General features: G+C 36.5%; 2 protein-coding genes across 3 annotated transcripts in view; one reads left to right on the top strand and one right to left on the bottom strand.

The window, feature by feature from the left end:
* The first annotated feature begins 27,754 nt into the window (after nt 1-27,754).
* On the top strand, nt 27,755-43,668 carry LDLRAD4 (low density lipoprotein receptor class A domain containing 4). 2 transcript variants are annotated; one of them, XM_015818928.1, is made up of 4 exons: nt 27,755-27,863; nt 32,048-32,202; nt 40,077-40,130; nt 40,602-43,668. In XM_015818928.1, the coding sequence occupies exons 2-4, from the start codon at nt 32,098-32,100 to the stop codon at nt 41,142-41,144; spliced, it is 702 nt and encodes a 233-aa protein (XP_015674414.1). In that variant the 5' UTR covers nt 27,755-27,863; nt 32,048-32,097; the 3' UTR covers nt 41,145-43,668. The 2 variants fall into 2 exon arrangements, with proteins under 2 accessions (XP_015674414.1, XP_015674415.1); XM_015818929.1 differs by lacking the exon at nt 27,755-27,863 and adding an exon at nt 27,870-27,948.
* A 25,244-nt stretch (nt 43,669-68,912) lies between these two features.
* The window catches only part of FAM210A (family with sequence similarity 210 member A), an 18,109-nt gene continuing 14,932 nt past the window's right edge, over nt 68,913-72,089 (bottom strand). The window contains exon 5 of the mRNA XM_015818927.1: nt 68,913-69,678. Within this exon, the coding sequence (XP_015674413.1) occupies nt 69,379-69,678 (300 nt within the window). The 3' untranslated portion in view covers nt 68,913-69,378. The remainder of the gene's footprint in view (nt 69,679-72,089) is intronic.

Genomic DNA, 72,089 nt, shown 5'->3' with positions numbered 1-72,089 from the left:
AAAGGCCTGGAGACTAAAACATATGAAGAATGGCTGCAGGACTTGGTTTTGGCTAGTCTAAAGAAAAGAAGAAATAGGGGTGAAATGATAGCAGTATTCCAGTATCTGAGGGGCTGCCACAAAGAAGAGGGGGTCAAATTATTCTCCAAAACACCAGAGGGCAGGACAAGAAACAATGATTGGAAACTGACCAAAGCGAGAAGCAACCTGGAATTAAGGAGAAACTTCCTAACAGTGAGGACAATTAACCAGTAGAACAGCTTGCCTCCAGAAATCATGGACGCTCCATCACTGGAGATTTTTAAGAAGAGACTGGACAGTCACTTGTCAGAAATGGTATAGGTTCTCCTGCTTGAGCAGGGGGCTGGACTAGAAGACCTCCAAGGTCCCTTCCAACACTATTCTATTCTAGTAAGATAATATTGTATTCAGCCATGTTTTAAAGTTAAGTTTGTAAAGTTGTGTTACACCTAAGATTGGTATAGTTTGTTAGAGCATTTAGTTTGGTTGTTTTGTTGTTAGCAGAAAATTCTTGTATGCTAGGAGACATTTGTGTTGTAAGTTAGGTTGGTATCAAAAATGTTACATCCCTGTGTTGGAAGTGGCAATATTTAACTGGGTACAGCAAAAAAATCTAGTTTGTCATAGGAAAGAGCTTTTTCTAAAATAAAACAAAAGATCCTGCAAGTTGGGCTTTGGCAAATTGCAAATACAAAAGATGTAAAGTTTGCATGGAATAACAACATCAGAGAGGGTGGAGGCGTACACCCCATTTTAGTCTGGATTATGAAATATTTCAGATTATCTGAGGATCAGAAAACAGGACAATTCTATTGGTGTGAAACTTTTTCTTTCTCCAAATGCAGAAACAAACTAGAATTTGTTGACTATTTATTAAAGGAAGATGGAATGAAGTGGACGAGGAGGTCAATGGCAACTGTACTCCTGAAAGGAGAATGTATTTTTTTGTGAGTGGAATACATCAGCTGCAATGATCTCAGTCCCAGACAGTTCATCCCATGTGATGCCCTTTCTGAGAGAGGTTATTGTAAGCAGCTGAAGCTTAAACAGTCATAAATTCTAGGAGGCATCAGTCATTCGGCTTGTGCCAGCCTGAGAGCAGGAACTCTTCTCATTCCTGGCCTTATCCAGGTGGTGCAGTGCAAAGACAGATTGCTCATTTGCTATCACAACAGCCTGTTGCTACAATTTTCTTGGTCCAGGGAAATAATTCCTTGCTTGTATTAGCTTGGTCATAAAGTTGGCACAGGGGCCTGAGGGTGGGGTGCTCTAATTTGCTTTGGGTTTGGCACACAGCTGGGCAACAAGCAGCCATGCCTGATATAGATCTCATAACACAGGTTGCCCTAACAACACTAAGACCTACCATTTCTATCTCATTAATAGAACCAAGTGGACTTGCAGCTTCTCTTCCTCTTTTTTTTTATCCTTCTCTTCTCTCCTCACCCCAATCACATTAAACTAACTTCCAAGTATCAAAGTCTCTCAAGAAAAAAAAAAGCCACATCCTCTTGCACTGTTCCCATTCCTAAAAGGGAGAAAAAAAAATCAGCTCATAAGAAAAAACCCTAAAGAGTTCTTATTAAACACCTGCACTTGCCAAAACTGCACATTTCATGGTTCTCTAGGGAGGAGTGAAAAACAGTAACAGAGCCTTTCAATGTTTTCCATTTCAATTCCTCTCCCTGGCAAGAATCCTTTTGTGTATTGGGATCTTGAAAGTTGAATGCTTTTCCACCGGGTATCATTTTGTTTTAGTTGGAAACATTGAAAATGTACGTATTAGAGAGGTCAGCAAATGGAATGTTATTACGTATTTGCCTTTGAAATTCCAGCATGGAAATGTCAGCAGTTCAGTTTTCTTTGAAATCTAAAATTTGCTGTAAATATGGAACATAGTTCCTGCATCATATACATTTTCTCATGTAACGATTTGCAAAGTTTGGAAGGGTTTGGGGTTTTTTTTGGTTTTTTTTTTTTTTTTAGAAAACTACAGCTTCTGGTTAGTATGTTCTTAATTGACTACCAATTGGGTCTTTATTTGATTTCTTTACAATAGATTTTATTTTTATATCTGCATGGTTTAATTCTGTGAGAAACTCAACAGCATGTAAAAAAAAATAACTGCAAAACAAAAATATTTTGAGTAAAGTTATATTAATGCTAGAAAATGGTTACAGAACAGAATAGAATGCATAATGGTGTACATTGTGATGGATAAGAATACATTTGAAAAAAAATGTTTTAGAACACAATTGCTATGATTTGGGCTGTACCCTATGTTGAAAAATGAATTAATATTTAATGATATTGCCGCAAGCTTATAAATAAATTAGCAACACTTAATAACATCTGATATTAGTAAATTAATAATCCATATCATAAAGCCTATAATAGTAAATTATACTACAATACATCAGTGCTTAGTTTATCTTGACCTTGCCACTGTTTGAGAAAACATTCTCCAGAGTGTGGCAGACTTTTGAGTTTGTCATCTATTTTATACTGCATTCTGAATATATTTTTCCCTCTCTGAAACTTTTATATTTTGTTTCAAATATTCAGCAGAACTTCAGCAGTTGTACGGGACTCTAGGTATTTTACCTACTATAGTAAAAACAAAAGCCATAGTTACAATTTTGTTTTTTTATGTGCAAAACCCCATCAGTTTATGATGTAGTTAGCTGTCTCATGCTGTGAATGCTTAGTCATCTGGAATAATTAATATATGATTAATATTTTCTTTGCTATTGGTTACATTGCATATTAAATATCAACTTGTCAGATGAGTAATATGGTTCCATTTCTTTTTCCATCTGGTTATTTCCTTTTTTGCGCTGATTACCAGTAAATTGAGATTCTTGTTATTGCTGCTTTACACTTACTCATTTAATAACACTGACTCTGTACTGACTGTTTGCTTTCATATTAATTTTAAAGAGCCACCAATTTTCCAGTCACACAGAAGTTGATATATGTGCAAAGTACAATTCTTGACTGAGTTCACATTTCAAAGGTATTTGAAAAGGTGAGGAGCTTCGTTCTTGGCTTTCTGCTATCTTATGTACGGAAAATACCCAACCAAAAAAAAAACACAGGGCACTTGGCAGATAATTTATCTTTGTGTATGTATTTAATCATTAATTATTCAGTACCACTTATGGGCTACCCATCTCTCTGTGACTCTAAATGGCTTACAATTTAAAGTAATAAATATTACTATTTATCTTTAGTAACCTAAAATGGAATCGCAGTCATTTGAAAATAGACTTCCTGTTTCAGAGATGGATTTGTTTTACTCTTTACTCTTCAGATTAATAGCCTACTTTGTTTTTTAAGGTTACCAATGTAAAACATATATAATACGCCATATATTGAAAGAAGTAATATAATCCCCACTCTGCCAGTCTCTTTGGCTGATTTGATTCAATACTGTAGTTAACTTGCAGCATTTTGTTAGCTGCGCCATATACAAAATATAATGATTGCTCCCTCCTCCTCCTCCATGTTGACTCCTACCTGGTCTAGTCCCTGAAGTTTTTTTGTGAGATTTTTTTTGGGAAGTAGCTTGCCATTGCTTACTTCCAAGGGCTGAGAAAAAGTGACAGGCCCAAGGTCATCAACTGGCTTTGTTTCTGTGGTGGGACTAGGACTCACAGTTTCTCCTGATGTATTAACCACTATATCAAACTGACTTTCTACCTGAATCTAAATGGCAGATTTTTGATGTGTTGATTCAACATTCTGTGCTACTGAAGAACATTATGAGCACCAATTTCATGCAGTGAGAGTACAGGGTTTGCAAACAGAAGATTACACAGACTGAAAAAAGCCCTCTGAGTTTTTTTTTTCTCCTTGCTCATACTGCATCCATATACATGAATTCACACATGAGACACTATGGAAAATACAGTAGAAAGTGTCTATATGAGTCATATATTTCCATCCAGATTCCATCAACAATTAGAGCACAAATAGTGCAGGTACAACTTTTTTATATTTATATGGATTCTGTACTCCCATCCTATTGAGCATCATGTTTGTGTGAATTAGGATAAATGTGGTTTATAAATCATGGTGTGTGGCGTAGTATTTGTGGCAAGACTTCAAATGGATTCCTTATTTCCAGCAGTGTTTAAAATTGGGAGTTCTAAATGGTTTTGCATAGCCCTAATATATTAGAGCTTTTTTTTCCAGCATTAGTCTATACTGAAACAAGTGTTTCAGAAGCAATGCTGACAAATTACCAAACAAGATTATCATTAATACAACCATTTTCTGTCTTCTTCTGAGGAAAAATATGGATTTGTGCAGAAAACATGACAAAACCCAGCCAATAACTTCTTTCTCTCTCTTTCTTTGATATAATAGTATCATACTAATAATAATCTTTAGGTAGAATATATAAGCCACAAAATACCTCTCACCTTGTATAAAGTACAATGCAAAGTGTGTTTTCATTTTAGCGATATTTCAGATAAATCTTTTTTTTGTATCTCTAATAAATACTAAGTTAAGTGTCATAAATCAAAGTGTTGGTTTTTCTTTTTTGTCTGATTTACCTGTAAAATGTTTAGTACATTATGTATTCAGTGAAAGCTTATCTTGAAGACAAATGAGAGTATTTCTTTTCTTTTATCTAAACAGAATCTAAACAATTCCTAATCATGGTGGATTCATTCTCTGCTTCCTGAGATACCTGCTCTTTTGACTTGTATAATTTATATTGCAGACCTGAACTTAGTTCCTTTACTCCAGTTGTGTCCAAGGATGGTTTCCAAAGAACTTTTGGATGATCCTTGCTGCCAGGATTATGACTATATTCCAGTACTTTAGATAAGATATGCTCCACTATACGTTACTGTTCCCTGTTTAAACCTGTATACTATCCTCTAGTACTAAATTATTGCATTTTGGCATCTAGCAGAAACAGCTGTACAGGCCAGAATAAGAGCTGGTGTGTTGACTATGGGGTCACAGGAAAAATGTTTATAACCATAAAAATGAAATGAAATGAAAAGACACTTGTAGAAGAAAAATAAAATCTGAATTCTTACAGTGCAGTTCTTTCATTTGCAGTTCCTTATGTGTGTTAAATCTGAAATGGGAAGCTGGTGTGTGTAGGTAGACCAGTCAACTAATTTGTTCATTAATGCAAAAAAGAAAAGTAGCCTGGAGAACTATAAGTCTGGTTGATTTCACAGCCAAAGAAGGATTGTTGGGGTGGAGAGGGAGGATGAGAAAACTTCAGACCTAGATAGGGGGAGATGGCCTCACATAGTCTGGGACCAGTGGATAGGTCACGACAGCTCATGGCAGGACAAGGAGATGGTATGGAAATGACCATAGAAGCATGTGTTAAGGAGTTTCAGACCTCCTTTTTCTCCATTTAGTTGAGGTAGATCGTGAATTAATAAAAATAAAAGCTAGGTAGGTAGGTCGGTAGGTAGACAGACAGACAGACAGACAGACAGACAGACAGACAGACAGACAGACAGATAGATAGATAGATAGATAAATAGATAGATGAAATTTGATGCAATGTTCTCAATGGGCCACAAGATGGTGTTGGTGTTGGTCTATTATAATGAAAGACCTAAGGTATGATCTCTACTTCCAAATTAGATTTCAGCTCACTCACAAGAAGCTACAGTAATAAACCAAAACAAATATTCCTTGCAACAGCCAGATATTATATAGAATGTCCTTCTTATGCAGAGATCAGGAGACAATAAGCAGCTCTCACTAATAAAAATCAAAGTTCAATGTGCTGGCTAAACTTGATTACCTCTTTTTTCCTAGTAGAATTCTCACCAAGCAATAGTCTTCTGCTTCTTGTCTCTGGAACTTCCCTGGCTTCTTAGGATAATTCCCACCATTTATCAGAGCTATCGGGGAGATAAAATAATTGTTTTTCTAGCTTAAGCACAGAAACTTGTTTCTGTTTTCCTGCATTTCTGCTTTTGGTTTTTAAAAGTACATTTGGCTGTGACAGAGGCATCATACTCTTCTGTACGACAAAGGACATTTTTCTCTGTTGAATATTGATTGAAACTAAGATGCTTTCTGACTGCTGGAAGTCTGGCTGTCAGTGAATGTAAGGTGTGAGCTTATAATCTGCATATGCACTACAGTAACTTTTTTTTAGTAGGACAATTTCTGCAAATACCTGGGTGTTCATATCATTTTCATTAAAGCACCTACCATCATGTAGCAGAAGACAGAGTGTATATGTGTGTGTGTATATATATATTGTCTTTAATCACATTAAAAATACGAATCCTGGGTGTATGCATGTTAGAAAAACAAAGAAAGAATCGAACACCAGGATGAAAATACAAACAAGACTGTTTAATGTAAAAATCACTTAGCTTTCGTCGGCCAAACTGCCGACGTCATCACAGTGAAAGTAGAAGATCTGGGAGTTTACTTATATAGCCAGCTGCTTCTGTGCCCTGCTCCTTGAGCGAGTCACCGGTCTACTTGCTTCAATTGGCCGTAGTGCTCTTAGTTGTCCCGGACCTGTCAGCATATTAGCGGGTTCAAAAGCTGTTCCCCCACTCGCAGTCGCTCCCCTGGTGCGCGTACAGATGCCCAGAGGCTGGTTATCTGGTCGCTTTCGCTCTTTGCCCCCCTCCCCCCTCTCTTCTAGCCAAGCCTGAGCGTCCGTCTCAGAATTAAATTCAGGACGCGCTGCAGATTCATTGTCCTCCCTGGGGGTCGCGATTATTTCACCTACAGCCACGCCATTCCGATCTTGCAAAGAGCGGGCTGGTTGCATTTGTTGTGAGTCATTGCACTGTCCCTCCCACCCCCTAAGTGTCTGATAAGCAGGTAAGAGGTCTATATGATGATTGATCGAATTCTCGTCAGGTAGCCAGGCCTCCTTGAGCAATCGGCCACCCTTGGTGACATCTCGGGATATCTCCTCAGTGTTGGCAAGATCAAACACATGGCCATGACTGGCCATATGAGCCCATACCTGTGAGCGCTGCTCTTGCCTTCTGATCGCCAACTCATGCTCGTGGATCCTGGTCTTGAGCCTTTTGGTTGTTTCCCCAATGTAATTGCATGGGCAATTCTTGCACTTGATTCTGTATATGACAGAAGATCTTTCATTGTTGGGGAGCGGTTCTTTAGGGTGCATGATCATAGCACGCAGGGTCTGATCTGGTCTATGGGCAACGTTTACGTTAAAGGGAGCTAGCAGCCATGCCGTTGCCTCGCACACACCATTGATATACGGAAGGGTCGTTCGTGTGGTCAATGTTGTTGTTGTGTTGTCATGTGGGCTGCCACGAGGTTCATATAGCCTGCTATACCACCTAACAAACTCAACAGGATAGCCGTTACGCCTACAGATATGGTACAGGCGGTTCCTCTCCTCAACTTTGGCTCTAGCTGTATTGCAGTGCGAGCTGACATGCTTGAACAATGTCCTGACGCAACTGATCTTGTGCGCCACGGGATGGTTACTCCTGTAATGTAATGTTCTTTCGGTGTGGGTCGGCTTACGGTAAATGATCGTGTGCAGGGTGCAATTGGATTGACGGCTGACCAGTACATCTAAAAAAGCAAGAGTGCCTTGGGTCTCCTTTTGCACCGTGAAATGGATGTCAGGATACACTGAATTCAGCTCATCCATGAAACTAGCACTATCCTGTTTTTTTAATGACTACAAACGTGTCATCCACGTATCGAGCCCAGAACTTGGGGCGGTACTTGGACATCACCACAGCCTCCAACTGTTGCAGGACTGCTTCCGCAATGACACCTGAAATGGGAGACCCCATCGGTGTCCCTTTAATTTGCTCATATATAATGCCCTGGAAGGTAAAATACGTTTTGAGGAACGAGGTTACAAGTTGTACAAGATCTTCAGTATGGAGAGAGTCCTGGTATTGTCCTTGCTCCTCTTGTAGGTGGCTCCTTATCACAGTGACCGCCAGATCTTGTGGGATAGAGATGAAGAGTGAGGTAACATCAATGGTATCATAATGATAATGGTATCATATGATACTGAAGACACAAACTCCCCACTAGAAATATGGTTTATAATGAATGATATGTAATTAATTATCATTTATTTAAAAAAAACAATTATTAACAAGATTGGTAGATAGTTGTATTACTTATGAGAGAGACCCAGGAAAAAAGAATTAGTTGATAATATATTGTGTCTAAAAGGGACAACTCATATTCCACCAATAAGCCTAGCTAAAGTTGCTTATGAAACAGATTGAAAAGTCATATGCAGAGACAGAAAAAAAGCAAAAATAACTTTATGTCCTTGGGAGCAATTGTGGGATCAGTGGTTTTCATGGGACCATAGCACATTATCCATTTACATTCCAGAATAGTGGACCTAGTCTAAAAAAATCTATTACATCCCATCTTTAATTATACAATTGAGGCACTGTACATAAGACTTCCTAATGTTTGTCAATTGACTGTGAGAAGTAAAATATCACACCAGAATGACATGGTAGGTATGTCATCTAAGAAATATGAGATGGGGTTATGGAATATTTCAGTCATCTTTTGACTCAGCTGCCTTACTTATAAGCCTAAATAATACTGTTAATTGCTGTATTGGCAAAGTTGTACAGCTTATGTTAGCCATATGCTATTATTTTTACTTAGCTGCAGTCTTTGTTGCGTTTTATTTAAATAATATACTCCTTTCTATAATCCTCATGTGCTATCAGATCTTCTTGTCTTCTCAAGTTGATTTTAAAGTCATATAAATAGTTTAAATTGATTTCTGAATTAGAAAGATTATTTTTGTGCTGATCTTTAGCCTCTTTCTCTTCATATCTGCTGTTTCCACCTGTGCTTCATTTTAATGAGATTAGAGCAATTAACGTATTACGGTGTTTAGGGCATTAACTTCTAATGGGTCAGTTTAGTCTGTCTGAGTTGCTCACCTCCCATAAAGGTTAGAGGGTTTGAAAATGCCTTGTCTTGCACAAGTGAAGTCTAGACATATCTGAGTAAGCTTTAATGTTTCAGGGTTTGCCTGAGATTTGTCTATCAGTAGGAGAGTAATGATGAAGAAACATGATTGTAGAGGTGATCTGCGCTTGTAACTAAACGTGAGACTGAAAAATATTTGGGTGCTTAAATTATGATACAAAAATATTATGATATATTTCAAAGGAGTTATTTTTTAATGTGTTTGGGGGGATTCATACATCTCTTTAAGGGAATTGTTAGAGGAATGACCTATTCTGAATGGTCGATTAAATCCCCCAAAATATAAAGTTTCAGAGAGCAGGCTCTAACATGACTTTGAGACACAGTTCATATGAGTAGTCCTTGACTTACAACCATTAATTTAGTGACTGAAGTTACAATGGCACTGAAAAAAAATGACCATTTTTCACACTTATGACTGTTGTGGCATCCCCATGGCCATGTGATCAAAATTCAGGTGCTTGGCAACTGATTCATATTTATGACAGTTGCAGTGTCCTGGGGTCATGTGATCATCTTTTACAAACTTTTGACAAGCAAAGTCAATGGAAAAGCCAGATTCACTTAACAACTGTGTTACTATCTTAACAACTGCAGTGATTTACTTAACAACTGTGGCAAGAAAGGTCGTAAAATGAGCAAAACTCACTTAACAATTGTCTCACTTAACAACAGACCTTTTCTTTACAATTGCGGTCATAATCTTTTACCTCATTTTCCTGTAAGTGGTACTTGAAGGGCTGTCATAAGGAACAGTTGTGAATTTATTCTCCATATTGCATATTCTCCATATTGCAGGGCAAAATAAGAATCAAAGAGAGAAGCTTTTCAGAGAGAGATCCAAATTCAAAATAAGGAGGAAGTTCTTCACTGTGAAAACGATTAAGCAGTGGAATGGCCTGCCATTGATTCACTAAGTCGGTTCAAAATAGAGATTCAGCCCTCTAGACTTTACTAAGTAAGTGTATATAGTGACCCACCTCAGATACATTATTCTGGATGGCATACAAAGTTAAAATCACAAAATACAACAAATACTTAAAAATGTGATAACAAAAGCCATTAAACTATTAAAAGTATAAAAACATAATTTGCATGAGAGTTTAATCAGTTTATCTAACATCCACATTAAGATTCCATACCCATGTTACTAGGCCCTCAGGCCAGATTGCAAGGCCCTGTTTTCAAGCCTTCCAGAAGGCCAATAAAGTAGGGTCAATCTGTTCTCAGAAGGAATGATTTTCAAAGGGCAGATGCCCTGGTGGAGAAGCTCTCCTCCTGTCTCCCGTTTGATGACAGCCTTTTATGAACAGGACCTGCAATATGACCTTCCTGCTTGACCTAATGGGATGTAGATGTATTTCCTCAACTTGCCCCATGTAATGTAGGGCTTTATAGGTCATTACCAGCAACATTTGGCATGACTTCAATTTAAAATGTATGCAGATTTTTAAAAACCTGTTCTCCAATTCACAATTTTGAGTAAGAATTCTCTATTTGGAACTGAACTCCTGAATCATAAAACTTCTAAGGAATTAACCTTCTAGGATTCATTTAGTTTTATCTGAAAAATATACAAATGGCAGTTAATGTTTCCTTCATGACGTTGCTTAACTTGGAGTGTGCTTTCTTTTTTGTTAACGGTTTGTCACTGGGGTTATAATACTTCACCTTGTGTTCAAAGACACTGCAAACATTTTAATTAGTTATATTTAAATAATCTTTTGTTTAAATGATTAACTGAACTATTTTTAATGAATACACATTCTAGGACTTTATTAGTCATATCCGGTGAATATTACCCATGCAAACACAATTAAATATTTCTGCAAGGAAGGTGAGCCAACCAATTAACTGTTGGGTCATAATCTTCTACTAATTAGTAAGTCAGACAAATGAAATGAAGGGAAAAAAGGTAACATGTTGTAATACTTGCCCTCCTTTTCCCAATGGTAAAAATTTCCATAGGTGTGTCTCTTACCCCATTTGGTTTCTGTTTGGAAGGTCACAATATGAATTTATGTACAACTAAGAAGGCTAACTAATGTTTCCAACTAGGCTTAATCAATACAAGACCCACCAAATCCATATCTCCTACCCCTGTACTCTTGGTTTACAGTTAAATTAAAATCAGTCTCTCTCTCTCTCTCTCTCTCTCTCTCTCTCTCTCTCTCTGTGTAATTTTATTGAAGATTTTTACATAGATAAAAGAAAATATATAAAGAAAGCTAGAAAGAAGAAAAAAGATGAGTGCAAACAGCAATACAGACAGGGAAAAAAGGAAAAAGATGATTAAAGAAGTGACATCTGATCTTCTTTGCAGCAGCCAAAAATAAAATATTTCTTCATCCTCCCTTTTTAAAATTATGTTAGAGATTCCTTCTATCCCATAGTCAGCTCTTTCTTCAATCAGCAAATCCAGAAATCACCATTTACTTTTTTACACTTTCTGCAAAAAGTCCATGAAAATTTCTAATCTTTTATAATTATTGTTTTATTCCAGACCAGACAAGTCATTTGCCATTTCTGCTCATTCTGCCATGTTTACAGTCCATTAGTCCGTTGTCTGTATTTCAGTAGTTCTCCATTGTTGTGCATCTTGCTGCAGTTACCTATCTTCTATCTTTTCTAACTGATTATGTCCTGTAGAAATAGTCTGATTTTATTTTAATATAATTTAAATTTGTTTGTATCATATGTATTTGATTCCTTTTGGGTTTTTTGTTTTGTTTTTTTGTTTTTCTCAAGTTCCTAGTGTATGGTAAAATGTCCATGTTTCCCACATTTTCATGTGATATACTTGTATGTATCTTAGTTTCTCTTGTGTCATATACAGTACATCATTTTATAATTTTTTAAAATTATAACACAATGTGAATTGTGTTATACCCTTTTATGCACAGTCCTTCCCACTGATCCATCTATAAGTTGTAACTAACGTTCTTAGTCCATTTTATCATGCAAACTTTAATTTGTTCTTCTATTTTAAATCTCAACAAAAGGTTATACAGTCAGTTTGGAAACGTTTTGCAGTCTCATATTTTCATTTGTACATAGTTCCATTTCAAATTCCATCTATTGTTCAATTCCAGTTTCTTTTTAAAACTTATATTAAATCTTTCTCTTCATTGTGCATAAGGAAGCCATTAAAAACTATATCCTTTTGCAGTCAATTATTCCCTTGACTTCATTTTAAGTTCTCCACATTCTGTACTAACAGATCTTGAAACATTGCCATAGAACTAGTCTCTTGTCTTCTTCTTGAAACAGTGGATAAGTAAATCTCTTAGTACTTTTCTTAATTTTGCATATCTTGTATTCTGTACATTTGTCCATGTTTGCATCCATACCTTCATCCTATTCCAAAAACTTTGTTAGAGATTGAGCAATTCTGTCTCTCTGATATTTTCACCAGATTCCTCTGGAACTGTTCTCAGTCTTAAATAAAATTCTTTCTCTTTTAATTCCAGTAGTATACACTATCTAATTTCTTTTTTTACATCTTTTGATTTATTATTTCTGTCTTATTTTCCAAAGTTGCATTTTTTTTCTTGGATTTGTTTAACCTCTCCAGTCATCTGTATTACAGATTCTTCAATCCATCCTCCCTTTCTGTGTAGCCAAATCTCTTTTAACAGAGTTAGGTTCTGGAAAAATGTACAAATTAGAAAACAAAATATAGACTATTATGGTGCAAATGCTGTGGTACATAAATACTATTACCTTTTCTACTATTAATATTTAGGTGTCTTCCCCACCAATCAAAAATTTATAAGATCCTTGATATTTAAGCTGTTATTGAATTAGGTTATTGATTCTATCTCTTTTATTTTGGAAAAATAGCATAAGCATAACTCAGTCATTTAGATGTCAGATCTGGGCTTTTGATTGCATTCATATCATTTCCTGAAGTTTCCTATATTTTGCTAATTCTTGGGCTCTTTCACTGTTTTCTCCTGAAATGCACATTGATTCTAAATTGTGAAATTGCATTCTTTGGGTGAAACAGTTTGCAAGCTGAAAGCTATCACAGATACAAGTTTATATGGATATCGTATAGATTAGAGGAGAAAGGTTTGCAGGTACAACAGAATTCATAACATTCTGGGGAGATGGTTTTTTTATTATGTTTTTGTTTACATTATTTTTTATGACCCACAAAGTTGCAACCTGAATACATGTCCAAACATTATCAGTATTACTCATTGTTTTTCAACCTAATTATATTTGCAAAGACTTGCAATAGACACAAGTGGGCCAGTACAACTGATTCAGTGGCTTTGTTAAAGTTTGCCTATAGAAAACAAAGCAACTATGTAAGCCAGGCTTTTATTTTTTTTAGCTGAAATATATTTAACTGCTTGGGATAGGGTTCGTTATATTTTTTTACTGCTTTGATTCACTTGTTTTCCATTGATAGGCAATTAAAAATGTAAAAGAGCAAAAAATTTATTTTGCTCTTTTTCATTTATGAGTAGTACCTATGATCAGGTGGAGAATGCATGCAAAGCCCAAGTAAAAACTTTTACATATTTATCTTCTGGTTTACTGTATAACTATTTGCTCTGATCTCTAGAAAGTTTTCTTCCCTATGAGTAATTGAACATTTTCCTTAGGAATGAACAAAATGCCTGCTGTGAACTTCTGTCCCAAGCATTTTGAGCTTTTATGCAGAGTTTGACAGCATTCAAGATTTTCTGCCCATATGGGTTATTAGGTGCTGCTTATCCTTTAGTTCTACTGCCTGGTGAAATATTAGATAATGGAGTAAGAGCTTATCAGAACGTATGTCTGAACTGACAAATATGGCAGCCTTTCAGCAAAAAGGCTAATGCACACAAGGTCCCCTTTCTGGCTTAGAATAAGAATGAGCTCCATGCACATCTTGTCCCATTGACAATGGTCAAATGCATACAGTGTGATTTCCATACTATCCAGACAGCCTCAGCACCTAATATGTACCTGTCTAGCCAGCTTTCCTGGAACAGAGAGCTGGAGTTCGTTATTAAGACTAATTTCCAATACATTGCAAACACATCTTTTACTGACATGCTTTATCCTACAGCATACAATGTAAGCTGCATAAATTTGTTTACCTTTGGTGACAAATAACTGCCACCCACCTTTGTTTTGTATTTTAAATAAGACAGCCTTCTAAAATACTTTTAGGATTAAATTTTAATTGCTTCAGACAGAAGAAAAAGGAATGCTGACTGGGAAGGTTTATAAGTTACTGACTGAACTCTACATTTTTTCCTTTTTCCCCCTCATTTCTTTTGCTGCCCATTACAATTAGAGGAGCTTAATTTTGATAGTAGGCAACATTTAGCTCAGCACAACTTGCATTGTTATTGATTGGGTGTTTTTTTTTTTAAATGAGCAGATCAGAATGGATGGCTAAATTCACCAACTATGGGATGAAACAGTTGATAAAGAGGGAATCTTATTAAAAAAAATATTTGGAGAACCATATAGGTTAAGAACTTGATTACAGTATATTAATCTGATGAAATTATCTGAAATCTTAATAGTTTATGATGCTTGATTATGAATTGCCAAGTGCCCCCTGAAGTATTAGGTTATAATTTCCTTATCCAATGGAAATGTCATTTTTAATTTAGGCATACCATATCTAGATAGCAATCTCTCCATTTACTAAATGGGAGCAAAATGATAGGCTTTTGGGTATAGTAATTGTCTGGAGTTTTGCGGCCCAAATATGGCATATCTTACGTAAACTATCACAAAACACATGGCTTTAGGATATCAAATGAATTGTCTCTGGTGGGATATGAATTTCTTTACCACATCATTTATATAAGGAATACATATTTATAATGTTATGAAGGAGAATTTTCCTGTTTAATAGGGATATTGTGTTGTTTGTTGCAGTTTTTCTCTTTAGCAGGGCAATACTTTAAAGCTATCTGTTTAGAACAAATCTTCAGTTTGTCTTGGATACACAAAATATAGTGCAAATGGCATATTTCCAGGCAGAAAAGCATACATAATGTTTATCATTGGCTTAATACTAGTATTGTACTAACAGAAGTTATTGGGACCCATTTCTGTTTTTGAAATAAAATAATGGTCTGTTAAATATAGTAGTAAAATAGTGTAGTTGTGCCACAACAATTAAGAAACTGCTAACAATAAGGTTGACATTAACCATGTTAATACCTGAAAACTTTGCTCCTCATCAAATCCAAACAATTCATTCAATTCCTCTCAAACCAGATGCAGATTTAGGTGGATAGAAGCATTATCATTTCCGAGTTTGGGGAAGCTATATCAGTTTTAAGACAGGTTAATTTTTACTAGGAAACTTACTGAGGTGACAGTAATTAAACTTTCTCTTTTTCATGTCATTAAATTGTTTAAACCATTCAAGCTAAGTTTTCTTTTTCCAATGTATTAGGGAAAGGTTGAGGTGGGAGCCAGAGAAGGCAGATATCTAAAACACAGACTATTTCTCAGCTGCAAGGCCACACCGAGGATTTGCTAAGGAAAAGCAGATGATAGGAACAAATTTAAAGTGTGGCAGGCATAAGAGTCTTTTGCCTCACTTCACTTTGGCAGTGGGGATCAGCTATTTTGTATGACTTCATTCATCTCTGCAGTAAAGATTGTACTGTAGGTATAGTGCTATAGCTCGGGGGTGGGCAACTATGGTGACTTTATGACCTGTGGACTTCGACTCCCAGAATTCCTGAGATAGACATGCTGGCTCAGAAATTCTGGGAATTGAAGTCCACAGGTCGTAAAGTTGCCATAGTTTGTCATTTACTGCTGAATTGAGTAGAGAAGCCTTGACAATTAGCATTTAAAATTCCTATTTTTATATAAATAATATGTAGTTGAATATCACACTGTCTGTTTGATTGCAATTAAAAGAATAGGAATCATCCCCACAATAAAAATGTTCAAGAAAATAATTTACTATATTGCACATGTTTCATTGAGAGTGATTTAGAATGGGCATTGTTTTATTTTTCTCATCATGCCATGTTTTATAGTCCTATAGGAAAAACTTCTACAAGTAATGTCTGCTTCCCAAGACAAATACCTTCAGGTTAATTTGCTGGCAGAAAATTTAGGCATACTATGCTTGAAGGTACAGTCAGAAGACCTATGCGAAAAATTGATTTAATCTCTTTGTAGGCAATAAATGCTGGGATAGATCTTTTAATGTGTCAACCCTATACCATTTTGGACAAATGGCTGTCCAGTCTCTTCTTAAAAACTTCCAGTGTTGGAGCATTCATTGCTTCTGGAGGCAGGCTGTTCCACTGGTTAATTGTTCTAACTGTCAGGAAGTTTCTCCTTAGTTCTAGGTTGCTTCTCTCCTTGATTAGTTTCCATCCGTTGCTTCTTGTCCTGCCTTCAGGCGCTTTGGAAAGTAGCTTGACTCCCTTTTCTTTGTGGCAGCCTCTGAGATATTGGAACACTGCTATCATGTCCCCCCTCGTCCTTCTCTTCGTTAAACTAGACATACCCAATTCCAGCAACCATTCCTTATATGTTTTAGCCTCCAGTCCCCTAATCATCTTTGTTGTTCTTCTCTGTACTCTTTCTAGAGTCTCAACATCTTTTTTACATGGTGGTGACCAAAACTGGATGGAATATTCCAAGTGTGGCCTTACCAAGGCATTGTAAAGTGGTATTAATACTTCACGTGATCTTGATTCTATCCCTCTGTTAATGCAGCCCAGCACTGTGTTGGCTTTTTTGGCAGCTGCAGCACACTGCTGGCTCATATTTAAGTGATTGTCCACTAGGACTCCAAGATTCCTCTCACAGTTATTACTATTAAGCAAAGTACTCCCTATACTATACATTTGGTTTTTCTTGCCTAAATGTAGAACCTTACTTTTTTCAGCATTGAATTTCATTTTGAACGACAATGAATGATAATGTGTAGGAGTGAGTGTCCATAGATGGATGTGTGGGGGTATTTGTGTGATGGGTTTGTGGAAAAAGGAATTGGAATCAGAAGGGCATATTTGTCATTGGCTCAGTGAAAAGAGAATAAAGCTCCGTGAGTGAAGTTCTTCTCACAATGTTCTGACTGGTGAAAAAAATGGCCAGTTATGTTTATGCTATTCAGCCTTTTGGAGTAGATTTCCTGGGAGCAAGTGGATTGAAGGGTAGAATTGGTGAATTCTGCCAACAGAAGTGCTTTGCTAGATGAGAAGCCTTCCGTGGTTTGAAAAGTCATTCCATTCACAGAAGGCCCCCTTTGGATCTAAGCGATGATTCATACATTTGGGGCAAGAAGGCTAACAGTAGACAAATGTTGTCATGTACATGCCCTTTCTTTTCTAAGGAAGCTCTCCATTATCTTCCAAAACAAAAGAGAGAGCAAATCTCATAATCTTTAAGAAAAAGGAATGAATCCCATAGTTGGAAAACACCAGATGCTGTAGAAGTAATGAAAACAAGAAGGTCTGGTTCTTGATCAGAGACCATATGGACTTCATATAAGAAACAGATACATAGATATCAATATTGTAAAAAACTCACAAGGAACTTCATCTTCCCTCCCTCCCCTTTTTCAGAGTCTACAATATAATCAGGATATTCTAGAAATGTTTGCTGTTTTCTGCTAAACTTGATAACCTACTGGTAAATTTCATCTTTTTAGCAAAAGTGGACAAAGGATCGGATCTGTGGGGGTCTAGTGTTCCATAGACAGTTTTTGTTAAAGAGGAATAGAGTGCTATTGTTGAATGTAGGGGGGGTTACACTGTGCTATGTTTGGCCTATGCCAACTGCTGAAGTTAAGAACTTAAAACTTTTTTTCTTGAAGATTTATTAAACCTGGCACAAAATCCTTCTTCTTACTAAGGATTAGGAGCTCGCCAGGTTTAAATTCTTTTAACTTTAGTCATGTGATTAGAATAGATTGTTCTAAACAGGAGATGGAATTTTTATTCTCCCAGTAAGTGAAACCAGTGGAAAATGTTTCTCATAAAGTCTTCAGAAATATTTTTTACATAGAAGCCAGATTCAGGAAAGTATACTCTGAAATGTTATGAGTGTCAAGAATAGGTTATTAATGAGGTCTGATTCTGACCTTATCAAGTTGTTATTTCAGAAGGCTGTTGGACTAATATTGCTCATTGAGTAGGCCCCAAAAGATCCAGAGCAACATTAGAAGAAGAATTTGTCATATCATAGTTCCAGCTATCCAGTTTTAATAAACATATGCTTTCAATTCCCATCATATTTGGTGGAGGTTCAAAGAGGATTATATTCTTGCTTTTGAAACACAGAATGGCAGTGGTGTTGTAGCTGTTCTGGGGCCTCCTCTTCTTTAAAAACACAGATGTAGCTTGCCATCAACTGTAAGTGGCAACAAGATCTGGCCATTAATAGGTTATTTCTTTACCTTGGCTATTTACAACCTCCACAGTTCATCTTCTCCCTGCAGGCTTTCTGAAATGCAGACTGTTAACAGGGCATAGCCTTGCTTCAATCCTCTTTACACATAGTGCTTGACTTACAACCATTCATCTAGCAACCATTTAAAGTTACAATGGCACTGAAAAAAAAGTGACTTATGACCAGGTCTCACACTAATGACTCTTACAGCAGCCCCATGGTCACATGATTACAATCTGCAATCTTCCCAGCCAGCTTCTGATAAGTTAGTTGGATTCACTTAACAATCTTGTGATTCACTTAACAACCATGGCAGAAAAGGTCATAAAATCAGACGTGACTCACTTGACAACCATCTTGTTGAACAACAGAAATTCTGGTCCCAGTTGTGATCGTAAGTTGAGGATTTATTTGTATTACAAGATCCAGTTTATGCTTATTTTTATGTCTAGCTTTTCACTCACTGCAGTTTTTTTTTCTTCCTTGGGCAACTTATTTGTTTCTATCCTATGCTCAAGGCCATTTAATTTTATACTGTTTATATATATTCCAGTAATTAGGTTATTTCTATTTCATCCATCAAAAAATAATTCAGTTTTTCCCAGTCTGTACATAAAGATGTAGAGAATTAGCAAAGCTGTCTGATGTCAGTGGAATTTGAGAAAATATATTCTGCTAAATGAATAGCATATTTATCGCTTCTCATGCCCACATTTTCACTGAGATTTCAAGACTGCATATATGAAAATATTTCATAATATTTCATAACAACAACCCTATGAAGTAGGTTGGGATGAGGGACAGTGTAAGTAACACAAAGTTACCCTCCATGAAAATTTGGGCATCCCTGATTCAAGTCTAAAACCAAGTTTAAAATCAATGCAGTACTGGGCTGTATAAAGTAAATAATGACTGTAAATAAATAAACTTTATTTCAATTACTCTAAGCTGGGAAGACTGTTTAATATTTGAGTAATATTTATGCATGCCATATTTAATTAATTACATTCATAATTTTTAATACTTTGAAGCTTGTGTTAACAGCAGTGGAACTGGCAGAAAAATGTTTGTCTCTCTCAGCCAGACACACTATGAAACCCAAAGCAAGATTATGAAGTATTGCACAGACAGACATATGGCATTCTTGCTTCTCCTTTGTGGTTGGAATCAACACTCAGGGGTGGCTCAGAGCTGTCTGCAATAACTGTGCATACTTTCTGCATCTGAGTGAGTCAGGAAGCGTCTGTTGTTGTGTGGTTTTAGCTGGCTCACAATACCATGAAATGTCTAGTTTCTAACTGTGGCAAAGTTCAGCAGAGTTTTAAAAACAGCAGGTGTTTTCCACTTTCCTATCAAGACAAGGTAGCTTCAGTAGAAGGTGGTTCGAAATGAGTGAGTCAGTTTGGTTTTTAAAAAAACAGTAATAAAAACCCTAAAAGCCCCTTTAACCCTGCCTTTAGAAGCAATGTTGACATAGTTAATATACTGAGTCTAGACAGAAGGATCCTTCTAAAATACTTGTTTGTTGCAATAAGTGGACTTGGCAAATCGCTGTTATCCAAGCAACTTCTGATCTAATAAATGTCACTGGTAGGAAAACTGATAGCACTGCATTACTATCTAGCGCAGAGATTTTTTGTTTTTAAATATTCAATTACTTAGATATAAAAGACACATGTGCAGCTAAGACCTGTTTTGGTCTTTTCTGAATTCTGTTTAAGGTTAAATTAGGGGATTTTTTTTAACAAATAATGATGGGACAGAGAACATTAAAATTAATCATTTTATCATGAGCAATGATAGGTGTTACCATCAAGTGACTACTGTTTGAGGAAAAATACAGAATCTGATATTCCAATCTTACAGTGTCATTATGATATTACTATTTAGAACAAGTCATCTTAGAAGCACATACTATCTATAGTTCCTTCGTACTCTACATTCTGTTTCTCTTTCATCATCTCTGCCAGATGACTTGCTAACAATTCAGTTTAGGCAAGTGAATATTTTACCTCTTATGAGCTACAGCACTAACCCCAAAGGGACTAATTTTAGAAGACAAGTGAGTACTCCTTTTGTAAATAAAATGCTGTTAATGGTTTGTTTAGTGACATATATTTCAACAACATGGCTTTTAGTTTTTTTGAATAAAATACTTGCATTGCAGAGATGCTGGAATGATGGCACCCCTGCTAATTCTGTCTTTGTTATTCACTTTTAGCTGTGATATTTCTATGGAAAGATAATAAATGAGGTGCTGTCTCAGATTTTTAATGCAGATCTCTAATACATCTTTTTTGTTACTGCTTGAATGAAAAGAAAAGAATGAGGATGGAGTCTTCTTTTGGTCATTAATGGAAGTAAATCCTAAACACTGTCACTTCTTAAATAGGAACAGAGGATTCGTGCTTGATATTCAGTCATGATCAACTGTGCTGTACATCAAATAAAGAACAAAAATGCTTGCATAAAATACATTGCCAACATCTTGAAATGCTTCTTTACTAAGTCTAGTTTTTATTTAAATGGTAAAGTCTGTGTGCTGAATACGCAAATAAACATTGCTGATGGATTTGTATGAATTAATATTTTTCTGTAAATTAAACGACAACACAGTGAAAACTGTGTCAGATTGAATGATGTTATTAGAGTCCTTAAAAGTTGCTGCACAGACAATCACACGATCTATATACAGATATCACCAGGAAAATTCTGAAAGATAGAAGCATCATTTTGATAAGTCTCAGCAGCCCTTGAGAATTCCAATAAAGTTTTGCAGAACTAATTACAACCACAGTGTTTTATAAAGATTGTCACCCTGGAAAAGTATGAGTTATAATTCTCCTTTAAGCATAAAACCTGAATGGGTGACTTTGGCGAGTCACTTTCTCTAACCTCCAAGGGCTGCTGTTTTGGAAGAAAACAGAGGCAGAACCATTATTGTACAAAATGAAGGTGGGTTACAAATCTTATTTTCATCTGTGTGACACATATAGTTTGTGGGTTGGCATTTCCCCCCCTTCTTGTTCTTTGCATTATGGAATAGTTCAGAGTATCCTCTCACTTATATTTTAGCGTGCTATAGTTCAGACATAGGCTTAATACTACAGAAGAACTGGCTAGAGATCAAAGAGCTATTATAAGGCACACCTGGCTGTTCAGTTCCTCTGTCTTAAGGCATGCTGCTCCACAAGTTGACACACATCCATACTCCAGATGAACCCACATCACAGAAATATAAAAAGGAGTGCTATGTACTAAAGGCACCTGCTCAATTAACAGTTTTATTTCCAGTCTTTTTTGTTGACTGGCTTGGCATGTGTGGTTTTTCCTATTACTTCATAAGGAAGTCTGGCATAGCCAAAGATATTAGCTCATCTCACCAAGTAGCCATAATGCAAAGAAATGTGATTCCTGTAAAAGGAGGAAATCATTTGGGCCATTCTGATTAAGGATTATAAAGAAATCAAATGGATGACTCAATTAGTAATTGAACTGAATGAAAGTAACTCTAAATTAACGTTTAACATTACAGTTGCCTACACAGAATTTTGATTCTTGCCCAATCTGGCATTTAGGGATTGTCTCACATGAAAAAACCTGAATCAATTATCACAAGCCAGGCTACACATTCCCTTTTTTCTCTACATTATGCTGTATTAATCTGCAATGAGAAATGCCTTAGTCATATTTTAATCTGTTTATTACATTTCTGTCGCACCCTTCCTCTGAGGAAATCAAAAACATATGGAGAGGTGATCCCTAGTATGAGAAACAATTACTGTACAAATCAACATGTCTCAGGCCTTAGGTCCTATGTTAAGGGCACTAAAATAAATGCAAAAGGCATTTATTTAAAATAAAAAAGTATAAATGTATTATTTTGTATTCCAGAAATGGAGTATGAAACTATAACAAACTTTAAAACATAATACATTNTTTACTATTATATATACCCATGGAATTGTCTACATCCCATTACATCAGTCCTTCCTATCCAATCAGGCAGGGAAGTCATGTTGCAGACCCCTTCAGCTAAAGGATTCTGACTGGAAGGTTAGCACCCTCTCCCTACTTTTTAAATCAGCTTTCCCTCTGATTGTTAATTCATCCTTGCCTTTTAAATTTTATATACTGTTTTTATGGTTTGATATTTTATCTGCCCAGAATCCCTCTGCCAGGGAGATAAGCAGTTTTAAAAATTGATCAATAAATCAAATAAATCAAATACAAGTTTTGTTTAAAGAAATAAGGTGATATTCTACACTTCTACAGGAAACATTTACAAAACACGATTCCCTAAAGATGCCAACTTTAATCTTATTTGCCATCTAATCTTGATGGGAAAAGTCTACTTGTTTGGTGGGTGAAATATGTGCCTCTCACAAAATATTCTAGATAAATCTTGTTTATCAGAAACTTTACTTTCTTTGAATTATACAGTATACCGCTTCCTTGACTTGTATTGCTTACATAAATCTAAACTGGGTTTCAGTTGTTTTAACTATAATGCCTCAAGGATACTTTGGAATCTTGTTTTTGTATTTATTTATGCTCTTTTCTCATTTGTGAGGGGAGGAAAAGAAATCAAAAGGAAGAAAAAAAGGATTTATTTATTTTCTGTTAGAATGAAATCCTGATTTTTGTCATAAATTGAAGATTAAAAAGTTAATACTTCCTCAAATCAACTTTGAAAAAGTAGATCAGCTTGACTCTAATGATTGCATCCATGCAGTTTTTCTTGGTTGTATTATGGAAATGCTGTTTGCCATTATCTTCTTCTGCTACCTTGTTTTAACTTTCCATCCATCCAGTAACCCTAGAATTTCCTATCCAATTATTAACCAATCCTTCTGAAATCAACCAAGTCCACTAAGTGCTATCCCTATGGAAGGCATCATAGGTAAAAGACAGATTGCTAAATTAATCACAAAAAGCAAAAAAGCACTTTGATCCATGATATTAGGTTAATCGTAAACATTTACCTCCTCATTTCAATTCTTGTGAATTAAGCTTCAGGGTCCATTTTATATTTTAAAAATAGGCCTCTCTCATTCCTCCTTTAGCTTGTTCTGCAGTATAGAATTTAAGATCTGATATTTTTTTCTAAGAAATACCCCTCTAATGTTTGACATTGTGTAATTCTTCTTCTGTTCTTTCACTGATACTGTGTTTTCTTCATGAAAAATGTAGGTATGTATATGCAGTGATGTAGCATCTAAGGCCACACATTTGTCATTGACTTTTTTCTGTTAAATTGATATTTTTTAAATTAATGAGGGTATAAAGAAATGTTTTTTAAAATAATCCACATATTGAGATTATAGCTTCAAAATTGATTTTTTCCCATTATGAAGTATGTAGGTGGCCCTTTGTTATCTTGGGGAGCACACAGAACACTGACAAATGAACATTAGATTTATAGAGCAAGGCTTTTCCACAAAAAAATATATTCTGTGTTGCAGCCTTGTTTCAAAAGCACTGAAATCTCTTATTTTTTTATTTGGAGAGTTGGGTGTTTTGGCATGTTATCTAGGGAGATAGTTGTGTGGCAATTATCTAATAGATGTGTGATCACTTTTCCTCATCTACTAAAAATGTTTTAGTTAGAAAGGAGAATTCAAGTTAGGAAAATAATGCTTTGTAACAAGTATTTTTTAAATACAGTATATACTGTTTCTTCAGTACAGATAGTCCTCAACTTACAACCACAATTGAGCCCAAAATTTCTGTTGAGACATTCGTTAAGTAAGTTTTGCCTCATTTTACAACCTTGCCACAGTTGTTAAGTGAATCACTGCAGTTGTTAACTTAGTAACATGGTTGTTAATTGAATTTGGCTTCCCCATTGACTTTGCTTGTCAGGAGGTCGCAAAGGTTAATCACATGACACTGCATCCATCATAAATATGAACCGGTTGCCAAGCTTCTGAATTTTGATCATATCACCATTTCAGTGTCATTATAACTTTGAACAGTCACTAAACAAACTATTGTAAGTAGAGGACTGTACAATAGTACAAAATATTCATGTTGGGGAGTCAAGACTTCTCTTAACAAACAGTGAATAGAAAATGTATAACTGTGTTGTAGCTTCAGGCCCATGACACGAATCTAAAATATTCTCAGTATGTTTTCACAATTCTAATAGCATATTTAGATGTAGGCTGTTTGTATTTCTTTATTTTAGACGAATGTTTTATGTAAACATTTAATATGTACTGCCTTTGAGATTACACACTAACACTTCTCAGGTGGATTGCTTCTCCATCTGTCTTTGACTGTTTGTGTCCACTCTCTTGGTTTTGTTGTTCCAAGGACATAGGCTGCCATATATAATCTTCCAAGGAAATCAGGCTGACAAAATGTGTTGTACAGATTTTCTTTTTTCTGAGTAATTCCAATCCACATATATATCATCATGATTGTAAAGTTTGAAAATAGATAAGGTGTGTATGCTTACTATTCTCATTTGCACAGTTAGAATTTCAGTACAAATTTACAAATTACATTTTACTAAAACTTGATCTTCCGTGTCCATGTGGATACATCTCAGTCTTAATCTTAAAATACTGTAGCTTTTGAAAGGGTGGAGTTCATTCTTTCTGCAAAGCATAATGGTCTCAGCCAGATGAAGTATTTCATGGAAGTATATAGCCTGTGGGTGGATCCATGTGGATGGTGTGGATCAAGTACAGCTGTGTTTATCTATGAAATGAGATTTTAAGTCAAGCCTTGGAAAGATTTTTTTTAAAAAAATATGTTAGTTTTCAAAGTAGGTATTAATAATATCATTTTAAAGAGGCTTTAATGCTGAATTAATATAGATGTCTAAACACTTGACTTTCATTTTAAATCCTCCCTCCAAACTTATTTCTTCTGGCTTCTGTTTCTAATCTTCAAGCTGGTGCCATCTGTTTACTTGCTCACACCTAATCACATTAAAACTAAAATATTATTTGAAATGATAAAAAGAGGAACAGTCACATTTCTTTTTGTTACTTTTTAAAATGTTCCCTCAACTTTAATGTGTTTGCAAGACACAGGACCCCTCGAGACATTCCTTGGCACCTGCCTAGGCCTCTTACTACAGCCCATTAAAAATTATAAATTTTGAAAAGTAAAAAATATTCTTATAACCTCATCTGTCTTCCATTTCCCCTGGCCATGAGAAAGAAGAGAAAAGACAAGACACTGGTAGAATGAGTTCTATTTCCCTACAACTGCCAAAACTTTTTCTCATGTGATATCTACAGAATTTAAAGACCAGTTGATGAAAATTAATGCCCAGAATGATCAAGTGGAAAGTAGGAGAAATGTGTATATTAGTGTTTCTCAACCTTGGCAATTGTACGATGTGTGGACTTCAACTCCCAGAATTCTCCAGCTAGCGTTGCTAGCTGGAGAATTTTGGGAGTTGAAGTCCACACATCGTAAAATTGCCAAGGTTGAGAAACACTGGATAGTAGATAGGTGTGTGTGTGTGTGTGTGTGTGACAGACAGACAGACTAGGAGAAAGTTGTTCTTTCAGGGCTCACCTTGGCTCAGATGCATGGATGAGTACGGGACATGAGCCAGTGTGACTGGATTCACACATCACACGATCTTCATATCCTGGATTTCCTTCTTGCCATGGGGTAATTCCTTGGTAGTTCCTGATGACACCACTTATAGTATTTTCCAGAGAGCACCTCATCTGACATCTTCCTTCTAACCCTAAATGTTAGCTCTTTTGAGGAAAGCCCAATCAGGAAAGAGACAGTGCAAGGATTATAGGAATTCTACCCTAACAGAACCTTGAAAGCCTGCCCATTTCCCTGGGCCCTCTCTTCCAACCAGTAGCATCAAGGCAGGGATTATGTCGAGTCCCTTTCTTGTGCCTTTTCCATTTCTATCTCATTTCACTTTATGTTTCCATACTTGATCCTGCATTGCTTTTTCAAGATTGTATTCTCTTTCCTCTAGCGCAGGGGTCTTCAAACTTGGCCTTTTATGACTTGTGGACTTCAACTCCCAGAATTCCTCAGCCAGCATGTCTGGCTGAGGAATTCTGGGAGTTGAAGTCCACAAGTCATAAAAAGGCCAAGTTTGAAGACCCCTTCTCTAGCAGCTAGCTTATAGGGGTTTGGCCCCATATAATGTATGCCAGTTTTCTGATAGTTAAAAGGTAATATAATGAAGAAAAAAATGAAATGATTTCAATAAGGCTACTTCCTGTTTGAATACTTGAAAAGTCTATGATTTGAAGATTCTTTCTATTCAACTCTCTCCCCCTCTCCCCAACTTTATAGAGCTCAATCTCACAAGGCTAAATAAACAAACAATGATATTTTTTTTTTTAAAAAAAGATGAATGTGGTGCTGTGGTAGTCTGTTACAAATCTCTCAGACCCCCCTGTGGGATAATTTTTCCACTTTTCCTCTCTTGTAAAAGAAAGGATGTTGTTTTAATTCCACCTGTGCTTATTCAAAACTATTCTCGTAGACATTGTAGGAGAAAACCTGTTAGTCTATGGTGCCAAACCCAATACTACTCTTTCCCAAAGTCTGAAAAAGAGGAGTATTATAGAGCTATGCTGCTTCTTTTCCTTAAGAACTTGGCACAAATGGTGCTAGATTATACTAAGTAAAATGACAGCTGGGTGTCTTGATTAGGTCTTTTGAATCCAAACCATTTCTTTATCTGCTGTTAAACGGAGTTCAAATTAGACTGTTCACAGAGATCCACTTTTAATGGCTTAGGTTATAATTACATACGAGTCCAAGATTCAGAGAGGACTATATATAATTACATACAGACAGGGCTTTGTTCAAAACGGAGTTCTGTCACCTTTTTGGGATGGAACCTTGTAGGGTAGGCAAGGCGGGTTGTGTGACATGGGTGAGTTCCGGCACCTTTTTTTTTTTTATTACAAAAAAAAGCACCGCATACAGAAGTCGTGACTATTTGTTCCAAATTGGAGAGCGGAATAGGTAGGTCGCAGAGTCGTACGTTTTATTTCCAGCTCGAGTGGGGAAACACACCTGGCCAGGAAACTGAAAAAGGCTCATCCAATGAAACACTGACAGTGACTTGTCAATGAACCCAATTCCGCCGAAACGCGCTTACGTCTATCACCCCTCTCTCCTCTTTTTTTTTTTTTGAAAAGCCGGAAAGGCAACCGATTGCCTCAAAGCTTGGCAGCCAGCCAAACTATCCCTTTTAAACTCCCTAAGCCTAAGCGCTTCGTGCAGAAATCGGCGGGCGACGGGACGGGAGGCTACGGCGATCTTTGCACCAGCAACGCGGGGCAGCTGTTGGAAGCAACCGGCTTCAGCCGCGCGCCGCCCAGCCGCCGGCGGTGGACACGTGCGAGCGTTTCCCAATTAGCCAGAGAGCGGGGAGGGAGCCCCGCCAAGGCTCTTCCTAGAGCGGCTCCTGCGATCCCCGCGCCCGGGGCTCGGGAGTGACGCACGTCGCGTTGGAGCAAGAAAGGCGGAAGGTAAGAAGCAGCTTTGCAAAGTCTCCGCTGGGCTTGGCTGAAAGTGCCAAGCGGGCAGCCGAGGGCAGTTGCGTGCGGGAAGTCGGTAAGAGCGGCTGTCGCCTTCGGCTTGCTTTCTCCCTCGCTCCTTGCCCAACTTTCTCTCCCTTCCTTCCTTCTCCAGCTTTTGTAAAATAAACGGCGCTCTGTTTGAGCGGGTGGCTCTTCTCCCTCCCTTGAAGTCGGAGAGCGCGCGGTTTATTCCCCCGGGGAGCTCGTTGATGCCTCGGTCCGCGTTGCCTTGTCTTGCCGCGGGGACTTTGGCACCGCGGGCCGGTGGCTTTAGGGCGGTCGGGAGGCGTCTTGGGGGCTCCGCCTCCGTCCGGGAAGAACGAAAGGCCCCGGAGAAGCAGTTCTTCCTCCCCGGACTTCCCTGCCAACCCCCGGTTCCCCATTGGCGGCCCTGATTCTCCAGCAACCATGCCGTTTGGAGCAGCTGGGCCGAGTAGCGCCTAAGGCTGGGTCCCGTCGTCGGCCGGGCGAGGCGGGCGCGACGCAGTTGCCTAGGCGAGCAAAGGGGAGTCCGGGCGAGCGTTGCTCGACTGCCGCGCGCGGAGCCCGAAGCGATGCGATGCTCCGCTCGCAGCAGGGCTCTTACTCGAGCGGAGGAAGCGCCCCAGGATGCCCGCCGAGGAGCTCAACGCTACCGCTTTGAAAGATGCTCGGTTGAAAGACCTGCTTTTTCACAGAGGTATTCTAGCAAACTCCCCCTCCCCCCCCCGCTCTTTAGCCCTTGGCTTTGTCGTTTCTTCTGAAGGGCTCCCTTTAATATCAGTGTTTTCTCAACCTGGACCATTTTAAGGCATGTGGACTTCAACTCCCAGAATTCCACAGCCAGCATTGCTGGCTGTGGAATTCTGGGAGTTGAAGTCCACATGCCTTCAAATGGTCAAGGTTGAGAAAACACTGCGTTTAATTGTAGGGTGCCTCGGTGCTGCCTTTCGTCTCGTCGGTTATTTCTCTCTGCGGTTCTAGACGTGTGGGTCACAGGGCACCCCATCTGGGCCCCCTAATTCAGAAGTGGGCAGCGTGGCATCTCCTTATGCTCTGGATCTAACTGCGCATTAGGCCAGACTGTGTGGCCAACGGCAAGGAACGGCAGCGGGAGGCTTCCCAGACTGTCTGGAGGGGGAAGGATACTTTCCTCTGGCCCAATGAGTCATTTTAGTCGGCCCTGTTTACAATCAGGGCAGCTGAATAATAATTAAAGAAATGTCTGCTTCCACTTGAATGCAAGCCTCTTGGTGACAATGTCTGTGTATAGCAGAGATTTATATTTGTTCTAAACCAATGAGCAAATGTATTAGAATAACATCAAAAACGAGGATTTAGAAAAAATTATCTTGATTTGTATCTTTGGGCTTTACTTTATTTACTTTTTTTTTTATTTTCAGCTTCACTTTTTTTCTGTTTTCCTAAAAGCTACCAGATATTTTAGCAAATCTTTGTAAGACGCAAGTCTTTTCTAACATTGTTGCCTTAATGAGAAATTATTCACTATCAATAGGTTTTTACACTTACGCATACCCTCTAATCATGTTTTCTTACTGAGTTTGAGAAGAAAAAAGGGGACAAAGGACTAAGCCATCTCTTTATAATTTGTAAAATACAATTTGCAAAACCAATTATTTTGTAACCCAAATTTCCTGGCTAGAGATTCTCTTCCCCCCCTTCTTGCACTTGCAATTAAATAAGTTTTTGCCTGTCATGGTAATGTTCAGACAAAAAGAGGAAATGCTTCTTTGTAAAAAGAGGAAATGCTCCTCTGTAAAAATATTCAGAGCTCTTGATTTAGTTTAGAAAGCTACATTTTTGGCAGATGCAGAAGTAATGGTATTCCATCTATCCCTGTATTCTAGGAAAGCTAAATCAACAATATTAAAATTACTCATGTCTGTTTCATAATAATGCAGATAATATTCAGAAATCCTTTATTCAGATATAGTTGCTTTTAAAACTGAAACTTATCTTCTAGGAGAGGGAGATTGACAGGATACAGAATCAAAGAGAACATTTTGTAGCTTCCAGTCACTAATCAAAAGTATAAGGGCCTGGAAAAAAATAAAATGTACAGTTGCATATAGAGTTCTTGAGGAAAGCAATAGAGATCTGTAATTGGCTGGATTAAAATTGTATCTAGCTAATACAAATTATTGTGAGAAAGTAGCTTGTAAAGCAGAAAAGGATAAATGATTTATTATATTTCTTCAAATCATATATATATTTATTTGTTTTAAGAGTGTAAATAACTTACAATATGTAGGGAAATATGATCTCCTGCACTGTGTTGTCTATTCAGGAAATGTGACTTAGAACATGTGCCCTTATTGAAAATGTTGATAGGTTCAACATTTTCAACTTTTCAGTCCTAACCATTTATACCTTTCACTATTAATAGAGAGGAAGTTGACCAATTCTCTTTTTAAAGTTGTTAATTCTTATTCTTTCCCAAATTATTAGAAGCAATTTTTAATGCCAGAAAAATACTTCACTGTGTTTTACATTTACCAATCCCAAGTTACAAGAAAAGAAATGCGGATACACTCTTCTATGTACTTTGAATAATTATTTTTAGAATTAATTTTAAAAGTAGACATTCCTTTTGTGAAACTGAAGATATTTGTGAATTACAGAATTTATTGCAAGAATTATAATATTTAACTTGTTAGCAAAATTGTGCATTTTGCCTTTGATTCTCCATTTCCATTACAAAGTACATATTGGCAATGGTCAAAGGCATGTTTTGGTTGAAAAATGGCTGAATTCTAGTTTATATGTAGGCAAATGAAGGCTTGAATTTTGAAGAGTTCTTACACATATGAACAAGTACATTATCAGTCGTTGATGTGCTTTTTTCTGTTAATTTTAACAACTAAAGGTGTGATTCTTCAAAATTAATGATGCGACTGGTTTGTCCCAAAGTTTTAATTGATGCTATAATTGAATCCAAGGGGTGTAAAGCAATTATGACTTCCAAAAGGAAAACATTTATAATGCCCAGGGGCCGGGTTTTTTTTTTTTTATCTTAAAGACTTTTTAGGGGCATTGTGACTTTGAAAAAAACACAGTGACTTTCTAGGTTAATCTCTCATCACCATGGTTTCACTGAAATACAAAAACAAAACAAAAAAACAGTGATCCAAGCAAAAGCTATCCTTGATCATTTTGGTTGTTATTGCCTTTAATATGAGCAGTGCCTATTAAGGATTTGTTTTTCTTAAACTGAATCCTTCTGGTTATTAATCTCCACTATAAAATAATAGCAGGAATAGGTGGTTGCACATATGAGTATAATAGCAGTAATAGTAGTAGAGTGTTAGGATGGTTTTCTTCTGTGATCTGTTCTTTTTTTTTAATTACTAATATGTAATACTTAGCATATTTTTACATAGCCAGAGGAGAATCCTTAGAACTATTTGTGGAAACATTTGTGTGAAGACTGTGTTTCTTTAAAAATGTACAACTTTACAAAATAGCATAACGGTATATCAATTTTGGCCATTTTTCTATCTTCTTATAGAATGAGGTATATGACGTGTTGCAATAATAAATAGTATTTTTAATAACTGTCTTTTTCTGCCTTGAAGGATATGTTTTCACACAGTCCTATTATTGCCTTACTTTGAGTATGCTTGCTATATACTTTCTAAATGTAATAAGAATTGTATAATACGGTAATCAGATGTTACAACAATTATCCCATTGCAGTTAAGCTTTTTTATCTTTTATTATATGCTTGATCTAGGTCTGTTTCATTAATTACCCTAAGGGCTAAACTTGATGAAATCATTTCTAAAAGAAGTCATGATTACATTGAATTGTGAGATGTGTACTATTACAGATCAAAACTCAAAACATGGTGAAGACTGACTTTTGGAAAGGAGCAAATCCCAATACTGAAGATATAAACAATTCATCTCTACTATTTCAGTGCTATTTAGTACCTAACTATCCATAAACAATTTATTTGTCTTCTGCATCTTGGGAATATTTTCATTACTGCACGGAATATGTATTTTTCTTTGACACATTGTGCAGTTTATATGTATCAGAAAATCTATTGGGGTTTTGTACCTCCTGTTTTGTTAAGTGCTGTTTCTTATTTGTTCTGGATTTAAATGATACCATTTTTCTTTTCCCTGCAGCGGAACTAGAGTTTATTCAGATTATCATCATCATAGTGGTGATAACTGTTATGATAGTAGTGATCATCTGCTTGCTGAATCATTATAAAGGGTCAACAAGGTCCTTCATCAGTCGGCAGAGCCAAAGCAGGAGGCAAGAGGACTCTTTACAACCAGTGAGTTTAAATTTTTACATATCACTTTCCTTAGGTACAAGAAGCCATTCTTTTGTAGCAGTTTGCTTAATCATCTTCACTTCAGACATTCCACATGTATTAGGACTTCATCTCCTGCTGAAGTAGAGGACTTCAGTACAGCTAGAGGACACCTGGTGGCAATTTTCTTGCTTGTAGGCAGTTCAATGCTAAGCGAAGGAAATAATAGCAATAGTCTCTGATGGATCTCCATATTATTTAATCAAGTTGGTTTTTCACTTTATGCTAATTGATATAGCAAAATATGTTGTTATTCAGGACATAGGTTGTCTTCCTGGAGCTGATACCTAGACTGAAACATGGACGGTGTTTATATATTGGTTATGCTTTGAAGGTAAAGATGAAGTCAGCAATTGGATGACTTCATGGACATATTGATACTGTTTTCTTGACAGCTATATGGCAATGGTTTTGCCAATGCCTTCTTTACATGTTCTTTTTAACTTTACAGTTTAGCCTACAGCCCTGATCTTGTACTAACCAGATTAAACTCTGTTTAACTTTCCAAGATTCTCAAAGACCAGCTAATACTTTTGTTGTTTTTGAAATTAATTTGTACAGCTTTTTAAAAGACTTTCTTTGAAATCTCATACTCTGCCCCAAGAGAGTTGGGACAGTCATTCTGTTAGGTTCCTACAGGTGAACTAATTGCAGAGAAACCAAGTTTTATGCATAATCGAGGCTTTATTTTTTTAATCTCGGTCCCAAGTGAGATTTGTCTTCTGTGAATAGAGGCTGTGTGCCTATTGAACAAAGAAAGATGTCAACTATTGCTAAAAGCAAAAATAGAAATAACACTATGTGAGGTAGAAGAAACTTTGCCTTTTTGTTTTACTGTTTTACTGACTTTTTATTTTTTAAAACAAAGCAGAAGTAGGTAAAACAAAAAGGCAAAATATATTGTTTTGACTGCTCTTTCAATTAATTAAGAAACTCTTGCAAAGGTTAAAGAAAGGATAGTTTATTCCCTTCTGGAAAACATCTTGATGCAGCAAAAGTAGGTTTGACCAGATATAATTGTTTCCTTAAAAAACAAACCTTTAAAAAAATAAGGACAATCTACTTTCATTTTAATGATTGGGTGTGGTTTCATGTGCTGTGTGGGTATTTATTTTAGGTCATTGCAGCAATCTAGTTTCATAGGGGAAAAGAATAATTGGGACACAGAGGGCTCCTAGTGTCTATCAGCTAGTCCTTAAAGAACCTGCATCTTTTCCTGGACTTGCACAGAAGGAAATGACATGTTCGGTTTAGGGTGGTCACCATGTGTGCACCCATGCACACTTCCAAAAATCTGTTTCCTTTCTAATCCAAATTTCTGTATAGGCGTTTTAATCTTATTAACTGCCCATCTTCAAGGGAAATGGGCAGTTAAGAAGTATCAAATATAAATAATGGAGGTGCAGATTGTATTATTAAATTTAGAAAATTTGCAGGTTAATAATGCTTAAGGGTACTCAAACTTCTCAGCTGTGGAAAAACTTATGCAAACCTTTTTTATTTTTTAATGGATTCATATTTGAAATAAAGGTGTTCCCTTAGATTCTGCTAGGGCACGACATTAATTTTTTAAAGGAAAATCTGTCTTACGTCATTGCAGGTTTATGAATAGATAAAATGCCTATCTCTTCCTCCTACCCCTTAAATTCATAATTATTGTTACGAGCACTAGCTATACTGTGAAAGGCTTACAGCAGACCACCTTGAATAATCATCATGTGAAGAAGCTGCCCTGTGTGGTTGCAAACTATTAATCCATTTAGATCCATTGTCAGCTTTGTACAGCAGTAATTTCAGAGTTCTCACGGTGTTAGATCAGATTTAGATTTCTCAACTTTGGCAACTTTAAGAAGTTTGGACTTCAACCCCCAGAATTCCCCAATCAACATGCTGACTAGGGAAATTCTGGGTTTTGAGGTCCACACTTCTTACATTTATCACGGTTGAGAAATACTCTATTAGATTGTGGGATAAAGAGGAGGGTTGGTTCTGCAATAGAATGGTAAAACAACTATTTTCAGTAGGAAGGTAAAAAATAGGAACAGACATTTCCTCATAGCAGTTGCTGAGAATTGGACAGATTTCAGCTGACAGAGGAAATAGGGAGGACAGGATTGTCAAATTGCTCCCTCACCAGTCCTTTCATTTTCTTTAGAATTACTTTCAGACATTTGTGCATTGAATCAGCCTATGAGTAAGGGCATGAGTGTTCTGACCTCATCCTTCCTCCTGACACTACTTACTAGTTTGGACTACTGCTGGACGTTTGTTTATATGGATGTCTGCCTGGCAGAAGCCTTCATATACAATTATAAGCCTGGAAGTTTGGGAAGAGCATATTATTGATCCTGCCCAGGTATCAGAATCAACCACCAACTTCACATTTGAAAAACAGATGTTTAGATAATATAATAGACTAAAAGGAAAGCAGTAATACATGAGTAGCAATAATGTATATTCCCTTTGTTACAACTTTAGCCATTATATAGCACTATATGAGACCCAGTTTGATGTAACAGTTAAGGTATCAGGCTAGAAACCAGGAGACTGCGAGTTCTAGTCCCACCTTATGCACAAAGCCAACTGGATGACCTTGGACCAATCACTTTCAAGGAGGCAATGGTAAACCACTTCTGAAAACCTTGCCGAGAAAATTGCAAGAACTTGTTCAACATCTTCAAAGAACACACATGACTGAGTAGAGGAAAAAAAATAGCATATATAGCCTCATTGTTTAAGAAAACAGAAAACATAAAATTATAATCTTGTGAAAATATTTTCCCAGAATTTTTTCAGGTTTTCAGGAAACTTCACTTTCATTTCTAATTTCTTTCTGTTTATGTGATTCTATATTTTTTCCTGAATTTGTCAAATACAACTTTTCTCAAACTATGTGCTTAGAATACCTTGTCCATTTTAATGTATTATGAACATACACTTCAAAGAAATATTTTTAAAGAAATAAAATGGGTCTCTTCTCTGCCCCAAGGGAGAGTTAGACAGTATCTAGGACAAAAGGCTTTGGTATGCAGCAGTAATATTCAGTATTTAAGACCTCCTGCTGCCACCTAGAGTTAACATTAAAAATAACACTCTACCCCATTTATTGGTGAAGGCAACAAAACTTTATACATATATTAATTACAGTGAATATTTTTTTGTGACACGCACACACACACTTTTAAGACTGCTGAAAGAATCTAGCATTTACAAATATTTAAAAATGCATGAATGTTAGACAAAGATATATGTGCTTCATTGTTGCAGAAAGTCTTTATGATAGGATGTATAAAAATTTCCATCAATGAGCCATGCCCACTTTTGTTTGTGATTCAGAAGCTTTAACCTATACTCATATCATCTCTATTTTAGTCCAAGGTACAGATCATATGTCTGTTTAACAGATGAATTGTTGAATGAATATAATCCTGTAGAGTGGAGTGGAGGAAATAGTGGAGGAGAAAACTCTTATTTGATCCCAGATTATTTGTTTGGCCATGGCAAGTTGCACCCAGCAGCTGCATTCTGGCATGTTCTATATACCAACACTTAATTATAATGGACAATTAATTGGTGGAAGTCTGTTCCCACCTATTTTTTATTTCTGTACTCTATAAAATCTTGATTATTTGAATACTTTCAATTGCCACTGTGTTTCGCTATTAAATAAATACTTGTCAGCAAATGTGTTTGTTTTAGTGAACATCTTAAATCAATTTCCAACTCTCATATTAGTGATTTTGGTGGCCAAATCGTGCTTTTCAGTTTTATTCATGAATGAATGACTTTATATAGTGGTTTAGGCAGAATTAGTAATATTTTACAAAACATAATACAATACAGGCACCATTAACATTTTTTTATTTGTAGAATGTGGCAACACTAAATTTACTTAAATTTAAAAATCCATTGGCTCCAAATTCCTAAATTCTTTTATATTATCCATGCTCGCCCTTTATTAAAACTCACACTGATACACTTAATGATCTTTGCCGCCTGCTGCTTTGATTGACATGACAGCAGCTTCCTGCTGTTTTCAGGAGGGCTTGTACTTGTGTATGCACATTGGGTTTCACATGAGACAGAATTCTGCACAGAGTTTTAACTAATAAGGAAAACAAGGTACACTTACTTCTACAGGCAATAACATTGATGTTAGGAAGAAAGTGGACGTCACTAGAACAGTTTCCAGCATTTATCTAGAACAAATATATAATGTGCACTTTGAATTTGTAAGAGGACTATGCTTTGCCTTCAAAGAGAAAAATAGTGTGCTGGATTGTGCATGATTGTATACATAGCACCAATAAGAATATGACTTTCCCCAAGATTAGACTATTCAGTGGAGAGTGGACGGATGTTGGATAATGAAATGTCTGCAAGAAAACAACTTGGAGAGCACCAAGGATCCATCATTTCAACCCTGAGCTACAAATATTCTTCATATAAGTTTGAATTCACTTTCACGTTATTTATTTATATTTATTTATAACATTAATTTGCCGCCCATCTCGTATCCATGGATACGAGATGTAGACATTCATGGCATTTTTAGTATAAGCACAATAACTGAACAACCATTGCATTTCTAATAATTAAGCCATAATTTTATTCCCACTGATTATAATTAAAAATTGGATCCAGATCCTAAGACGAAAAGAGTACATTGACAAAGGGCTATGTATATGGAAGCAAACTCTTATTTGTACAGATTTTTTGTGAGGGTAATTTTGTTAATTGTGTCCCATGGCTTCTTCACCCAAATAAACATTAAGTGAAGATGCTGAGTTAGGGTATTCAGTGGAATGAAGCACTTGCTTCAGTGCTTTCTTGGTGGTGGGTGCAAAGATTAAAGCTCCTTTATTTAAAATTATGTCATCTTTTAAACATGTAAGTAGCTTAAAATCTTTGACTATTTCATGTCTGCATGGTAGTTATAAAGAAATATGAGACATAGACATAAGAGATGAAAGCATATGAGCTCTTTATAATAACTTTTTATTCGTATAGATTGAGTTTCCACAGTAACGTTGCATGATGATTAGGATTTTGCATATGAAATGCTCGTTATTGCTGACATCACCCACCCCTCCTTGTTACTGCTTTCTATAGGCTTTTTTTTAGTTGTATAACTTTTAGAAAAGCAAAATTCCAGAAACATTTTCATACTCTAAGAAGATACAAGGGCCAATTCCATTTAGATTTAATAATGTAACAAACACGACCTGCCAATATGTTTTTAATGCCATCCCCATGTCCATCTGTTCTTATCTCATGAGTGAGACAGATTAGCAGTACAAGTTTTAAAGTAATATATTTTGCTATATTCTGCATCAATCAAGGGCAGCCACAAAATGCAAAAAAAAAAAAAAATCTGTTAGACTTAGTTCAGTGACAGTCAGATGACAGTACTGACTTGAGACAATGCTGATAGGTGCAGGATAGGAATCAGCAGTGGGGACTGCTAATTGTAGATTGATTTACTTAGAGTTGAGAGCACTTCAGCTCAGCAGTGGAGAAAGATCTATAGCCTTGTTAGAAGCTGTGTTTTGTTCGTGTATATGTGTATTTGAGGGTAAGTTGCAAAAGTAGTGTTATTTAAGTAGATGATGTTAAACTAGATGATATCAAAAGTGTATGCAAAGTAGGTCAGTAGAACTAAACACAGCATATAGTGAATATCACCTTGTCTCTGTAATTGTGCTACACACCTTATTGAACAGGCAGTCCTTAGAACAGTGTTTCTCAACCTTGACAATTGTAAGGCATGTGGACTTCAATTCCCAGAATTCCACAGCCAGCAATGCTGGCTGTGGAATTCTGGGAGTTGAAGTCCACATGCCTTACAATTGTCAAGGTTGAGAAACACTGCCTTAGAATCTTCGATGAAGCTTCGGAATAACAACAACAACAACAACTTTATTGTCACCTTTGAATCAGTATACATCAAAATGAAATTTTGTTGCATACAGCTCTCAAAGGGTCACCACCTCCGATATACACTCCTTGTTCATGGCCAGCTCAAGTTTCAGCACATCCATTTTAGTCTCTAGGGAGCGAAGGATGGCAAAAACGGAGCTCCATGTAGATTAGCCCTCAAATTAGCTTGTAGTCCTACACGATCTTGTCGCCTTTTCTTTTTCTGATCCTGTCTCTTCCACCTTTTCCTTAAAGGGGCCTCTCTCCTTTTCGCCCCTGGAGCACGCTGCTGCCCCCATCTCCAACTCCTCCAAAAGCCTCTCTCCCTTCCTCTGGGCCTGCCGATAGCCTCATCCAATTCCTTTGCTCCATAAGCCCCGGGACCTCTCCTCCTCTGCCTCCTTTGGAAACAGCCCTGATTTGCAATAGAATCCATCACTGTGCCAGCAGATCTTGTTGCCGGCAGAACAATTTCAAACAGCGCAAACGACTTTTAATGGTCTCACCAACAATTCAAAAACAGCTAAAAATTTGCCATACCAGCAAAGATTGTCGGTCATATGTTAGCTTAGTCCCACTATGTTGCTCAAACACATTAAAACCTTCCCAATCATCTGGCCTATATCCCTTATATCCCTCCAAAAACTTTTCACCTTCGAGAGCCAATGCACCTGCAGCTGATCCAGGCGCCGACATCTCAGTTTGCAGAAGATCTTATTCTCATGATCTTTATGACTTAATACTCTTCCCAAGCCTCTATTACAGTGTAGGTTCCACCTTACAGTACATGGAAAAATTAATATGTAGAGGAATTGTGCTTGCTGCAAACAACATCCTGAAACCTGTCGTACTCATTCATTAATTATTATTGTTTAATAAAGTTACTGCACAGCAGAATTTCCAGTCCAATCATATTGGAAGGGAGGGATCCCTCTTCTAAAATAGTCTTATAATCCAGGGTTATGAACTTGAAGGAAGCTTTTTTTCTCCTTCTGTGAAGCAGCATTCCCACAAGGATTAGATCAGTGTCAATCCTATGGTATTTAGAAAAGTCATTGAAACCCAGCTATTCTAGGAGATATTTAGGAACTAGTTAGAAAAATAAAATCAAGTGCTCGTGCATGTACACACACATACCACACACAAATTAAATGATACTTTATCTTAGTTCTTGGTTAAATTATGTTATACTTTCTGTTTTGTTACCCTATTTGGGGATTGGAATGTGCAGTGCTTATAGTCAGTTGCAACTGAATTATGTTATGAACTTCGGTAAGAAATAAAAATGAAGTGTATAGATTTAGTATCATAGGCCTTAGATCAAAACACACTCACTACAAAATCAGCCCCAAGCTATTATGGCACAAAGTAAGAAAAAAGTCCAAAATGTGTATGCCTCAGTAGGGATACACTAAGGTTGAAGTTTAGGTAATCCTCAAGTTATGACAGTAACTGACCCTGGCAATTACAGTCGTAATTCATGATGGTTATAAAGCAGGTCACCATGCTACCAGACATGGTTTTAAGACCTTTTCCACGGTAGTCTTTAAGTGAACGTGATGGTAATTGAGCAAATCCATTGATCATTATAGGGCTTTTTTTTTTTTTTTTTGCTGAAAACCAGAAATAAACATTGTTTTCCAGAAAAACTGTCATAAATTATGGTGACATGACCATAGGGTTCTGCAAATGACCGTAAATGTAGACAAGATGCTGAGCATCCAAAATGTGGTCATGTGGCCATAAGAGGGACTGACATCAGAACTCCAAAACCAAGTTTAAGTAGCTTTTTGGAGGTCTGTCAGGACTTCAAACAATCATTAAGTGACTGGTGATAAATTGAGGACTACCTGTAAAACACATAAATGGCATGTAGTTCTTAAATGCTGAAGCTTTTTTTTCCTTTTGTGTCCTAGGAGGGGTGTCTGTGGCCTTCTGACAGTTCATCTTCTCGACAGGGACCTTCAGAGGTAAGCCTTGGAGGGAGCACAAGAGGTTTCTTCTTATTTTGAAATTTCAATTATTTGATTTTCTAATGGGGGGGGGAGGGAAACAATGTAGTGTGGAAGTCACATGTGGCATTGTGGCAATTATGTTGCTGCTCTTGACTGTAAATACATAGATTTCAGAAAGCATTATGGAAGGAAGATAAAGTTGATTGCTGTGGTGGCACATTTACCTGAGCTTTAGTTTCCCTGTGATACTGTATTGACAAATACTATGAAAAGTACATGGAAGATTGCATAGGAATATGCTTTCTTAAGGAATTGTTCTGATTTTAGGTAATTTTGTAAAGCAATATAATACGGTCTCCTAAGGAATCTTTTTTCCCTCTGAAATTGTTTCAACACCAAATTGGATTGTGTGTGTATGCACAAAATATTGCATGCATTTCTGAATATTTTTTAGGTTTTGACTATACTGATTGCTTTACATTGCAGATTATGTATGCCCCACGTTCCAGGGACAGATTTACTGCTCCATCTTTTCTGCAGAGGGAACATTTCAGTCGCTTCCAGCCAACTTATCCATATGTGCAGCACGAGATTGATCTGCCTCCTACAATCTCTCTTTCTGATGGTGAAGAGCCACCACCATACCAGGGGCCATGCACTCTGCAGCTTCGGGATCCAGAACAACAGATGGAACTTAACAGAGAATCCGTGAGGGCACCTCCAAACAGAACTGTATTTGACAGCGATTTGATAGATGTTTCGGTATACAATGCGGGCCCTTGCCCACCAAGCAGCAATTCGGGAATAAGTGCAACCAATTATAGCAGTAATGGAAGGATGGAAGGACCACCCCCAACTTACAGTGAGGTCATGGGGCATTATCCGGGTTCCTCTTTTTTCCATCACCAGCAAAGCAACGCGCCTTCTTCATCACAGAGGGGGAGCAGACTTCAGTTTCAGCAGAACAATTCAGAGAGCACAATAGTCCCTATTGAAAGCAAAGACAGGAAACCAGGAAACTTTGTCTAGTTTCTTTTTCCATGTGCACTTGAAGAGAGACGGGAGAATCAAACAGGAGCATAAGGGAAGCTTCTATGCCCCTGTGCACAATGTTGTTAAAAGTTTCACGTGACACAATTTAGTAAAACCAAACGTACAAAGCTGTTCTTTATTTCCAATTCCTTTAAGGGGAATTGCATGAAAATTGTTTTGAAATAATTGCAACCTTCCATTCAGTTTGGCCATGAGCAGTGTTTTTTAAAAATATATTATTTTTTTAATAACGTATTTGAATTATTTAATTTTAAGAAATAACTTAGGCACAGAGACATGCCTCGATTGGCCTGTTTTATAGTAAGTTAAAGGCTAAAAGAGGAGAATAAGAAAAATTACTAGCTAAATGGGGGCAAAATTGGCCAGTTTGCTTTCCCTCCCTTCTCCCAGAATATATAATTTCTTTTTTCCTGTTTCCACATTTATGTTGTGTGCCAAGTTTTTTTTTTTTAAAAAAAAAACCTAAATGAATACAAGGAGTTAATTTGTGTTGTGATACTAGTGTGTTAAATTTGCACTATCTTTCATGTTTTAAATATCTACGAGGAAACTGTTTTACCTTAGGTTCTTCTATAAGGTGTCTTTTCACCTGTGCAAAGATTATTAGCCCCCAGGACTCTATTTGCCCAGGCCTCTATTGATGATCCCCATTTTGGGGGATACAGATTTAAGTAGGTTTCTTATCATTTTACATAACTGAGAATAAATGATAGAAGACATTTTAACACATTACTGTTTGCAATAATTTTGCATTTAAATAGGGTATCAGCAAATTGTCTTAGAAATTTATAGGTGGAAGAAAGCAAATGTGAAAATACAGCAGCACCTTCTTTAGGTGGTTTTAGCTACAAGCCATTTGTTTCACTAGAACAGATTAAATGCCACATTTACTTTTTTTTGTAACTACAGCTATATCTTAACTGCTTGTCACCCTTCTTTTTACACAATTCAGTGTCAGCAGTACTTAAAGCTTTTGCAAATTTTTATCTTCAGTGTAGTCCATAATATATTCAGTCATATAGCCTTACATCATACAATAAATGATTTTAAAAGTACAACATGGATTCTGCTGTTAAATTATAATTTTGTTGTTTAATATTAGTTTTTGTGTTTTACTTTCTAAAGACAGTGATCTGTTCTCAGTCTGTATTTCTTAGCCGATAATGTGGGAATAATTGATTGCAGAATGCTACCCAGAAACTGCTTCAGAGTATTAATCTGTTTTACAATTGGTTAATGTTCTTCTTCTGCATCAAGCTGGTTTATATCTATTGTGCAAGCAATCATATAATGTTTTAGATCTTCTTTTCTTAATTGACATTTCTTATCCTCTTGAATGCTACATTAGGACTGCTCCAGTTTTTAGACTTGGACTCAAGTATTCCAGCAACTTTGATCTGTTTTGGAATCCTAGTTATTGGCTTTTATGCTTGGTCATATGTTTTTAGTAAATTGAAAGAGTTTTGAAGGAAATGGTTTTCAATTCAAAAGCACAGCTAAAGCACAATAGGCACTTCAAATATGGTTAGCAAATGAACTTTAAAAGAAAACAAAAAAAAATCTAGAGTACTAATATTCTGGGCAAAATTGCAATTGCACACAAGTTTCCTTCAAATTTCCCTTTTCTATGGTTTTTATAGGCAACATTTTCCTAATTGAAATAGTGTAACAAGTACATCAACTGCACTCTAGTAATGTACTGTATTGATACCTTTGTTCTGTTTGCAGAATTTTTTCTCTTTCTGGAGGACTTCTATAAACTGAAGTAAGTTAGACTAAAATCTGGAATCTGAACTCAGTTTCTGATCTATGCAGAGTTTTTATGCCAAAATAGCATGTGTGGTGGATGTGTGTTTTAATTCCATATCTGGAAGCATTCATGAATCTTAAAATGGCTTCTGAACTTGGTTATTAGCTTGAAAATATCCTTAAATAACAATTCTGTTCTAAAGATAGAATCCTGTTTTTGTAATTGGCTAGAATCTGTTTATGTCCTTATTATGTAGCTATGGATTAGAAACTATTTTCTGATCCTTGTAATCTCTGGTGATTCATATATCTGTCATATGATAACTGTAAGCACTCTGTGAAACAGCTGTTACAAGTTGGCATCTTCAAAGTTCTCATATTTGGTGAACATTTTTCTTTCAATGGATGTAAATTTTTAATATTATTTGGTATTGCCCCTTTAAAGATGTAAGACTGATGTTCAGTGAATCTATTTTTTGAAACCTTGATTTCCAAATGAAATTTCTCTGAACTAAAACTCAGAATGATATAGTCATATATATGACATATTTTAAATTATAACATGGGCTTAGCTGAGAGAGCAAAAGAGCAAAACTCATGGTTAATACAGTTTATAGTTATTTAAAAAAATCATTGTATGAATGGATAATTAATCAGCCCTACTTTTTGACTTTGGAAGTTGTCAGTCTTAACTGGAAACTCTTGAATATGTGGATGGGAAGTGGGTGTAGTGATTAAACTGCTTGAAATGGAATTTTATGTACTTTTTATTCAAAATGCTATTTCATAAAAAGTAATTTTATTTGATGTTAAGCCCAATTTTAATTTAAGCACTCTTAACTTTAAGATTATTACTAAAAGCTCCCTCAAACTGCTAAACTCTAGTTCTTTTATTTTTTCCCCAAATGTTTTATTATTTTGGTCCTGTTATTGCTGAAAGCTCTGGGTAGTTCTTGTATTAGGATTCAAAACGTGCTACAATGTGTAGGAACAGATGCTTACCTTAGAAATGAGCCTCCCCTTATGCAATGTAATTCCTGGAGCTTGCTTTAAATAATGCCATCTTAGAAAAGTGCCATAACAATCTCAGTAGGTTGATTTGATGTTTATTTTATTCCCTTTTTCCTTCCAACTCTTTTTTGAACCTGCACCTCTGTATTATCTTCTACTTCTACTGTCATATTTATATTGCCCAGAAATGTTGCTTGAAAGCTTTATCTCAAATTCATATGAAAGGAGTTTGCTTGAGAGTTAGAATGAGAATTACTGGAGAGCTTAGAAATACATTAATTCTAAAGTGCTGCTTCAGAAATGATATTTCATATGGCAAATATTTTTTAGGAGAGGTTCATAAGAATGGAGTATTGGGGGTTTTTAAAGGTCGAAATTAATTGTTCCTCTTTTAATGGTGAAAATGCTATCAGCTTAAACCTGAAACTGAATTACTGCTTTGGGATCCAGATTAAATGTTATGGAAGTATCAATTGTAGTGATAAGTCTTATGAAAATACTTTGTAAGGTGGAGCATCAAATGGCAGCTTCCCTACATCAATATTCATCTTACTAAAAGCTGATAAGTTATTGCAGTAGGAAATGCCATACATTTCTGCAACCTAGCAGTCAAAATAGAGTAGTATTGTCCTTTTTATGACCCTTTCAAAATTAATTGTCTGTCTAATAATAGGTTGGCCTTGTCAGGGGCTAGCAATGCCTAACATGCAAGCCACATATACATGATAAAATTATTGAATAAAAGTTAATTTCATGTTTTGCATTTTTTTCAAGAAGGAGAAACTTTTATACACAAACCAGCCTGTGAGAAAAAGACCAGCAGTTTATTTAAAATTGTATATATTAGTAATTTTTATAACCTTTATATGCAAGGCAGAATTAATCTCATTTTTTGAAAAATGCAGTCCATGAAAATTTTCTTTTGATACCTAATTACAATTGTATGCAGCTCTGAACCGTCTAATTAAAGGTTATAACTAAGTTATGTATGTAATGCACAAACGTATACACAAACACTCTTTTTTTTTTTTACTTAGGTCATCTTTTAATTAAGATAGATGGTCTTGCTTAACCCAGGATTAATTGCTGTTTATTTTCAGGTTAGAATCCAGTTAGATATTCTTAACATTTTTTTTTTGATCAAATAAAAAAATTCTTAGTATAACTTCTCTGTATTCAAAAACTATCACACGCAGGGATTAGTAACAGAATTAACATGAATGCTTTCTTAATTAACAAAGTTTATTATTTCATCTGTTCTGAAACCTTTGTTTCCTTAAGAATGTCCTCCATTGTGTACAGCATATTTGGTTAGGATCTCAGAAATCTAGCTGTAACCTCAAAAATTCTCCACTTGCCAAAAAAGTTATACAGAAATAAATGGCTTTAATCTAAATTTAAACCACACAATTAAAGCCCATCTCCTCTCCCTTTTTTTCCCTTTTTCAGTGGGGATTACTTGTAGCAATCTGTGTATGGCTATGCAGCAATAAGTCCTGTGGTTTAGTCTGATATATTGTAACCACATATAGACTAGCAACCTAAATGTTCTAAAAAATTAAGTCTCATTAATTCAATTTGTCATCCTATATGCACATTTCCAAGAATTAGTCCACATGTTTGTTGTGTATGAAACACAGCAATGTGCATTATACCTTTAGCTTCTAGCTTTTAGTATCCTTGTGCAACACAGGTATAGATACTGGATTCTTTCTCTGCATCCTTTATGTTCAGATACTTAGCATAGGACCTCTCGGGATCATAACGTTGAGGAAGTAAGAAGAGAAATAATTTTATATGCGAGGTTTAAGGTATTTGTGAAGTAAATTTGGTTAGATTTCACTGATCAAATGTATTTTCCAAAGGCATGTGGCACCCTTCTAAACATTGTAGGGGGAATGGTTATTAAACTCAAGAAAACAAATATGAATCTCAGTTGCAGGCAATTTCTCTGAGATTGTGATATTAAAGGACAATTAAGTGGACAATTTGTACTTATAAGCTAACACATTTGATCAAACCCTTCAATCTCTTTAATATCAAAAACTACGTTGTCGTGAAGGCATGCTTGATTATACTTATGCCCAAAGGTTTGGGCAGAAAAAGGTTTTTGTAGTGTTATTAAGATGAGTTACTGCTGATATAGGAATGAAATCAACTTGTTAAGGATACTCAAGAGACAAAAAAATTATCTGTTGCATATTTAAATGCATAAGTACTTAAGGGACTAATTTGACCTCATGGAAGCAGAGAGATTGCAAGGGCAAACGACTTATAACCATTTCCAAGAATTACTGGAGATGAGATTTATTTGTATGTAACAGAATAAAACAGTGTTAACATATTGTTCTACATTTCTAAAGCAAAAACCAAAACTATCTTGCAATTTTCTACATTGAAACCTTGATTGTATTGAAAAGTCAGTCCGGTAAGTCCTAAATATATAACAGTAAATATAAACACTATGCCCTGAGACCATTTTTGGGGAAAGAAGAGACAATTTATCATAATTCCAAAGATAGATTTTTCAGGACCGTTATCCCTAATTTTTGCAAGGTGAGAGTTTGAAATTTCTGTATTAGGATCAGATATATTTTAATTCTGAAATATGTTTGTGACTATATAAGGGCAAAATTGCATGTTTCTTTAACTGGGTAATTTTTATTTAGTGGACTTAGTCTAATTAAACACAGTACATGAATTGATATTTTGCGGTATTACTTGGGGTTGGGGAAAGAGAGGCATGAATTTGCAAGATACTAAGGAATTGTATTAATTCTGTGTTAAATCGACAAAGGTGAGAAATTCTAAATGAATGGCTTGGGGCCTAATGTATTGTTTCTGAAGTGGGGATGGTACATACTCCACCTCTTCATACCACCTCATATATGTGGCAATCGCAGCCCAGGCATATAATCTCTTAAACTGTGAGATGATTCTGTATCAGTTATATTTTTTACTTTTTTCAAAATTACGCTGTGGTGTTCTTGGGATTTTTCTGCCAAGCCTCTAAATCCTGCCTATTCAACATAAAACTCTGCTGAGTTTGTTCTGTATTCTGTTTTGTAAATTAATGAATACTCTATTTAAATACTCATATTACTCTTTATATGAAGAACTTAAAGAGGATATTACTCTGTTCATGCTTCAATTCAGTGAACAAATAATATAAACATTTTATAAGTAAATTCCCTTGAAGCTTTATTATTCGGGGGGCATTTTTCATTACAAAAATAACGAATGATATATTATACTCTTCAACAACTTTTCAATTTTTTATTATTACTACTTTTTTAGAAGGATCACGTTAGGATAGTACAATGCTATTTCATATTATAAATCTTCTGTACCTTTTGATGCAGGATGTGTTCTACCATCTGAGATGTTTAGAAAGCACCAAGCCTTCCTCTTGGAGGGAGGGGGGGAACGAATGAGGGTTGGGGAGATCCCTAATGTTTTGAGCATTGGAGTATATATGCTGTATGAATGCTACAGTTACCCTGCTACCTTTCCATACAACATTGGCCCTTTAGCTCAATGTTTGTGACCCCTTCAGCTTGAATGCTTGAAGAACATTATTAATAGCTGCCAGAGTTGCCTCAAACTGCAAGATAGATGGGATATAAATTTAATAAATAAAATTATTGGCAAGGGAGGAGAGGGGTGTTGGCAGCTTAGCATATAAATAGCATCCATATATTCTCCTTTATTAGCTTAGCATATATTTTGGAACGGGCAGTATGGTCACAGGAAAGTATGGATTTTCTGAGCTGTCAAGCTGTAAGTTGCATTGCTTTATCTACGTTAATTGCATTGCTTGTTCCTAGCAGCAACAGATCCTTGTTTTGAATGTTGTTTTAGCATTTCCTCACTTTCTCCTACATCTCGGAGAAACTGAACAAACAATATAGGTAGGGTCAATTATGTTCCCATATATGTAATCTCAAATATAATTAATTTGGTCTTTGGTTTTGTTTTTTCCTTAGTGATAGTAAAGAAGTTGCATTTCTGGGTTTGCTAAATAAAGTGAATATTTCCCTGTCTTTGGATCCTAATTATGGCATTGTGTCTATTATCTTTTTGTTAATTCCATTCTCCATTCTTCTTTCAGCTCTGGTGAATGCTGTCCTCATAATACAATTTCAGCCATTTACTAAATCCAATCTGGGCAGCTCCATTGTACTATTCAGACATTTTTTATATAGAAACTACCCCTTTTTATGACATTTTGTAGGAAATATATCTATAGTTAAGTCCTGGAAAGTCCTTGTGCTATCTTGAAACAAATCAATCACTACACCATCAAATTCTCTTCCTATAACTAAATGGAATATGTGGCGTGAAGACTTGCAATACTGATGCAATATTAAATTTGTTTGATAGAAGCAATTGAATTTCTGTTTAAAATAATAGGGATGGAGGAGGGGAAATGAGGTGCATAGAAATTGCTCTGCAATATTCTTCTGAAATATATGAAACGCTTATTCAATAATACTTGTGTTTAAAATTAAATGCCCCCCTCCCTTTGTGGGGTAGCCAAATGTACTTGTTCCACAAGATGTTGCAGTAAAATCAATAGATTTTTCATACTTTGTTTATGCAGCTAGTTTTCATGCTTGGTCAATTCAAACATAGGTTTATAATGTTCTCCAAGAGATGACTCGTGTATTTAATTAGTCAAGCCAGTTAAGAACGCCTGTTTATTCTTGGCGCCTTAAGGGAATTCAGCTTTTCACTGCAGAAGAATTTTTGAATATGCCTGAATTATTTCACTGGTCAAATCCTCATTATTTCATCTTTGCTATACATTTTCTCTTCTTATCTAACTTCTTTTCTTTGGTTAGTGTCAGATTTTTCTCACTGTCCAGGGACTCTTTTATACATTAGAATAGGTTGAATTGTTTTGATTCAAGTCTTTTCATTTGGGATTTTTATATAATTCAACCTATGTATGCATGTAATCTTTATTTCCTAGTTCAGTGTTCAGATGTGAAAATAATTTGGTAAAATTGATGTCCTTTAACTGATAAAGAAATTGGATTACTGTTGTTTGAAAAAACTTCTAATTTTATGACTGACATTTTGAAAAATGTACTTTCTCTAGTACTTAAAGAGAGTATGATTTAGATGCAATGCTCTATGGTTTGAACAGGAAGAATATAAATATGCATTTCCTCTTCTAGATAGATTTGAGGGGAATCCATGACATTTGGCTAGGATAAGCCATGACCCATATTCTGAATGAAAACCTTCTTCTGAAATATTTCTCGACCTTTCTTCTGAATTATTGTTCCTTTATATCTTCCAGAGAAGAGAAACAAGGCTCATTCATCAAATCATTGTTTGACTTTGAATGTGTGATATCCCTATTAATTTGACTTGAATGTGTGATATAATGCACACCGAGGTGCTTAATGTCACACATTTGAGTAGTTTGTATGATAAACCATAAAACAGTATTTAAGTTCATTTTGCTCCTTTCCATTTGTGAATTTGTCAAAACAGATAGTTAATCCACAAATAAAGTATTCCTCTGTTTTAAAGGAAAATTCTCCATTCCCAACCTATGTGAACTTCAGTCTTACCAAATACTATAAAATTGCACACTGAGTTGTTCTGCCAGTATTCTGGAGACATGACCTATGAAAACATCCTAAAGATACCAGGTTTCCTAATTTGCTCCCTCAGTATCTAACATCTAAAGGAAAATCAGGTTTCATCTCTGAACAGCCTTTCTAGCTTTACTTCTACTAAGCTCTGAAATATGCTGTTTGTTACTTGGTTCAATGACCTTTAAATATACTAATTTTACAGGTTAGTGGTTTACCTGCTTCTGACATTGCCTTCCTACAGTACTCAATGAACAGTGACAACAAGTAGACAACATGCATTGGAGAATGGGCTAATGCTGATTTCCTCAACCATGCTGTATTCCAGAAATCCAGCATTGTAACTTCCATCTTTCCATTTAGAAAGGAAGAAAAAATGGCCACCAAAATTTTTTTTAAAAAAAAACTTTAAAAAAAAATGATTTTAATTGCCACTAAGGCAAAAAATAAATGGAACAAATAATTATAAAATTATAAATATAAATGAAATAAATAAATGGAAAAATAAATAAAATAAATGGAACAAGACCCTTATCAAGGGTGTTACAATTTTTTTTTACATAATTTAATCCATTTTAAAGCCCACATGTAGATAAAGACCCTTTTTTGACAGCATATTGTTTGGAATTTTCAGCAGAAGAAGCACTTTTTAAAACTTTTTAAAATTAGTTTTCTTTCACTTTAAAGCTAAAGCCAAAACAACAAAGTCAATATAACAAAAAGTCTATTAAAAAGAAATTCCATTAAACGAATGGAAGATCTGTAGCTTTGGAGAGGGCAATAACTTCACAAATTTAATTCATATTTGAAATTATTTTTGTTCATCTTTTGTCCCTTTTTAATCATGTTTTACATTTTAATAAAATACAGTAGAGCCAGTTTCTCCATTAGGTCACTGAAAATAGGTAATTTTTGCTATTTTTCTGATTATTAACAATGCTGTTTTGACTTATATTTCTTTGGGAGAAAAAAAGACATGAGGAATAATCTACAAAGAGAAGTATTTTGCATATTTATCTTAATTCTGCTTATCAGTTAAATCATTTCAATGAAAATGCTGCCAGAATAGCTTGAAGGGGAGCACTAGTTTAATTTCATAGATGTTTCTGTTTAAAAAGACTTGGTATGTCTTAACTGAAAAAAAGTTATAAGGCTGGAAATGAATGAATACATCATTTTGTTGTGCAAGAAAAATATTTTAGGCATATACTTTGGAGAGAAAGAAAAATGGAAGGCAAAGGAAATGAAAAGTGCAATATCTGAAGATCAAATCAATAGTAAATATTGTCCTCATTTTGTCCCCTGAAGATTAAACTATTTCAGAGTAATTTGTTTTGTTTTCTTAATAAAGTTTTTATTACTACTTTTACATTGTTCTATGATCCAGAAACACGTTTCTAAAATTTGATGTCTTTATTTCCATTAAATGCTTTGCTAAATTTACCTTATGATTTTTATATTCCTTAAATAACCTGCAATCCTTCATTTGAGAGTTCTTATTTTTTTACCTACATAAATTTTGAGACATGAGCGTTGCATTATATCTATGACATTTATATTATAACGCATTGTGAACCTTGTAAATGATGTCTATCTACTAGATTATTAATTATTTTATAGTAGACTGGCATACCCACAAGGGAAATGGCCTTCTGTTTGGGAAGCCTTGTGGCAATCTTTTATTGTGATAAAATGTTCCTTATGCTAAAATCACTTCCAACCAGAAGTATTGGATGTAGGGAAAATGGGAAGTATATTTCTCTTCATTAGGAGGCCACCAAGTTGAAAAAGGCTACAGATGGAAAGTTAAAGGGGAATATTGAAGGAAGGTAAAACTAAGTACTCATGAACCTAAGAATGTCTGTGGAGATTCTCAGTTATCCAGGTCATGGTTGTCCCAAAAGTGCTTTTCCAAAAGGCAACTGAACATTGTTTTTTCTTTGAAGACATTTTACTTCTCATCCAAGAAGCTTCTTCAATTCAGATGAAGCTAAACGTCTACAGGGAAAAAAACTAAGTCCAGTTGTCTTTTTGAAAAAGTACCTTTGGGATGAACTTCAGAACTTTATGATTAAGAAATACTTATTTAGGAATTGCCATTACATCCCTCAGTGTTGGAAACCTCCATCTGAGACCTTGGGGCAGAAAGTGCATCTAGTAACTCTTCCAAAGCCTTCAGTGACTGGGGTGGGAGTTACAATTGCTGCAACCCTAAACTTTCTTACTTGGAAGTGAATCCTATAAAAACGGAGGGGATTTACCTCCAGAGAATTGGATGGGAGAAGTGATTGGTTGCTATTTTGATGCTGCTTTGAATAGTTTGTGAGATTGTGTGGAGACAATGTGGCATGTGCTAAAACCTTATAGACATTCCTGTGCCTCTTCCTTACCCTCTCCCCCTCTCGGTGAATTGACCTCTTATGTTCCTCTGGGGATATTCTACATATTAATGCATGTATGTAGATGAGGATGTAATTCAAAAGATTCTGCATGTTTATAGTTTCTAAAGTAACTTGGGCCTCCTGTTCTGCAGACAGCCCCTCCCCGCACCATCTGAATCATCAACACCCATTGAAGTCAATGCAAAGATTCCAAGGAGTCAAATGAATCCTCTCAACCAGCTATTATGCTCCCTTTTTGTTGTGCCTCATTTAAAGTGGTGCTTTTTTTTGCTCATTTCCTCTGCTTTTGATTTTTTTAGGTGCTGTATATAACATGAATATATTATGCACATATCCTACCCAATGGGTAGAACAAAATGAAATCCATTTTTAATATTGCAAAATATTCTGATAACTGTTTGAGTACAAAAGGACTTACAACTTGATAACTGCTTACACCTCTTGTTTGTGTTTTGTAAGAGAATTTGCAATGGAATGCATACAGAAAGTGAGAAATCCAAATATTTTTATTTTATTATGAAATAACCAAATGATGTAAAGGGAAAAGAAAGCCTAGAACAAACCACTTTCACCTAATCTATAGACAGTAATTGATACATGAATCTTTATAAGGAGACTTTTGTGTATGTTTATATTTGACACTTTTTTAAAAAGCCAATTTTAATTGTGGGTAGCTATTTTCCCCCCCTAAAATTGGACAGTATTCAACCCATTATTTATTATTCCCTATCAATCTCACTATGGACCAGATCTCGTGAGCTATTGTTTTTTAAATACCAATATTTTTAAAAACTATATTATGAATCTGGCTTCAAATCATCCCTGAAAAATATAAGGTGTATAATTTTACAAAATGAAATTTTTTAAAGATGTCATTTCTACTTTTGAAATTTTCAAAGTGGTGTTTTAAGGGGAACATGTTTGTATTTCGTGTACATCTTTTTTACGTATATATTGTATGTTCACAATACATGTAAAAGGGTACTCCGAGATGATCTGAAACCGCATTCAGCATTCATAGCATCCCCGAAACAATATATTTACATATCTCCATTTTCTAGGTTGCCCACTCCATGTACTTGCTGCATTTTTAGTTTGTCATATTTGTGTGTGATATTTTTTTTAAAAAAAGGTTTGCCTGAATGTTACATGATATTTGAAATACTTTAAATTACAATGACTTCTGAAGAATATGGATTACAATTTTTTTGTGTTTCCCTCTTCAGGTTCTCTCATTTCCTGGTTGATGACTTAAATATTAGAAACATTATCCTGAATCTAAGTAGCAATATAATATAATAATAATAAAGTTGGAAGGGACTTTGGAGGCCATCTGGTCCAACCCCCTGCTCAGACAGGAAACCCTATACCATTTCAGACAAATGGCTGTCCAGTCTCTTCTTAAAAACTTCCAGTGTTGGAGCATTCACAGCTTCTGGAGGCAGGTTGTTCTGCTGGTTAATTGTTCTCTCAGGAACAATTTAGTGCATTTTGGATGCTTCGGTTTTCATTTGGAGAAAGATGAGTTTTAGTTTCTGGATTACACCAGAAAAAAAAACACACTCTTCTGCCTGGCAGATACTGATCTCAGCGTGATTGCCTTGGCAGGGCAAGTTTGCCATCTGTCCATGCCAAGGTCTACTTTGAGGGCTTGTCTTGATGGGCAAAACACATATTTCAGAAGAATAAAGCAGGTTTTAACACTGAAAACAACTGAATGTCTTTTTCCACCTTAAGAAGTTCATTCATCCTATGATCCAGCAATGGGAGGCCACTTCATTGAAACAGTGCCTATTGATTTGCTGGGTTTCTAATTTTGAATGGTATTTTAAACATAGAGAACTCCAGGTTTAACACAGTAGAACTGTCCCAGTCTGCTCATATTTTAAAATTAGTCCCTAGCTGCTACAATCTGGGACCACAAATTAATGGCTCATGCCACACACACTCTACTGTTGTCATTATATGCTACATTTCCCCCCCCCATACCTATTAGTAGTTTGGCCACCTTCTAGCTACAAGCAGAACAGTCTCAAGTACATGTGTTAAGAGTAGTAATGTTGACTGCCATGAACTGAAGTCATCACTGAACTATTTGTGGGAAGGATTGAGCTGAAGATGAAATAGTAAATGGTCTTCACAGGCAAGTATAGTCAAAGAAGTTTAGAAATATGTTCTTATCCTATTCTTACTAGATTATTGGTTAGAACTCTGGGTGTTTCAGTGGATTATACATCTGGAAGAGATCAGGCTGGGAAAGTTACATTGGTTTACCTTAATCTTTATATGTACCTCCACTAGAGTTTTGCTAATATCATAGATACAGACAATACTTATGTCCTATACTAGGTTACTAACTGATATACAGCCCTCCCTGTAGAGAAGTTTTCATCTACAAATGGACTTTTCTGTTCCTCTTCTTTGCACAAGTGATGCAATTAGGTTCACAAAAAAATCAAATATGCCTAATCAATTGGTATTAACTGAACAGGGACAGGAAATTCTAACTTTTATAGGTTTGAGGTATTGCTCAGTTTTGTGTTTACCCTGCATTATGGCAATGCTTTGCACAGTACAGAAAGCTTGCATCTATGTGAATGTTATGCCAGGTGCAAGTTGCGAATTGCAATAACATTTGCTGTGTATAGCCTGAGGACCAAACAAGATGCTGCTCCTTTCAGAATTGCCAGCCTGTGAAGCTGCAGCGGTGGAAGGTATGACAGAATGGATTGTTAGAAGTCATTCATATTTTAGGGCAAGCGAAAAGACATATGTACATCTTTCAGTGGAAATGGCATCGAAGGCCTATTACCCAACAAGCAAAAAGATATTTCATTTCAACAGAGTGACCATTGCTTTCTAGTACAGAAGCAATTTGCACATTGCCAGCAAATGATCTTTAGGTTAGTTGATAAATAACTTTCATACAGAAAATGTAATTTTGTATTTACAGAAACCTGTCTATTAACTATTAGTTTCCAGTCACAGAAGGGAGGAACATTTCTGTAGGAAGTTGGTGGTCACTCTCTACTTTATTCCCCTCCTGCAAGGCTTGTATTGCCTCTCCATAAAGTCTCTAAGGGCATTTTAGATGGCCTAGAGCAGGGCTTTTCAACCTTTTCACCCATTGTACCACTTTTAGGATATGGCAATATCCGAATACCACCAGTCGCCTAGCAAGGTGTCAAAAACTTGACCCAAAAAAAAAAAGGGAAAAAGTGATAAAAGTGCAGGTAGTCCTCGACTTACAACAGTTCGCTTAATGACTGTTCGAAGTTACAATGGCACTGAAAAAAGTGCCCCCCAAGCCACAGCCGAGCAAGACACTTGCCTGCCCACCCAGCGGCGCTCTTCCTCCTGTCCAAGGTTTTCACTGTTGTGAGGCATTTCTGTTGAGGATTGGCAGTGGAGGTGGTGTGTGGGGGGTGTTTGGTTTTTATTCCCCCCATTTGCTGGGTGGTTGCAGCAGGTTTTGGTCACTTCACATGATCCTGGGACACTGTGACCGTCATAAATATGAATCAGTTGCCAAGCATCTGAATGTAAATCACAAGACCCTGGAGATGTTGCAACATTCCAGCTGATTGGCGCTTCTTCTCGGCTCAGAAGTGCCAGGATCAGCGCCAAGCTCCAGCTGGAGCCTGGCGCTGATCCTGGTGCTTCCACTGAACCCTGACAGCCCCGAAGAAGCGCCGATCAGCTGGAAAGCAGCACTGATCCTGGTGCTTCCGCTGAGTCCTGACAGCCCTGCAGCTCCAGCCGTCTCTCGCTCAGGCTTGTGCGGTGCTGCCACCGGTTCAGCTCATTCCCCTCCCCCTCTACCACTTTTCTAGGTTGGTCGCGTACCACCTGCCAGGTGCCAATGTACCACAGGTGGTACCCGTACCACTGGTTGAAAAGCCCTGGCCTAGAGGCTGCTAAGGAAAGGTAGGATCACAAGCATCTTTCTGCTTCATGTCTGCTTTCAGCACACTGTTTAGTTGCATAGTAATGCTAATTTCCACATCTAATATGTATAGCCCGATAAGGCTGCTGCTTTTCCCCAATGGGTCATATTTTTCATTTTTATCTGCCCTGGTTGCTTGGTATGTATTCAGTTTGTTTCAAGAGTGTTTTTTAATGACAATAAAATACAGCACTATTCTTGATATTTAGCCTTTCACTTCAAGTTTGCTTTTTAAATGTTTTAAAAAGGGAAAATATGTTGTGGCTTTTATTGCAACTTTTCAACAGCTGTTCATGTGAAGTTCCATGAATCTTACTTTTCTTTAAGACACTTTCCTTTTAACCCAACTTAATCCCAATCTGGAAACTTCCTGCCTTTTCCCCCCTAGAGCTCCCAGCTTTCCGATCAGCATGGATAACAGGATCTATAGTTGAACATAACTTCAAGGCACAAGATTGGGAAAGCTACTTTTATACTAATCAGATTGCTATTTAATTTTAATGTAACTTGTGGTTATATGCAGAAAAAGACTTTTAACAGCTTTGTACCTGCCTCCTCCTAACTGAGTAAATGGTGATGTTTTAATTTTTAGACCTAAGGTCTGTTCTTGCAATACTTTTAAGGGAAAATGTTGCTTTAAGTGCTATTGTTAGTTTTAAATACAAATTTTATGCTTGTTCTTAAGAAGCTATGGTCAAACTGCAGAACAAAACTATTAAAAAAATGCAGCATTAATTGGTCTTTTGTTTTTTTCTCCCCCTTCTTTGCTCAGATAGATTATATTCTAAACCAGGAAAAACCTAAGAGTGTTGCTCATAAGCACTCCTATTTCTTGGCTGAGAAATGCCATTGCATTAGGAATAAGAGCTAGGAAAAATAATTGCTTATTTGTAATTTTAAATATGTATCCCTTCTATTTTCCAGGAATAAGATAGTATTTTCTCTAACTTCTACATACAAGGTCTCTGTCTGGCAGTTTGGATCCAGACCCCGAGACTGTCCTGAAGTCATCCAGTGAATTTGCATGGTTGAAAATGGGCTACAACAGGGGTAGGCAACCTTGGCTCTTTTATGACTCGTGGACTTCAACTCCCAGAATTCCTGAGCCAGCATGGCTGGCTCAGGAATTCTGTGAATTGAAGTCCACGAGTCATAAAAGAGCCAAGGTTGCCTACCCCTGGGCTACAACCAGAGTTTCCCAATCCTAATCCAGGCTCTTAACCATTATACCACATTGCTATCTGGATAAATGATGAAGATGGGTTAGGATTATACATTGTATGGAGTAGTGCACCACAATATTTAGTATGAGTTATGATGGCCCCGGACATATCCATCAAATAAGATTATAGACAGGTGTCTATAAATGCTGTTAAATGCTCTTGTCCTTATCTATGGCATAATAGATAGATGTGCGTGTTCAACTACATAGAGGCATCCACCAAAACCATGTGTTAAAAAGAACCTGGACCCTTTCACTACTTCTGCATTGGCAACTAACTTAATTAGCAGTTTCCCTTAATTTAAGGTGTATTGCTTTGACTGTAGCACTGTTATTTTAAAATGACAATTGTTTGTATATGAGCCAAGCCAGGTTAATCGTCGGTCATTTTATGCATAGGAAAGTAAATACATCAAGGACCACCTTTCCTTGAAAGGAAAATTTCAGAGATAATTTGTAAGGCCATGCAGCGCTTATGGAGACACTGTTGGCAGCTCTTTAAAACCAGAATTCCCAAAGTTCCTCAGTCCATGGCATTCTTAGGCTTTTGGGGTTCCCAAACTGCACCCTGGGACATTGCAACACATGCGTTGGGAACTGTGAACTTGAGAAACAGCTGTCTCATAGGGATGCTACAGGACGGTTTAAATTGGGGGGGGCAACCCAGCAAAGCTAGTCTAACAGTTAGTGTGGTTTTCAATAGGTGATGTCCATTGCTGTGTTTCCCTCAACAATGTAAACATCCCACGGGGTCCCTGAAGTTTAATTGTGGCACTCTAAGGTGCTACGGTGCACAGTTTAAGAACTTCAGCCTTAAACCAAATGCGGCTTTAGCCAGGTTCACACTGTGGCTGTGGAGGCAAGCCATGTGACTCCAATGCTGCTGACAAGTGCTCACCCAAAACCCTTGTTCCTAAATCAACAGCACAATAATGCAGGGATTGGGATCCTGTCTGTTTGTCCACCATGAGGGAGAGTGGAAACGGTACAGAGTGCAACAAAATTTGGTCCATGGGGGTAAGATGGCAAAGGAATGGGGCACATTCATCAGGCAGGCCAAGAACAAAATCCCTATTTCCTTCATTGACTTCCCGTGGAACAGGCAGCTGGTCCAAACTAAGTTGTCTTCCTGCTTCCTTCCTGATCACGAGACCCAGAAGATCCACTTTGAAACGGTTAGAAAGAAGTGCAGAAGCCATTTGCTGCATTTCTTTCTCCATCTTGCTCCTCTAAGATCTGAGGTGCTACATAGCCCTAGTGATTTGTATTGCATAGCATTGCTGGTGTCGAAATAGCAAAAACATAATATATTATGAACCAGTTTTTAATTACTACATCACCCAAGTCTTGGGTGTTTCTCACTTTCTCCTCCCTTTCCTTCCATTCAAGTCATGGGTGCCATAAAGATTAAAGCTAATCTAAGGGTTAAAAACTAGCCAACTTAATCCCCAATCCTAGATGCACAAGTGGATCTAAAGCTTAATTTCTGAAAATGATATGATCACTTCTCTCATCCGCTTCTGACAGTAATTATTGTTTGTTTGAAAATACATACTAAAGGTTTGGGATGCTAATACTATAGGAATTACTAATGATGGCAGACATGTTGCTACAGATAATCCCAAACCACATATTTAGGTGGACTAATCATGTAAATTTTCATACATTAATAAAAACAATGTTAATCGCCTTTTTTTCTTTCTGCATCCTTCCTGCTCAGGCTGCTGGGCAAAATGCCAGAACGTGAGAGCTTTTTAGTGACTGACGCACTAGTTTCCCTCCTCCTCAACTATAAGCCTCAGCAACATTCAAGATCTCAAGAAATCCTTGTGAACCAGCTTCATCTCACTCCCAATTAATTTAACCTTGCAGATATTGACAGTTAAGTTATAAGCAAAACATATACAGCAGACACAGCTTCAGACAGCTTGACCCACATTTAACCTCCTGCGCTTCAAATCTCTTTGTCAAGCTTAGCTAAAATAAACTGTGTTCATTCATTGTTGGATTTTTCTGAAGCTTGTTAAGGGAGAGGCATTCCCCCCCCCCATGATTTTTCTGTTTCTCCTTTTACAAATCATACATTTATGACATTCTGTTTTCAAGACATCTTGTAAATTAAGAAAATGTTTGCACAAAATAAGAAGAACTGCATCATTCTCCCAGATTTTGTGTACATGTCCTAGTTTGAACACTTTTTAATAGAATAATTCTGTTTAGCTTTGCCTGAGATTTTGCTGTAACAAAATGTGTATTTATGTAAATGTATATATTTTGTGTATACTTTTTAGCTGCAGACTGCATTACAAAATGGAGAAAATTACATATTTTGATACGCAAGGGAGTTCTAATATGAGTTTAAATTATATTAAACCAATTCATGGACATTAAGAATGGAATAATCTAACAGAAAAATAGTTTTAACATATTTATTTTATTCACCTACATCATGGGTGTCAAACTTGATCACATCATGTGACGTATCGTGACATATCGTGACATTTTTGCCTTTGTGGAACTGCGGTAGGCGTGGCCTGCCTCTGATGCATCTGGCCTGTGGGCCATGAGTTTGACACACCTGACCTACATTATAGTGAATGTGATTTATTGATTTATTTAATTCATATAGCTGCCCATTTCTAACCAGTGACTCTGGGTAATGAACAATCATAAAACACAATTAAAGCAGTTAAACAATACTAAAAAGAAATTAAATACAAATAGCAGCCAAGAGTATTATAAGCCTTCAGTGTCAACATAACCAGGAAATGGGATCCTTCACATACTTGGGGACCTCAGACATGGGCACATAGCCACTCAAGGCTTTCCAAAAGGCCAGCTGGGTCGGGGCCATCCCAATTTCTGGAGGGACAATGTTCCAGAGGGCAGGGCTATGGCAGAGAAGGCACTTGAATTGCACCTGAAATACATTGGCAACCCCTGAAGAAGTTGCATTATATGTGCTGAATAGTAGACACCTTTTACAACCTGCACAGCTGCATTCTGCATCAGCTAAAGCTTCCAAATGCTCTTCGAGGGTAGATCCTCATAGAGCGCATTGCAGTAGTCCAAACAGGAAATCATGAGGCTATGAGTGGCAGTGGGCAAAGCCTCCAGGGTTAAACTGGCACACATCCTGAAGGTGTACAAAGGTTCTCTCCGCACAGTTACCGCCTTCTTTTCCAGCAAAAGACATTAGTCCAAGAAGACCTCCAGATTGAGTACCAGGTCCATATCAGGCATTGCCACCCCATACAGGACCAGAGGTGAAAAAACCTTGATACTGGAAGACTCAAGCACCCAAAGCCACTCAGTCTTGCTTGGGTTGAGCCTAAGTCCATTGTGCCCCAATGAGGCCCCTGCAGCTTCCAGACTATTGGATCACCTCACCCAGTGGCTTTATGTGGATGTTAAATACTGTAAGTGGGGAGGGAGGATGGGCCCTACAGCATTCCACAAAATAAGGGCCATGGGATAGACTTTTCCTGTCCTGTCAACACTGACTGGAACTTAACCCAGAGGAAGGAGGATAACTAGCACAACACCATGCCCCTCACCCCTAACTCTTGAAGCTAGTCAAGAAGGATACCATGATCAATGGTATCAAAGACTGCTGAGATATCAAGAAGAGCAAGAATGGATGCATTACCTTCTGTCAAAGGTCATCCAAAAGCACAATCAATGCCATATCTATCCCATATCCTGGCCTGAATACTGATTGAAAGGGGTACAGATAATCTGCCTCATGCAGAGCCCTCTGAAGCTGTTGTGCAACCACTTTCTCTTTCCAAAAAAAGAGATTTGAGACTGCATAAAAGCTGTCCAGATTAGTTGACGGCCCCACGAGGAGGGGTGCACTACTACCTACTTAAGAGTTAGTGGGACCACCCCTTCATCAAAGAGGAATTTACCACTGCTCAGACCCAATCACATGTCCTGCCTTGGGCAGCCTTGACCAGCCAGGAAATGCATGGATCTAATACAGAAATGGCTGAATGAACTCCATTATTAAGGAAATGGGACAATTGGGATACTCAGGGATTGTCCTATTTACTAAAGTTCAACAGGCTTGAACTCCTCCAGATAATCATGCAAGACTCAACCCCTATATCCCTATTATCCTTGCCTGAAGGCTGGAATGCAATGCAGAGTGAATCGAAGTGACTTTATCCACCAAATATTCAATATATTCCTCACAGCATCTTGAATATAGACTGCAGAATTACTCCTCCTAGGAAGGACTGACTCACCCAAAATAGGTGGATATCTGCAGATACAAGAAGGCGGAGAAATAATTTATCCTTTGTGACCCTTACTGCCATGAAGTAGGCTCTAGCTCAACCACCTTAGCTCTTTATAGATTGCCAGCAGTGGTCTAGATGTCTCAGTCTACTTGTCCCTCTAAGATATTGGATGCTGAACTACTTTGGGGTCACATAAGTAATTAGCATGCCAGAGCCTTGTTGGTTATTGGAATTAACTAGACAAATCACTCCACCAACTAAAAACAACCATGCACCACCCCCACAGAATCGAAAAAGAGCTATTGATCTGTCAATCATTTCCATGCCCGGGGCTGATTGAGGTTTCCTGTATTGATACTCCCTCTCCCTCCCCCATTAGTTAGCATTAACTATTTTTTAAAAAGAATTTTATCATATCAAAGGATCTTGGAAATTATTGTTCTATTGCATAAAGGAAAAGCAAGTGAATGGATGGCTTGTGGTACCCAGCCTAACTCTTTTAAGTATTTGCAGTTGAAACCATTTAATAGTCCCTACAGTTAGCAAAGTATTTAGATTTAGCCTGATTTCAGATTAATTAGCATAAACAGGATTACATAATTATGCAGGTAAACCTTTAGCTTAACTGGGTTGAACACCATGTGTCATGTTCTCAAAATCAAAATCTTACTGGACTGTTTTTACCAACTGAAAAATAAGTCTCTTTTATTGTGCCAGCTTAATACTTTTTACCATCACAGTATGGCACTATTTGCATCACAAGGGAAAAGTAATAGCACATTTAATCTACCTAGCCCTCATATAGCCCAGCTATAATAGCTTTCTCTAATCTGTACTAATTTATAGGCTGAATTCTTACCTTCCTCCCCCTCCAATCTATTTTTAAATCACATTTTATTGATGGGATCCAGGAAATACTTTTAATGCAGAATCCCAGAGTCAGTCTGCTAATTCTATAGGGATATAGAGGCTGGTAATTCAGCTTTCTTTAACATGTGGATTAATTCTTGCAGCCTGTTACATATCAGTAACTTCTTGTATGAAGTTGGGTGACTTCCCCATTATCTATTTATTTTATTTAAATATGTTCCATCTTTGTATACAAGCACTTTTTGCTTCAGTCTATCACTAATTTGTGTCTTTTTAATAAATGATTAATCACAAATCCCCCTCCAACTTTGAAAAAAGAAAAAGACATCCAACCTCATACTAACACACACAATCTCTTGTATTTGTCTGAGTTATTAATTAGTCTGGGAAACAAATGCAAAGTTCCTCTTGTGGCTTATACAATCAAGATGTGTTATTTCTACTTAAAGAAACAGCTTTATCAAAACTGTCGGATAACTGCTAAAAGTAATTAAGTTTGTGCAATTGTTATTATAGCTGATAGGAAAAATATATGAGAAAGAATGGAGATTTTTTTTTAGTAACTAGTGGAGTTGCAAAAGGGGGGCAGAATATTAAACAAATGTGATTCTCCATCCTTCCCCCCCCATCACGAGAAGAAAAATATACCAGTCTGAAAATGGACAGGGTATGTGATGGGAAGAACTTGGGCAGTTTTTAAGAAGAGATTGGACAGCCATTTGTCTGAAATGGTATAGGGTTTCCTGCCTGAGCAGGGGGTTGGACTAGATGACCTCCAAGTCCCTTCCAACTTTATTATTATTATTATATTAGGGAGTATCTTATTACACATAGGATCAGTGAAACATAATAAAAATTTAACTTTGAAAAGAAAGTCATTAGATGTAGTACCAAACTAAAATAGAATTAGATCCATTTCCTTTATTGATCTTATTCAGAATTCTAGATAAAGACATTTCAAATCTTATTGGATCCCTCCCCTCAAAAGGTAATACTTTGACTCAAAAAAAATTCCAATAACTATTGACCAATCTCTAATATTCCTTTTGGGGGAAAGCTGATGACAACATTAACGTTCTGCAGCTGAGAACTTTGAAGGAAATAGAATTAGCTAGACCTATTTGGTTCCTGGCTAGGATACGTTTGATTGTGGCAGAGTTGGGATGGACATGGTACATTTATCCTTGTGGTCTTTTATCTCTCAATTTTTGATGTCATGGTATCCTGAGATGGATCTGTGGGTTGGGGATTGGGGCATTGTTTTGTGGTGGTTCTCTTCCCTTCCCCAGGGCTGATTCCAATTGGTGTTGGTTGGACAGGGGAGAAATAGTTCTACAGGCCTCAGGATTCTACTCTCTCTCCCTTCTTTATCAGCTTTGGTATGAAATTGCTGGGTGCAGTCATTGCCAGTTTGGAGATTAGTAACATAAATATTCTGATGATATCCAATTATATTTCAACCCGACTGGCCAAGTAAGGCTGTTGAGATTCTGCCCAGTGCCTAGAGGCTATACAAGTTTGATGGGAAGGAACCATCTCCAACTCAGTCCTACAAGACTTGGTTGTGGGTATTCAGGCCACCCATATCTGGAGATATTCAGATATTGGATGGCATTGCACTTCCTCATTCAAGGGTGATATGAAAGCTGTGAGTCTTCTTGGACTCATAGTTCCTGCTTAATTAGCAGAGAGCAACTGTGGCCAGGAAGGACTTTCTCTGGCTTCACCAGATGTGCTAGTTGTGTTCTTTCCTTGATTCAGTCACTCATGCCCTGATCATATCATGGCTTGATTATGCAATGTGCTCCACCAGCCTTAAAGACCATTTAAAAGCTTCAACAGATGCAGAATGCAGCAGCAATCAGCCATGATGGACATACCATGTTTGTTACACAAGCTGCAGTGGTTGCCAATTTGCTTCTGTGTGTAATTCAAGATGCTGCTTGTTACCATAAAGCTTTACATGACATAGGGACTGATTATCTGAAGGACTACCTGTCTCCCATAGTAACAAATTTGGCAGGGTTGGGTTCCTTTAATTAAACAGGACCCCAGAAATGCCTTTTCTCTGCAGCAGCACGGCCCTCTGGAATGAGGTTCCCCCCCCCACCCCAAGATTTAGCTCCTTGGCCAAGCCTTGTGAAGTCCCATTTGGATTATGCAAGTTTTGTTTCTTTTTTGTCATCCTTGCTATCTTTACTCTTCATGTTTGTCTGTCATATTTTTCCTTGTTTAGGATTTTTTTTTATTTGTAACTGCCCAGAATAATTGGGAATCGGACAGCGTATAAATTTAGTAAATTATTTTTGAGAATTCATTACAAAACATTTTAACCATTTAGTCAAGCTAGTGATGAACCTCCAGTTCTACGTAAGCATTGCTTTTCAAATGATGGTATATGTTTAAATTATATGAAACAGTTTTGTATACCTCCACCCTCCTTTTAAATATTGATTGGATTTAAATACTGGGAATACTGTATCAAAACAGCAGTCGACTGCACTATGCAGGGATAATTCAGTCCACTTGTAAAACACAGGAATTTTGTTTAACTCTTAAAGATAATACACTTTCATCTTTTCCTATGTATTGGTAAATGATGAGATTTATGCAACATTTAATGTTGGCAATATATATTAGTTCTGTGGACTTAACATGCAGAAAATGTACAAACTGCTAGCACCTAGCCATAGCACTTGGACCAAAGCTTCAAGGTGCTTTACAGCTCTCTCTAAGCTTTTTGCAGAGTCAGCATATTGCTCCCAACAATCTGGGTCCTCATTTTACAGACCTCAGAAGGATGGAAAGCTGAGTCAACCTTGAGCCGGTCAGGATCAAACTCCTGGCAGTGAGTAGAGTCAACTGATATATATATGCTGGTCCATTAATTACAAGTTGAAATCTGGAAGACAATTCTATATGCAGATAAAAGTTCAAAATTAAAACCTAAATGGATTATAATGCATAATTTCACAGCTCACATGAAGCCTGGAATGTTTTGAATAAAATTTCTACATTACTATGAAGCATTTTTATGTACAATTAAAGATAGTGATCTGATAACTTAAAAGGCTGAAATAGTAAATATTTTGTCTTCTTTTTAAGAGTCTAAAATCTATGCATGTGCATTTTTCTACTGAGTCAATATATCGCCTATAGGGTTTTTCTATGGATAGCTTTGCTAAGGAATATTTCATTCTTTTTGGATATGAAGAGCCTTGATAATTCTTATTTGAATAAAGTCCAACAATTAGTGTCTGCTTAGTCTTTGTAATGGAATATATAAATGACCTCGGGGAAAGAGGGGAAGAGATGCTGTCTAGGAGACAATCAGACACATGAGGCAGGAGCCCTTAGTGGATTAAGGACCAGAGGAAGAAATTTAGGATGCCCCGCTCCACCTTAATTGTTCAGATGGTTAATATGGTGGTGGAAAATTGTACCTTCAAATTTGCAAGATTCTGTTAATGTAGCCTTATAAGAAGGCAGAATTAGTTCATCTAGTTGCGCTTTCTGCTTAAAATACAGTCAGGGATTATTGGACAAGTAGAAAGATATAGCTAATTTAAACTATACAGGCTGCACATTCACTATATGTGACATTGCGTGTCAATTTGAATGTTAATTTGTAACATTTTAAAAAGGAGAAACATGTACTGCTCTGCCCAAAGTGTGATGGAATTCAAGCTTCCCTTTTACCCTTGGAACTCCTGCCAGATGTTCTTCAGCATCCCTTCCCCATCTGCTCCAGGAGTCTTTCCCAGCTGCACAGAGCAGATTTGGTGGGTCAAGACCAGGGCCTCCAAACTTGCCAACTTTTAAGACTTGTGCATTTCAACTCCCAGAATTCCTTAGTCAGCTGGTCAAGAAAGACAATCCAGCTTTTTGTTGATAAAGCTAGTCCCCTCAGCAAAAGAACAATCCTGAAGCAAGCCCAGCATTGTTGAAGTTCAAGATGACTAAGCAAATTTCCACAGTAATCATATTAACTCTGCTTTCAAGTTTGGGAAATATAAATACCTGTGTAAAGTGTGTGTATGTGATTTGTAGCAGTTGGTTTGGAGAATGGTAAAATGGTGTTAGAACTAATAGGTACCCTACGCCAATTATACAAAAAGAACAGACAATGCAGTACAGCCGGAGTACTTTAATTCAATTAATGTTATCTGCGCTATTATTTTAAGAACAATTCCTCTGCAGTGAATATAATCAAAACAAAACTGAGCAGTGCTTTGATGAATATTATTAAATTCTGCTTAGCCCGTTCCATAGCAACCGGGCCAATACTGCTTCCATTTATATTGGTCTGGAACTAATATATGAAATTCCTGATGCTTTTACCAGAATCAAATTGAAATACTGAAAGAGACATATTTTCATTCTGAATACACTGGCATTAATAAGAATCTGTTCATTAAAAATTACTTAAAAGTACAGAAAATACAAGAAATATTTTATTCACTTTTTGCTAGGGGAGAGCTCCCATACCATTTCCTGTTATGTAATTTGATCATATCTGTTAATTTTAGAATTTAATATCCATGGAATTATGGATGAAAAAGTTTCCAAAATGCTGCTTCTATAAAAATGGAATATGTTTAAGTCCAAACCAGCTTCTCTAAAATGATCTTGTAGGCAAAGTATATATTTTCTGTTTTGTGTCCTTTTCTTTCGATGGTGTTTGCTAGTTGCCAAATCCTTTAATTCTAAACTTCAAATTAGCATTTCTTTTTCTGCAGGTCTACAAAGGTTGCTCTGAATCTACTAAAGGAGAAATAGCTGAAGCTTGCAAGTCACAAAGATGGTAAGTTACCTTTAATAAATGAGTAGCAATCTATTTTACATACCACTGCTTTTAGAAGCAAATCATGGATGTAATATTGGCCAATGTCCTACTTTTATCAAGCAACTCTTTGATAGATCAAAAAAGATAATTCTGCCAAGCTTTTGTGAGTATCTTCTCGCAATGCTAGGATAGCAACTGGCAGTAAGAATATTTGGTGAGTACAATATTCATTAGGTTTACAAGAAAGCATACTGTACATGTTTTAAACTTACCTGCATATTAAAAATATGAAACAAGTATTTTATAGGAGTAAAACCGTGCTTGAAAACAACTGTAGGATTTCTCTCATTAGAAGAACTATTATGTAAATATAGCCAGGTTTTATTTCATGGTTTCACACAGAATTGACTTCATGGGACACAACTTTCCACTGTAAGCTTAAGATAGTGTTCAGCAATGCTATCATAAGAGTATATAATCTCATAACCAATTCTCAAAATCATTATTTTGCTTTTACATAAGTATTGTTTAGTAGTATATAGTGCTTTTATGAAATTATCAAACTTTACCAATTAAGAAAATACATTTTCTAAACCACTCCTGCTTTATAGGTAGGCAAGGTTGATTTTGGTAACTGGCTCCTAGTTGTCTCCTGGGTCTCTATCACCTCAATAACCACTTTTTTATTGCTTTTTGGACAAAGAGCTTCTAAGACTAACTAGTATCAGATGTTTTAATTTAACAGAATTGAAAGAAGCAAATTAGATTTTTTTTTAAAAAAAATATACAGTTCCCAAGTAGTTGAATTGTAAACCAACAAAGTGCTTGATTTACATTAATGTAAAGCACTTTGAAAATATTCCTTCAAGTCACAACAGTGATAGAAACCATGGATTTTAACACAGATGTGACAGTCATTTCTAAGGTTCTTCTCACCCTAATGCTTCCATCCCTTATATCAGGGGTCTCCAAACGTGGCAATTTTAAGACTTGTGGATTTCAACTCCAAGAATTCTCTAGCCAATAGGAGAATTTTGAGAGTTGAAATGCATGAGTCTTAAAGTTGCCAAGTTTTGAGATCCTTGCCTTATTCTGTTACCTACCCATGACCTTTTCTCATCACAGGGAAAGTACCTGCAATATCAATGTTCAGGGCTATGATCACCAAAACAATAAATGGAAATCATAATTTCTTGATCTCAGCCATCTCCCCCCAAAAATCCAAAACCCTACCTGAGATGAATCTATAGCAGTGATGGTGAACCTTTTAGAGACCGAGTGCCCAGACTGCAACTCAAAACCCACTTATGTATTGTCGGGTGCCGGGTAGGTGTGGCCCATTGGGTGGGAGTGGCCCATTGGGTAGGTGTGGCTGCGGTGGTAACGACAGACTGGGTAGGACTAAAAAGTTCAATCAATCAAGTCCAACTTTGCAAGATCTTTTTTTTCCCATGAGAAGTTGAAATTGACTGATTGATTTTGCACACGGCGGCGGAGGCCTAAAGCGAAAAGGTTTTATAAAATCCAGCTGAAGGCCTAGGACTGGGACGATGGCGCACGTGCCCACAGAGAGGGCTCTGAGTGCTGCCTCTGGCACCCGTGCCATAGGTTCGCCACCACGGATCTATAGTATTTAATGGTACAATAATGTTGTTTTAGCCTCTAATAACAATATTGGAGGATTTTCTACAAAAATGGTAGCAGTGTTTCTTTTTCTTCACTAAGCTAAAAGGATGTAAACATTTATTCCATGAATAAAGATAGATCTCCTTTGTTTTTAAAGCTTTATCGGTGATATGAAATGTAATACTTATTTTAGCCTAAAGAAGAATCAAAATCCATTTTGCAATATAAATATGAAATTACATTTAGTACCATTTCACTGAGCCTCACGCATCATTTTAAGTCAAGTTTTTATAAAAGGAATATGGAACATAACATAGCTTTCTAATTACCTGATCTTTTTAGAGATAGTAACATTAATTAATATACAAATATTGACACAATTTCCAATATTCAAGATTGTTTATATGACTGAGCCATTTTAATACTTTGTTTTACAACAAGGTGAGTGATGCCAGGTAAGAATATCAGCTCCATTCAAATGTGCAGAGATTCATTCAAGTCACTGATCGGACGACCACAGAATACTCTCCAGGAATTAAGTTGTGGAGAAAAGTGTTGCATTTACTATATCCTACATTGGAAAACGTTGGATAATTTTTATTAAGGCCAGTGTACGTCTTAAGCGTTATCTTTTTAGCTTTCAAATGTCTAGTCAGCCTATAACAAAATAGACAGGAACAGTAGCAAGAACATACATTTCAGATATTTTAAAGGATTAAAAATATCACCTTTCACACCAATTTCCCTATTCTTTCTTCTTTATAAATGAAACTTTCTCTTTGGTTTCTTGTATCTTTTCAGTTATCCTCTCTTTTGTTTCTTCCATTTTCTCAGTTAATTTTTCTTTTGTTTCTTCCATTTTGCCACTAATCATGTCTCTTGTTTCCTCCATTTTTCCCGAGATTCGTTCTTTTGTTTCTTCCATTCGGTCTTGAATATATTCCTTCACTGGAGGTGGTGTGGACATATGTCCTTGCTTGCGAAGATACTTCACAGTGATAGATGTTCCTCCTAATGTCACTGTGTATCTGGCTGGAGTTGCAATCTTGCCAATAAAAAAAAACCATAAAGAAACATTAAGGACTTAAGGGACTTTAAATTATTTTGCCCAATAGCATTCACAGGCCTGGCTACAGCTCTTTAGACACTGTGTTAGTGCAGTTAAAGTACTGATATGGCCCTAGCAAGGAAATTCTCCAAGGTATCCAGAGCATTTTTAAAGAGATATTGGTAGATCTATGCATTTTAATAAGTCATTCAGTCACCAAAAGAACAAGCTGGTCTCATCAGCAACATCTGTGCCTCCCAAAATCTACTCTGAAATGCAGAATGCATCATCTGCAAAGTACTTTACAGAACAGATCACTGTTGAAGTTGGAAGAGAAAGCTGAATTTAGTCTCATGGTTTGTCTGAATTATTTTATTGCTCTTAAAGCTTTGATGAGTTGTGCAGTTTCATTTGAATAAAGTTAAAAATAAAATGTAGCTACTGAAAGACAACTATATTTTCTATGGAGATACAATGGAAATTTTTTCTAAAAGAATAATTCCTAGAGACCAGTTGAAAACTTTCAAAATATTTAAAAAAGGAAAAAAATATCTCTGTATGAATTAAATAGGACTTTTATGCAGTTTTGATTGTCCTTTCCAATTTTGTACCTAGTGTGCCATTCCTGGTTTATGGTTTGGTGTTTTGTATTCATTTAAATATTCTACTTTAAAAATTAAAGTTAAAAGTAGTTTTTTAAAAATACCCTCCTACTTTATTTAATAGTATCTTATTGGCAACTGAAGTATTTAGCAAATACTTCAGCAAGGATGGAAGAGATTCAGCTCAAAGTACGTGGCATTAAGCAGAGAAAAAGAGATCTGAGAAAAATAAAAAAGCATTCAGTGTGCGTGTGTATTTAAAATCCTAAATGCTATTGAGACAAGAAAGTAATTCTTTTGTCATGTAATAAAAGAAAACTTTTGTCTTTAAAGTACTGAGATGCAGAGATAAAATTGTGCTTTTTGTAGGAAAAATCTATTATTTTCCAAAATTGTTCTTTAAGGCTGAAAACCAGAAAATTCATGCATTAAGTGATAATTTTAAACTATTACCAGAAAAGATATTTAAACCTAAATTTTAGAGTATACAAAAATTAACAATATCTGTAAAGTCTGGGCATTTTTGTAATATTTTTAAGAGATAATTTTTAAATTATTAATAATTCTGCAGAGCCAGCACTTTTAATGTTGTCAAGTAGCACTGATAATGATAGTTTAAGCCACAGAGTCCTAAGCTCACAGGCACATAAGCAAATTAAACAGTATTGTTTTGCAATGAATTTTGCCCTTTTTTATTTATAAAGAAAGGTCAGGATGCACTGCAGAGCAACACTATTAACATTCCATTATTATTCCACTATGTGGCACTAATAAGAGGGCCAGGGTAGTAATGGAGACACTGATGGGAAAGCAAGCCTTGTCGTGCCAAAGGCTAATAGAGGGAACTGCAAATGAGGTTCCTGGAGCAACTAATCAAATCTTACATCACTTGTTAAGTCCTTTGAATGTTTTTAAAAAGAGAAACATTTAACTAAGTTTGTGACAAACTAGATTTTGCAAAAAAAGTCACATTTTACTGAACAAGATGGTATATTATAAAAGTTGTGAAATACAGAAAATTTAAATGGAACATTTTCCCATAAGAAATGTTTTACAGATAGTGATACAAAAAGAGGCCCTCGGCGAGTTTGCTGTAGACGGGCGCTTGGGCAATATGATTTTCCTCTCCCTGTGTTGCCAATTGCACCCCAAATCTCCTCTAGAAGATCACATGCAATTTGATGAGCAGAATGATGTTACTGAATACAACCCAGGGTCTTCTTAGTTTCTAAATAGACGTTGCTCTTCATTATTCACCTTCTTCCTTTTTCATTCCTCTAACACTGTTTTTTTTATTTTCTTACAAACTGCTTTTTTAACTATGTTTGCATTCCGCTAAATATTTTTCCTCATAAACGTCAAATTATGTAAATGAATTTTTAACATCTTTCTTTTTATCACCATATAGAATTTATCTTATTAACTATAGCATTATTGTATTTATTCAGAGCCCTCGTGAGAAGAATCTATTCCTCAGTAATTATATACACACACAATTTGCATACTTTGAATGTAGAATCCCAGAGGCTCACTGGTAATTCTGTAGGGAATAGTCTGAGGTTGATTGATTCAGTTTTCCTTAACCCACCTCTGTTCACAAATTCCAGCAGTCTGCCACACATCAGAATGCCCCAAATTAAGGAAGCCTAATTACCTAATGTAATTCTTGATGCTGTTTGAGCTTTTATTATCCAACTAGTGGGTGCAGAATTTGCTCTCTGTTTGCCCTGCTAATATTAGTGGGCTGGTGGTGGTGTTTTCCTTTGCAGTTCCTTAGGGTATTGTTTTCTGCTTGTTTGTCTGGTA

Source organism: Protobothrops mucrosquamatus, unplaced genomic scaffold (genome assembly GCF_001527695.2).
Source record: "Protobothrops mucrosquamatus isolate PMUCROS unplaced genomic scaffold, P.Mucros_1.0 scaffold823, whole genome shotgun sequence".
Lineage (NCBI taxonomy): Eukaryota > Metazoa > Chordata > Lepidosauria > Squamata > Viperidae > Protobothrops > Protobothrops mucrosquamatus.
This window is presented reverse-complemented; position numbering and strand designations above follow the sequence as displayed.

Excerpts from the sequence above, each read along its gene's own strand:
- LDLRAD4 (XM_015818928.1), top strand. The coding sequence starts at position 32,098 with ATGATAGTAGTGATCATCTGCTTGCTGAATCATTATAAAGGGTCAACA. Across the intron at positions 32,203-40,076 it reads AAGAGGACTCTTTACAACCA|GAGGGGTGTCTGTGGCCTTC; the intron begins GTGAGTTTAAAT and ends TTTGTGTCCTAG. Across the intron at positions 40,131-40,601 it reads CTCGACAGGGACCTTCAGAG|ATTATGTATGCCCCACGTTC; the intron begins GTAAGCCTTGGA and ends TTTACATTGCAG.